The sequence below is a fragment of the Mustela putorius genome, unplaced genomic scaffold (assembly GCF_011764305.1).
Source record: "Mustela putorius furo isolate JIRA1106 unplaced genomic scaffold, ASM1176430v1.1 tig00001878_pilon_pilon_pilon, whole genome shotgun sequence".
Lineage (NCBI taxonomy): Eukaryota > Metazoa > Chordata > Mammalia > Carnivora > Mustelidae > Mustela > Mustela putorius.
In genome coordinates, this window is record NW_025421896.1 from 24,481 (window position 1) to 96,569 (window position 72,089).

Sequence of the window (72,089 nt, forward strand, 5' to 3'; positions counted from 1 at the left end):
TGGGATCCAGCCCGCATTGAGCAGGGAGTCTGCTTCTCCTTCTGTCCTTCCCCTTGCTCATACTCTCCCTCTCTCTCATTCTCATTTCCTCTCAAATAAATAAAAATAACTTTTGAAATTTTTTTAAAAAACAGACTGAAAGAAATCAACCAAACTATATGTCAAATTCGGAAGATAACCACATAGGGATAAGAATTTCGAATGAATTTTTTAAACACAATACTCTATTTATCTACCTAACTGCAATGTATTCCAAGGGCAAAAGGAATTTTGAAGAGACCATAAACTTCATCTATGTACTTTTATTTTGAGTTGCAATTATAAACTTTTCAAGATGATTTTGTGTATATTAAGTGTATAAAGCAAACAAATATTTTGATATTCTTAGGAACCAAGGGGTTTGGTTTAAGAAAAATGGTCTACAAATATCATATTATAGGAGTTTAAAATGTAATAATGTTAAAAATTGATCTTTTCATCAAAGGACACAATCAACAGGTCAAAAGATAACTTACAGAATGGAAGTAAATATTTATAAATTATATATCTGATAAGGGATTAATATCCAGAATATAGGAAGAACTCCTACAACTCAACAACAATAAAGCAAAAATAACCTTATTTAAAAATGGGCAAAGTTCTTGAATAGACATTTTTCTAAAAAGTATATATGAATGGCCAATAAGCATATTGAAAAGATGTTCAATATCACTGATCATTAGGGAAATGCAAGTCCAAAACTACATTGATGTATCACCTCACACCCACTAGGATAGGTACTGTTAAGAAAAAAAGAAGAAAGAAAGAAAATAAGAAATGTTGGTGAAGATGTAAAGAAATTGGAACTCCTGCATGCGCTGCTGGTAGACAAACTAAATAGCGTAGCCAGCATGAAAAACAGCATGGTAATTCTCACAAAAATTAAACATAGAATTATCATATAATTCTGCGATTCCACTTCTGGGTATATGCTGAAAGGAATCAAAAGCAGGTTTTTGAAAAGATATTTGCACACCTATGTTCACAGCAGTATTATTCAAAATAGTCAAGCAATTTAAATGTCCATCAACAGAAGAATGGATCAACAAAATGTGGTATATACATATAATGGAATATAATCCAACCTTAAAAAGAAGTTTTGACACATGCTGCAACATGGATGAAACTTGAAGACATTATTTAAGTAAAATAAGCCAGTTAAAAACAAATACTGTATGGTTCCACTTCTCTGAGGCACAAGAGTAGGTAAATTCATAAGGCAGAATATAGAATGGTAGTTGTCAGGGCCTAGGAGGGGGGAAAGAGAGGAACAAGGAGTTGTTTACAGGTATAGAGTTTCAGTTTTACGAGAGGAAAAAATCTGGAGATTGATTGCACCATAATGTGAATATATTTAACACTAGTGAACTGCACAGTTAAAAATGGTTAAGATGGTGAATTTTATGTTATAGCTGTTTTGCCGTAGTTTTTAAAAATCTGAATCAAGACAGCATTATGACCTCATGATTTTTAAAAATGTATTTCTCAGTGCTGTCCCTTGAAAGGGTCAGAAGCAAGGGGCTCCCAGACCTTGTTTTGTTAAATACTATTTCCCACCAAAGGGAACCAGAAACTTTTTAAAGAAATGGCAATTTCAGCCCTGGGCAGAGAAACACAAGTTAAACCCAGACAATCTTAATGTGCCAAAAAGCAAGGATGTTCTAAAACTAGAAAGACTAACAAGGATGTGCCAAAAGGACACAGGATCCAGTATGAACAGGCTCCCACTGCACAGATCAAACAATTTGGACATCAAACAATAACTGATTATAAACTATTTTTTTTAACTTTATGAGTTCATAGATACAAAAAATTATTATACTAATGACTTACTTTAAAATTTGATAATTAAAAGGGGGAAATTAGGTATTTATCCTACTTTTTGTAAAGAACTCTAGTTCATTCTCAGTGGATGAGGGGAAACTCTACTAAAAACATAATTAAAAATGTGGAAAAAGTAATAGAAACAGAAATTCACTATTTTGCCACCTCCAACAAATTGGTTGATTTGGACAGATTATGAAAGGAATCTAAAACCACTAGGTAAAATGATTTGGGGGAACAAGATGTCGACACAGTGTCAGGGCATCACCCACACATTACTTACTAATTGCAAAGGGAAACATCAAGAACTGTGAAGTTTCTGAGAAAACCCTACTTACAAACAAATTAGGATTATATATATATATATATATATATATATATATATATATATATAGAGAGAGAGAGAGAGAGAAAGAATGTATGCAAGTGGTGGAAAGAGGCAGATGGAGAGGGAGAGAATCTTAAGTAGGCTCCACACTGAGGGATCAAGACTCTGAGATCATGACCTGAGTGGATATCAAGAGTCAGAATCTTAATTGACTGAGCTACCCAGGCGCCCCAAGGCAATGTCATTTTTTTTAAAAAGAGTATGTGCGGGGCGCCCGGTGTCTCAGTGGTTAAGCCTCTGTCTTCTGCTCAGGTCATGATCTCGGGGTCCTGGAATCGAGTCCCGCATGGGGCTCCCTGCTCAGTGGGGAGCCTTCTTCCCCCTCTTTCTGCCTGTCTCTCGGCCTACTTGTGAGCACGGTCTGTCAAATAAATAAATAAAATCTTTTAAATAATTTTTTTAAAAAATTTAAAAGATTATGTGGAGGGATAATCTAGTAAAAAGAAGACATAATCAAATGAGATATGAATCTTGACTGGATTGTGAATCAGAAATAGACATTTTAGGAACAAGTGGAGAAATCTGAATATGGACTGGATACTAGATAATTTTAGGGAATAATATGGGCTTTTTAAAAGAAAGTCATTTTTGGAAGATACACTTTGAAGGGGCGTGCAACATAGTTTCAAATCGGCAACACATACACACACACACACACACACACACACGCACACAAGATTGAACTATAGGAAATTGTTTCTATTCAACCATTTTGTATTACAGTTTCATATGGTTCAACCTAACAGATAAATAAAACATGCATTTGGCAAATGTTAACAGTTTTGAAGTCCAGTGGTGGATAGACGACCTCTACTGTACACTCTTTCCATTCTTCCCATTTGAACACTTCATTTATAAAATCTTGGGGGGGGGGAACCAACCAAATAAGAAAAAAGATCACAGTTTGAATGAAAAGTCATGGAGGAAGTGAATTCTGCCTTTGCCACTTAGTAGCCATATGCCAGTAATGATGCTGAGAGAAGGTTCTTGGGAAGGGAAGGGAAGGGGCACGGGGAGAGGCTCTAGTCTATCCATACGCTCCATGGAGCCCGCACCCACACCACGCCAGTAAGCACAGTCCTTAGAGCAGCCTGCTTTCCCATAAGCCTCCTAAACAGTAGATTTTGACTCTTAAAGCCCACCAGCGAGAAGATCAGTGACCTGGGCAGCGTACTTCACTTCCCCAAGGACTTAAAACTGAGTAGATCTGAAGAATGAAGAGGAAGGAAAAGTTTAGGATGACTTCCAGATTTCTGGCCAGAGTGACACCACAGGAAGAAGAGGTGTAGGCATCCCTGGGGTTTGGGAAGAATTGCAGACCAAGGGACTCCTAGAGGCAAAAGGGACTCTTCTCTTCAGAAGTGCTATGAGGACTCAGAGTAACCTCATTTTAACAAAATGGGATTTGTTTTGACCCTGAGCTGATGAAGAGGAATGGGACAATTCTATCTACTTTTCAAGGCTTCTATGTTGAGCTTATATGATGAGCATTTCTGCACTGTAAAGCTCAGAAACACCAAACACTGATACAATGTTTTGTATATTTTGAACTATATTTTTAATTGAGTAATTATAGGATTATTAACTAAGTATCAAATTTTAAGTGCATGCATTTTAACATATAAAATACACATGTTAATCAATTAAGAAAAATTAGGAATGATGCTGCTTGATGGGTTTTGGCAGCCATCGAGGAGCAACTGACAACAGCAGTAATTCCACCATCTGGGTCACCGGCAGTGCAGGCAGGGGGTGGCATCCGGAGCCGGGGCGGGCTGTGAGAGACAAGTCCCACAGCTGGGGCCAGCAGACACAGTAGACAAGGACAGGACAGCTGGAGGTAGAAACCATCCAGGTTCTCCCAGGAAGGGAGAAAAAAAACAAACACACCCACAACCCAGGGTGGGGAGGGCAGAGGTCCAGCACCAACACCAGGAGCTACTTCTGCTAATCACAGCCACAAGGTGGCTGCTGAATTAAATTTCCGGCCATCAGCCATAGGTTACCCCTGACTCTCACACAACCCTGTAAGGTAGGTTGTTATACTGCGTTGTTTTTTTGTTAGAGTTAAAGTGGGGAGGGGACAATGGTACAGGAGTAATTACAGCAAGAAATTCCTTGATTTCACTTCCAGCCTCAGTCCTATGTCGTAAATACAACCACTTTTACATTCCTGGCTTTTCATTCCCGTGCTGATGCTCCCAACCACGCAGATAGGACTGAGCCACTTAACCATTTACTGACTCCTGCCATGACAGATAAACACAGAGCACTGAACATGCCCACCCACCTCCGCAACGCGCGCACACACACACACACACACACACACACCACTATTTTTAGTTCTATTGTTTACATTTGCGACTTTAATTTCCTTAAATTTTGCTTTCTCTTCTTTTAAATTGAGACAGCCTCTCTTGTGCTGTAGAGGAGGGTTTTTGTGAGAGGATAGTATTTGTAGGGCCTCCTACTCACTCTTTCTTTCTTTCTTTTTTTTTTTTTAAGATTTTTTTTTTTTTAGGATTTTATTTATTTGTCAGAGAGAGAGAGAATGAGAGGGAGCACAGGCAGACAGGGTGGCAGGCAGTCAGAGGGAGAAGCAGACTCCCTCTGGAGCAAGGAGCCTGATGTGGGACAGGATCCCAGGGCACTGGGATAATGACCTGAGCCAAAGGCAGCTGCTTAACCAACTGAGCCACCCAGGCGTTCCTCTTTCTTTCTTTTTAACTTATTTATTTAAGTAATCTCTCCAGCCAACATGGAGCTTGAACTCACAACTCCGAGAACAACAAAAGTCACATGTTCTTCCAATTGAGTCAGCCAGGCACACACTCCCTCCACTTCTCCCTCGAGCCCTTATATTAAGCTGGGCTCTGACTTAGATTTCCATGACGGAGTATTTACATTCCATTCTGTAACCATATTGTCATCTATAGTTTGTCCTTAGGGTAAATTCAGAGTCACTTAGACGGTAAGCAGTAAGTGGCATTAACACTTCTCTTCACCACAGAGACGTGTGTGATTCCTTGTCTGTACTCAGTGTCACAGCCCTGTACTGCTCAATTGCTCAAAACCATGGTTAGTTTTCTTTTTCTTTCCCTAGTGTTTTCTTTTCAAGGAAAATCTTTGCCATCTTGCCCATTCTATTCCTTGGAATCCTCCAACTCTATGTTCTATGAAATTCCTTCCTTTCCTACAGTCCTACTCTTGTTCAAATACAAAACATCACACAGCTGATACCCTTGTTTACATCTGCAATTTCCGGGTTCCATGTCTTCCTCCTGTTACTTGGCTCTTTCATTGGACTATGGGTTCAAATAACTTCTCAAGAAAGGTAGATGGTCAGTAAGCTTTCCAAGTCTTTTCATGTCTAACAAAGTCTTCGTTATTTTGTCCTCACAACGAATCTGACTGGGTATAGGTTTCTCAAGTCAAATATAATTTTTCTCCTGGATGTTGATGCTGTTACACAACTGTTTCCAGTGGAGCTACTGGAAAATGTCATGCCAGTAGGATTCCTGTTTCTGTGCTCTTCCTCCACCCAGTGAGAACTCTTAGGATCCTCTCTGTATAACTTATTCTAAAACTTCCAAACAATGTGTGGTCTTTTCCACTCCTCCTGATCAAAACGCAGGAGGCCCTTTTTAATTAAAAGCTCATATCTTTAGTTGTAGAAATTTTCATTGTATTATTTCTCTTTTTAAAAGAGTTTGTTAATTTATTTGCCAGAGAGAAAGAGAGAGAGAGAGAGCGTGCACAAGTAGGGGTAGCACCTGCCAGAGGGAGAAGCAGACTCCCCACTGAGCAGGGAACCTGATGAGGGACTCAATCCCAGAACTCTGGGATCATGACTCGAGCCAAAGGTGGATGCTTAACCACTGGAGCCACCTAGGTGCCCCTCATTGTTTGGTATATTTCTCCCTTAGTTTCTCTGTTCTTCCTGTAATTACTACTACTCTTATTGGATCCTCTTTTGGATCAATCTTCTGTGTGTTTATACTCTCATATTTTATATTTTCTTGCTCCAGATTTTGGAAGATTTCCTCTAATTTATCTTACCATCTTCCTTAAATATTTAATTTCCAAGGGTTCTGTCCCATTTTTTTTTTAAAGATTTTCTCTTTTTTAAGTTATCTCTACACCCCGTCGGGGGCTTGAGCTCACAACCCCGAGATCAAGAGTCACATGCTCTAATGACTGAGCCAGCCAGGCACTCCATCTGTCCCATTTTCTGATTCTTTCTTTTTATGGCATCACGCTTTTGTTTTTGCTTCATAGAGAGAATGTCATTTCCCATCTCTTTAGTGAGTCTTCTTATCTTCCCTGAATTGTATGTTTCCTTTGGGATTGGTTTTTGTCTCTTTATCTTTTTTTCAACATACCATAGACTTTTCTCAACTGTTGGTGATTCTTAGTTGTCAGGTTGTTCTTAGGGATGAGACAGGAGCAAGGCTGACCAGGGGATCTAAGCCCATGTGTGGAACCTGCTGAGTGGCAGGCTTCAATCTGGGGTGACTAGTAAGAGGCTTGATTTGGTTTCAATGTAATGCTGGTCTCATAAAATGAGTATAGAAACATTCTCTCCTCTTCAATGTTTTGGAAAATTTTGAGGATAGCTATTAAGTCTTTTTTGAATATTTGGTAGTATTCATGAATTACTGATTCACTCTTCTTACTAGTAATTAGTGTATTCAGATTTTCTATTTCTTTACAATTAGATCTTGAAAGACTCTTTGTTTCTAGGAATTTATTCATTTCTTCTAAGTTGTCCAGTTTGTTGGCATATAATTGTAGTCTCTCATTACCTTTTGTATATCTGGTATCAATTGTAACTCCTCTTTCATTTCTGATTTATTTGAGCCTTCTATCTTTGTTTCTTGTTGAATCTAGCTGAAAGTTTGTCAATTTTGTTTCTCCTTTTTAAAGAACGAGGTCTTAGTTTTATTAATCTTTTCTATTATTTTTTTAGTCTCTATTTCATTGATTTTTTGCTCTGATATTTATTATTTCCATCTGGTAACTTTGGGGTTTGTTCTCTTTTTTTTCCTCTAGTTCCTTTAGGTGTGAAGATAAATTATTTATTTGACATTTTTTTTCTTGTGTCTTGAGTTAGGCCTATATCACTATGAACTTCCCTCCCTTCCCCAAAAGAACTGCTTTTTCTGCAAAGATTTTGGGGAGCTTTGTTTCCATTTTCTCTTGCCTTTTGTACTTTTTGATCCTTCCTTTGATTACTTTATTGATACATTGGTTGTTCATTAGTGTGGTGTTTAATCTTCACATCTCTGTAATTTTTCCGGTTTTCTTCTTGTAATTAATATCATTTCATATCATTATGGTCATAAAACATGTCTGATATAATTTCAGTCTTCATATGTTTATTGAGATTTGTTGTAGGCAAGTCTTATCTAAGATATCCTGGAGAATATGCCATGCGATGGTACTCTTGATATGAATGTGTATTCTGATGCTTTTTGATGAAATATTCTATCTATTTCTATTAAGTCAATCTGGTCTAATGAGTCATTTAAGGTTGAGGTTTCCTTATTGATTTCCTGTCTGAATGATGTGTGTATTGTTGTAAGTGGGATTTTAGAGTCCCTTACAATTATTGTATTACTGTCAATTTCTCTTTTTATGTCTGTTGATACTTGATACTTGTTTATTTAGGTGTTCCTGTGTTGGGTGAGTAAATATTTATAAATATTATATCCTCTTATTGGATTGAAACCTCTAGCTATGTAATGTCCTTCTTTGTCTTTTATCACAGTCTTGATTTTAAATTTTATTTTGTCTGATATTAGTATAGCTATTCCAGCTTTCTTTTAATTTCCATTTGCATGAAAAATTTTTTTGCCTCTTTACACTTTTAGTCTGCGTATGTTCTGAGATCTGAAATGGGTCTCTTCCAGGAAACATGTAGTTGAGTCTTCTTTTGTTTACCCATTTAGCCATTCCAGTCTTTTGATTGGAGAATTTAGTCCATGTATTTAAAGCGATTATTAATAGGTGTGTACTTGTTGCCATTGCTAATTGTTTTCTAGCTGTTTTGTCATTCCTCTCTGTTCCTTTCTTTTAATCTCTTCCTTTGTGAGATGGTGAATTTCTGTAGTGTTATGTTTTGATTCATTTCTCATTACCTTCTCAGTGTATGCAGTAGGTTTTTGTTTTATGGTTACCATTAGGATCACATATAACAGTCTCTGTATATATCCATCTGTTTCAAGCTGGTAGTAACTTAAATTTGAACACATTCTGAAAACTCTATATTTTCACTCCCCCATTTTATGTTTTTGATGTCATATTTTACATCTTTTTATTTTGCATATCCCTTAACTAATTATTGTAGTTATAGTTAATTTTACTGCTTTTGTCTTTTAATTTTTATATTAGCTTTAAAAGTAGTTAATCCACTAAACTCACTATAGTTTTGCCTTTACTAGTGAGATTATTACTTGCATATATTTTCTTGTTACTAGATAATACAGTTTCTTTTCTGCTAAAGAAGACCCTTTAACATTTTTTGTAAGACTAGTCTAGTGGTGAGGAATTTTGCTTTTACTTGTCTAGAAAACTCTTTATTTAATATTCAATTCTGAACAATAACCTTGCCTGGTAAAGTATTCTCGGTTGTAATTTTTTTTCTTCCTTTAAGCACATTGACTGTTTTGTGTCACTCCATTCTGGCCCGAAAAGCTTCTGGTGAAACATCACCTGGTTATCTTAAAGGGGTTCTCTTATACACAATAAGTTGTCATTCTCTTAATATTTAAAAAATTACTTAACTTCTGACATTTTTTTTTAACTTATGCCTTTTATTTATTTTTTTTTATAAACATATATTTTTATCCCCAGGGGTACAGGTCTGTGAATCACCAGGTTTACACACTTCACAGCACTCACCAAATCACATACCCTCCCCAATGTCCATAATCCCACCCCCTTCTCCCAAACCCCCTCCCCCCGGCAACCCTCAGTTTGTTGTGAGATTAAGAGTCACTTATGGTTTGTCTCCCTCCCAATCCCATCTTGTTTCATTTATTCTTCTACCCACTTAAGCCTCCATGTGGCATCACCACTTCCTCATATCAGGGAGATCATATGATAGTTGTCTTTCTCTGCTTGACTTATTTCGCTAAGCATGATACGCTCTAGTTCCATCCATGTTGTTGCAAATGGCAAGATTTCATTTCTTTTGATGGCTGCATAGTATTCCATTGTGTATATATACCACATCTTCTTGATCCATTCATCTGTTGATGGACATCTAGGTTCTTTCCATAGTTTGGCTATTGTGGACATTGCTGCTATAAACATTCGGGTGCATGTGTCCCTTTGGATCACTACATTTGTATCTTTAGGGTAAATACCCAATAGTGCAATTGCTGGGTCATAGGGCAGTTCTATTTTCAACATTTTGAGGAACCTCCATGCTGTTTTCCAGAGTGGCTGCACCAGCTTGCATTCCCACCAACAGTGTAGGAGGGTTCCCCTTTCTCCGCATCCTCGCCAGCATCTGTCATTTCCTGACTTGTTGATTTTAGCCATTCTGACTGGTGTGAGGTGATATCTCATTGTGGTTTTGATTTGTATTTCCCTGATGCCGAGTGATATGGAGCACTTTTTCATGTGTCTGTTGGCCATCTGGATGTCTTCTTTGCAGAAATGTCTGTTCATGTCTTCTGCCCATTTCTTGATTGGATTATTTGTTCTTTGGGTGTTGAGTTTGCTAAGTTCTTTATAGATTCTGGACACTAGTCCTTTATCTGATATGTCGTTTGCAAATATCTTCTCCCATTCTGTCAGTTGTCTTTTGATTTTGTTAACTGTTTCCTTTGCTGTGCAAAAGCTTTTGATCTTGATGAAATCCCAATAGTTCATTTTTGCCCTTGCTTCCCTTGCCTTTTGCGTTGTTCCTAGGAAGATGTTGCTGCGGCAGAGGTCGAAGAGGTTGCTGCCCGTGTTCTCCTCAAGGATTTTGATGGATTCCTTTCGTACATTGAGGTCCTTCGTCCATTTTGAGTCTATTTTTGTGTGTGGTGTAAGGAAATGGTCCAATTTCATTTTTCTGCATGTGGCTGTCCAATTTTCCCAGCACCATTTATTGAAAAGGCTGTCTTTTTTCCATTGGACATTCTTTCCTGCTTTGTCGAAGATTAGTTGACCATAGATTTGAGGGTCTATTTCTGGGCTCTCTATTCTGTTCCATTGATCTATGTGTCTGTTTTTGTGCCAGTACCATGCTGTCTTGATGATGACAGCTTTGTAATAGAGCCTGAAGTCCGGAATTGTGATGCCACCAACGTTGGCTTTCTTTTTCAATATCCCTTTGGCTATTCGAGGTCTTTTCTGGTTCCATATAAATTTTAGAATTATTTGTTCCATTTCTTTGAAAAAGATGGATGGTACTTTGATAGGAATTGCATTAAATGTGTAGATTGCTTTAGGTAGCATAGACATTTTCACAATATTTATTCTTCCAATCCAGGAGCATGGAACATTTTTCCATTTCTTTGTGTCATCCTCAATTTCTTTCATGAGTACTTTATAGTTTTCTGAGTATAGATTCTGTGTCTCTTTGGTTAGGTTTATTCCTAGGTATCTTATGGTTTTGGATGCAATTGTAAATGGGATTGACTCCTTAATATCTCTTTCTTCTGTCTTGCTGTTGGTGTAGAGAAATGCAACTGATTTCTGTGCATTGATTTTATATCCTGACACTTTACTGAATTCCTGTATAAGTTCTAGCAGTTTTGGAGTGCAGTCTTTTGGGTTTTCCACATATAGTATCATATCATCTGCGAAGAGTGATAATTTGACTTCTTCTTTGCCGATTTGGATGCCTTTAATTTCTTTTTGTTGTCTGATTGCTGAGGCTAGGACCTCTAGTACGATGTTGAATAGCAGTGGTGATAATGGACATCCCTGCCGTGTTCCTGACCTTAGCGGAAAAGCTTTCAGTTTTTCTCCATTGAGAATGATATTTGCGGTGGGTTTTTCATAGATGGCTTTGATGATATTGAGGTATGTGCCCTCTATCCCTACACTTTGAAGAGTTTTGATCAGGAAGGGATGTTGTACTTTGTCAAATGCTTTTTCAGCATCTATTGAGAGTATCATATGGTTCTTGTTCTTACTTTTATTGATGTGTTGTATCACATTGACTGATTTGCGGATGTTGAACCAACCTTGCAGCCCTGGAATAAATCCCACTTGGTCGTGGTGAATAATCTTTTTAATGTACTGTTGAATCCTATTGGCTAGTATTTTGTTGAGTATTTTCGCATCTGTGTTCATCAAGGATATCGGTCTATAGCTCTCTTTTTTGGTGGGATCCTTGTCTGGTTTTGGGATCAAGGTGATGCTGGCCTCATAAAATGAGTTTGGAAGTTTTCCTTCCATTTCTATTTTTTGGAACAGTTTCAGGAGAATAGGAATTAGTTCTTCTTTAAATGTTTGGTAGAATTCCCCCGGGAAGCCGTCTGGCCCTGGGCTTTTGTTTGTTTGGAGATTTTTAATGACTGTTTCAATCTCCTTACTGGTTATGGGTCTGTTCAGGCTTTCTATTTCTTCCTGGTTCAGTTGTGGTAGTTTATATGTTTCTAGGAATGCATCCATTTCTTCCAGATTGTCAAATTTATTGCCGTAGAGTTGCTCATAGTATGTTCTTATAATAGTTTGTATTTCTTTGGTGTTAGTTGTGATCTCTCCTCTTTCATTCATGATTTTATTTATTTGGGTCCTTTCTCTTTTCTTTTTGATAAGTCGGGCCAGGGGTTTATCAATTTTATTAATTCTTTCAAAGAACCAGCTCCTAGTTTCGTTGATTTGTTCTATTGTTTTTTTGGTTTCTATTTCATTGATTTCTGCTCTGATCTTTATGATTTCTCTTCTCCTGCTGGGCTTAGGGTTTCTTTCTTGTTCTTTCTCCAGCTCCTTTAGGTGTAGGGTTAGGTTGTGTACCTGAGACCTTTCTTGTTTCTTGAGAAAGGCTTGTACCGCTATATATTTTCCTCTCAGGACTGCCTTTGTTGTGTCCCACAGATTTTGAACCGTTGTGTTTTCATTATCATTTGTTTCCATGATTTTTTTCAATTCTTCTTTAATTTCCCGGTTGACCCATTCATTCTTTAGAAGGATACTGTTTAGTCTCCATGTATTTGGGTTCTTTCCAAACTTCCTTTTGTGGTTGAGTTCTAGCTTTAGAGCATTGTGGTCTGAAAATATGCAGGGAATGATCCCAATCTTTTGATACCGGTTGAGTCCTGATTTAGGACCGAGGATGTGATCTATTCTGGAGAATGTTCCATGTGCACTAGAGAAGAATGTGTATTCTGTTGCTTTGGGATGAAATATTCTGAATATATCTGTGATGTCCATCTGGTCCAGTGTGTCATTTAAGGCCTTTATATCCTTGCTGACCTTTTGCTTGGATGACCTGTCCATTTCAGTGAGGGGAGTGTTAAAGTCCCCTACTATCATTGTATTATTGTTGATGTGTTTTTCTTTGATTTTGTTATTAATTGGTTTATATAGTTGGCTGCTCCCACATTGGGGGCATAGATATTTAAAATTGTTAAATCTTCTTGTTGGACAGACCCTTTGAGTATGATATAGTGTCCTTCCTCATCTCTTATTATAGTCTTTGGCTTAAAATCTAATTGATCTGATATAAGGATTGCCACTCCTGCTTTCTTCTGATGTCCATTAGCATGGTAAATTCTTTTCCACCCCCTCACTTTAAATCTGGAGGTGTCTTCGGGCTTAAAATGTGTTTCTTGGAGGCAACATATAGATGGGTTTTGTTTTTTTATCCATTCTTCTGATACCCTGTGTCTTTTGACAGGGGCATTTAGCCCATTCACATTCAGGGTAACTATTGAGAGATATGAATTTAGTGCCATTGTATTGCCTGTAAGGTGACTGTTACTGTATATGGTCTCTGTTCCTTTCTGATCTACCACTTGTAGGCTCTCTCTTTGCTTAGAGGACCCCTTTCAAGATTTCCTGTAGAGCTGGTTTGGTATTTGCAAATTCTTTCAGTTGTTGTTTGTCCTGGAAGCTTTTAATCTCTCCTTCTATTTTCAATGATAGCCTAGCTGGATATAGTATTCTTGGCTGCATGTTTTTTCTCGTTTAGTGCTCTGAAAATATCATGCCAGCTCTTTCTGGCCTGCCAGGTCTCTGTGGATAAGTCAGCTGCCAATCTAATATTTTTACCATTGTATGTTACAGACTTCTTTTCCCGGGCTGCTTTCAGGATTTTCTCTTTGTCATTGAGACTTGTAAATTTTACTATTAGGTGACGGGGTGTGTGGGCCTATTCTTATTGATTTTGAGGGGCATTCTCTGAACCTCCTGAATTTTGATGCTCATTCCCTTTGCCATATTGGGGAAATTCTCCCCAATAATTCTCTCCAGTATACCTTCTGCTCCCCTCTCACTTTCTTCTTCTTCTGGAATCCCAATTATTCTAATGTTGTTTCGTCTTATGGTGTCACTTATCTCTCGAATTCTCCCCTCGTGGTCCAGTAGCTGTTTGTCCCTCTTTTGATCAGCTTCTTTATTCTCTGTCATTTGGTCTTCTATATCACTAATTCTTTCTTCTGCCTCATTTATCCTAGCAGTGAGAGCCTCCATTTTTGATTGCACCTCATTAATAGCTTTTTTGATTTCAACTTGGTTAGATTTTAGTTCTTTTATTTCTCCAGAAAGGGCTTTTAGATCTCTCGAGAGGGTTTCTCTAATATCTTCCATGCCTTTTTCGAGCCCGGCTAGAACCTTGAGAATTGTCATTCTGAACTCTAGATCTGACATATTACCGATGTCTGTATTGATTAGGTCCCTAGCCTTCGGTACTGCCTCTTGTTCTTTTTTTTGTGTTGAATTTTTACGTCTTGTCATTTTGTCCAGATAAGAGTAAATGAAGGGGCAAGTAAAATACTAAAAGGGTGGCAACAACCCCAGGAAAATGTGCTTTAACCAAATTAGAAGAGATCCAAAATCGTGAGTGGGGAGAAAGGGGATAAAAAGAGGTTCAAAAAGGAAGAGAGAAAAAAAAAAAAAAAAAAAAAAAAGAAAGAAAAGAAAAGAATTTTAAAAAAAGAAAACACCTAAGAAAAATGTAAAAAAAAAAAAAATATATATATATATATATATATTAGATAAACTAGTAAAAAATCGTTAAAAAAGAAAAAGGTAACAGTTAAAAAAAAAAAAAATTTTACCCGAAGGCGAGAAAAAAAAAAAAAGAAAAAAAAAATGAAAACGAAAAAATTAAATTAACTGCAAGACTAAAAAAAATCACAGGAAAAAAGCCATGAGTTCCGTGCTTGGCTTTCTCCTCCTCTGGAATTCTGCTGCTCTCCTTGGTATTGAAACCGCACTCCTTGGTAGGTGAACTTGGTCTCGGCTGGATTTCTTGTTGATCTTCTGGGGGAGGGGCCTGTTGTAGTGATTCTCAAGTGTCTTTGCCCCAGGCGGAATTACACCGCCCTTACCCGGGGCCGGGGTGAGTAATCCGCTCGGGTTTGCTTTCAGGAGCTTTTGTTCCCTGAGCGCTTTCCGTAGAGTTCCAGAGGACGGGAATACAAATGGCGGCCTCCTGGTCTCCGGCCCGGAGGAGCCGAGAGCCCAGGGCCCCACTCCTCAGTGCGCCCTCAGAGAACAGCGCCCAGTCACTCCCGTCTGCCTGACCTCCGGCCGCGCTCCGAGCTCACCGAGCCTGCGACCGGTTCAAGGTAACACGGAGCTGCGAGCTTACTGTCAGCTCTGTCTCTGTAGCCGGCTTTCCCGTTCCAATACCCGCAAGCTCTGCGACACTCAGACACCCCCGATCCTTCTGTGACCCTGCGGGACCTGAGGCCACGCTGACCCCGCGTGGGCTTCGCCCCGGTTTAGCCTCTGGAGCGATGTCCCTCAGCGGAACAGACTTTTAAAAGTCCTGATTTTGTGCGCGGTTGCTCCGCCGCTTGCCGGGAGCCGGCCCCTCCCCCCGGGGTCTATCTTCCCGTCGCTTTGGATTCACTTCTCCGCCGGTCCTACCTTTCAGATAGTGGTTGATTTTCTGTTTCCAGAATTGCTGTTCTTCTTCTCTTCGATCTGCCGATGGATTTTCAGGTGTTTGCAATCTTTAGATAAGCTATCTAGCTGATCTCCGGCTAGCTGAAGCAGTCTCAGCTTGCTACTTCTCCGCCATCTTGACTCCTCCCCTCCCCCTGCTTTATTTTTAAAAATGTTTTCAGATGTCTGAATCTTTAATTTAGAGAATTTGCCTCTCATTGCCTTATCTTCCACATTGGTCAATCCCCTGTCATCTCACTGACGAGATACTCCCAGTCAGAGACACACTAATGAACACAGTCTTAGTAAAGCCAGCAGTACTAAGAGAGTGTCAGTGAATTCAGGTTGCTGATTTTCAGGCGGGCATAGATTCAACAGTCCCTCTGGGGAAAGATTCCCAAAGAAAGAAGGTACCTACCAGCACACTCCTCCAGGGAACACAGGGAGGTCTCCGAGGACATTCCAGGGCAGCCAGGTCTGGAGGGGAAGGAAGTCAGGCACACACGGCGTCGCTCTCTGACACCATCCCCACAAATGGTACTACATTGGCTCCACGGCTGCCACAGTCCCCAAGTTTCTACAAGGACATTAGCCATGCTTTTAATGCTAGTTCATTTGAGAATCAGAATTTAAATGCACTCAAATGAAGCAGCAAACTTAAATCTCAGGCCTTGAAGTCAGTAAATAAAAACATGCCCAAAGATGTGGAAAGCTGGAAAGAGTGTTTAATAAGCCTTAAAACAAAAGAAAGCTGTATAATTTACAAAATGTTAACCTTTTTGGAACCTATCCTAGAGTAAAGCTCACAGGGCAACCAAATGGCCTGAAATGTTTGGAAAGTCAGGCTCCTATAAGCAAAGACAGGATGCAAACCCAGCTTCTTTGGGTGGACACCAGGCCTCATACAAGCTGGTGAGAAGTCATCTAAAAATATAATGAACTGCTAGAAGCCTGGTGTGGGCTAGCATGAGAAACAAAAGCCCTGGGAGCCACAAACCCAATGGGAATTTGTACCCACTTGCAGGCTCTTCTTCATGGATCTCACCAAATGCTCACAAGAAGGACTGAGGGTAGGTGCAAGACCAGAGAAAGCCTCTCTTGTGGTGGAGGTCTGAGGCTGGAAGGAGTGGCACTGTGGAAAACACACAAACCTTACCTGGATCCTTCTCCCCATCTGCTCTCCCAGCAAGAGCCTCAACCACTGGGAACAAAGCAGAAGCCCTGTCATTCTGAGAGCACCAGTTGAGATATAGTACTTCTAAGGAATGGAAAAAGAAGGAAATCCTTCACCCCTGGAAGGAGCAAAAAAATATACTGGGGCCAGACTTTTAGAGAGCTTCTATCACTGGAGAGGGGCAAGATCATCAAGAAGGCCCCATCTCTGAGACTCAGGGGCACAGCATTTGTCTAAGATGAACTAATGAACTGGAACAAGAAAAAGCTCTCTAGCTCCCATCACCCAACCCCTAGCCTGCAGCATGCTAGTAATTTCCAAGTATCAATAACAACAACCTACTGCTAGGGCAAGGGCAAGAGTGACAGGTGAAAACCTCTCTTATGTGCAGGCTCAAGCCTAAACTGAGGGTGCAACAGAAGCATGGAGGAAAATCCTCTGGTAAGCCAACTCCTACTCTGACTGCAAAGCAACATTAGAAAATTCTAAACTCTGTCATTCCCCAAGGATGGCCATAGCAACAGCAAAACCCCAACACAGCTTAATTCCTTAGTACATTGACCCAATCCCCACACTAAATGCCTAGCTAAAACAGGTGTATGTCCATTTCCTCACACAAATACTATTTATTGGTGTCTACAGTTCTAAATCAAAATGTCTAATTTCAACCAAAAATTATGAGACAAAGAAGCAAGAAAAAAAAGCTATCAAGAGATAAAGTAATCAAGAAACCTGGCTCTAATGTGACCCAGACATTGGAACTATCAGAGAGAGAAGTTCTGATACCTATGATTAATATTAAAGACTTTAGCGGAAAAGGTTGGCAAGATGAACAGATGAAAAATTTCACTAGAGGGGCGCCTGGGTGGCTCATTGGGTTAAAGCCTCTGCTTTCGGCTCAAGTCATGATCCCAGGGCCTGGGATCAAGCCACACATCGGGCTCTCTGCTCAGCAGAGAGCCTGCTTCCTCCTCTCTCTCTGCCTGCTTCTCTGCCTACTTGTGATCTCTGTCTGTCAAATAAATAAATAAAATCTTTAAAAAAAATTTCACTAGAGATTTGTAAATTGAGAAGAGGAAATGGAATGCTAGAAGTGAAAAACATGGTAACAAGGCTGAAGAATGCTTTCTCAGAGAATGCTCATTAGTAGACTCAATGCAGCTGAGGAAATAAAGAGTAAATTTGAATATAGATCCATAGAAATCACTCAGACAGAGACACAAAGCTCAAAAAGAAAGAGTGAATAGAAAAGATTACCCAAGAGCTGAGGGGCAATATCAAAGAGGCTATCATCCATGTCATTAGAATCCCAGAAGAAAAAAATAGAATCAAATAATGACCAAGAATTCTCCTAAATTAATGAAAGATAGTAAGTTAAATCAAGATGCTCAGAAAACATTGGGTAGGATAAAAAAAAAAAACCAAATAAACAAAAAATTAATCATACTATATTTAAATAGTTAAAAACCAAACCCAGAAAACTTTGAAGGCTGTGGCAGGGAAGGAAGGTTGAAGGTGGAAATACATTGCATGCAAAAGAATAAAGATTAGAAATACAGTAGGCTTCTTGTCATGCAAGCCAAGGATGATGGAGTAATAACTCTAAAGTAATGAAAGAAAATAATGACCAAACCAGAATTCTATATCTAGTGAAAGTATCTTCCAAAAATTAAGGAGAAATTGACTTTTTAGAGAAACAAAAATGAATAAAATTAATTACTGGAGATGTTCACCAGAAGAAATGTTAAAAGAAAATCCTTCAGGCAGAAGGAAGATGATACCAGAACAAAAACCCTGCATCTGTACAAAGAACTGAAAAGTGCTGGAAATGGCATTTATAAGGGTAAAGGTAAAATTCATTTTTTTCTTATTTTTAAATGCTCTAAAATAGAATTGCTAAGGAAAACTAGTATTATGTGTTCACAGCATATATAAAGTAAAATTTATGAGAACAATCACACAAAGAATGGGATTAATGAGTTAGAAATATACTGTTAATAAGGTCTTTATATGACATGTGAAGCAAAATATTATTGCTTAGATAGATCAAGAAAAGGTAGATTATTCAAAGGCTGATCAAGAAAAGTCAAAGATATATACTGCAAACTCTAGGACAACCACCTAAAAATATTTTAAGGTATAAGCCACTAAAAAATATATAAGGTATAAACCTTAAAATTGAATATTCAATTAATACTAAAGAAGGCAGAAACAAGAGGAAAAAGAAACAAAGAACAGATGAAATAGACATAAAACTACCCAGATAGTCAATAATATATTGTAATAGGATTGTATGGTGACAGACGGTAAGTACACTTGTGGTGAGCCTAGCGTAATACATAGAGAAGTTAAATCACTATGTTGTACACCTGAAACGAATGTAACATTGTGTGTTGACTATATCCAATTTAAAAAATTTTTAATAAAAAAACTTACTTTAAATATAATATACAAATAAGTTAAAAGTAAGCCGATGAGAGAAGTTATACCTGTGAACATGAATTAAAAGAAACCTGGAGTAGCTATATTAATATCAGACAGGGTAAACTGCAGAAGAAGAAATACTACCAGGGATAAAGAGAGACATTACAGAACAATAAAAGGATCAATTAAGCAAGGAGCTTGACAATGCTAAATGGGGATGCACCTAACATCAGAGCTTCAAAATACATACAAAATACTCCCAGGACAGTTATTACTGACTGACACATGCAAACAGCTCTTCCAAGAATATACTGAATCACTGCCAGATTGAATAATTAAACAGTTCCCTATAAAAAATCATCTTCTCTATCAGTACCTTCTCTATCAGTACCCATCCAACCTCAAGACTCAAGTCATTGCACTCCTAGGCACAAAAACACCCTCTGTATAAAAGTCTTTCTTCATGCTTTATGGACAAAAACTCGATACAGTCAAAGGTATAGAAAGCATGACAAAGATATAAGGAGAGCACATAGGGAAAATACATTCTCAGGTAATCCAAGTGGTGCAATCTTTGGAGTGAGTCATGGAATATGAGTTCTTCATAGCAATTAAAAGTCTCTGGGATTTTCACAGGAGTGTGAGCATTACAAACCACCATGCTGGACCAACAGCAACTGAGGTGTGGTAATTATGTTCCATCCAGAGGTCCAACTGAACACAATATTGGTTCTGTGTCTTCAGATCACACTACAGCTCCTCAGATGGAAGAACAATGGGCCCGCTTTGTCCTTACGCTTCAGAGCTATTCAGACACTAAGCCCCCCATGCTTGCAAAGCTCTGGGACACTCATATTAAAGCCTCTCGGAGTTAAAGTTTAGTGATTGATTTTTGAAAAATCTACTGGAAATTCTACCACTGAGAAATCTCAATTTAAAGTTAAGCCAATGCATAGTTTATCCTTAAGTTCATAATAAGACCACAAAAGGCAGAACTGTAAATACTAAGAATCTTTGTTATTCTTTCTTAACTCTTGTTTACTTCACATAAATATAATCTACATAAATATATAGAGTTAGTTGTCAACCAAAAAACAAAAATTCCAATTACTAGTGGCCAGAAAAAAAAAAAACAAGTTTTAGTAAAAGCATGAATCTTAATGTCAAAATTTACATTTTGAAATGCTGTGCCCTTTTCCCTTGGAAGTAAAATCATGACTTGTAGGACAATCAGTAATAAAAAATAAAGAAACATTTAAGCTACACCTTATACCCTTTTATTTCTAAATGAAATTAACTGAACAGGAAACAAAGGAAATCTCTCAAAGCAATTAACTAATTTAATAAGGCAATTTTTTATTTTTTTTATTATTATTTTTTTAATTTTTTATTTTTTATAAACATATATTTTTATCCCCAGGGGTACAGGTCTGTGAATCACCAGGTTTACACACTTCACAGCACTCACCAAATCACATACCCTCCCCAATGTCCATAATCCCACCCCCTTCTCCCAAACCCCCTCCCCCCAACAACCCTCAGTTTGTTTTGTGAGATAATAAGGCAATTTTTTTTAAAAATACCTTGAGTAATTCTATCTGTTCCCTGAAGCTTTCTACCAATAACTCTGAGGTAAATACTAAGCAAATGGAAGGTCATTAGATAACTGTAGTTCATTTTTTCTTTTACTATTATTATTATTTATTTAATTGTATTAGTTACCAAACAGTATTTCATTAGTTTTTAATGTAGTGTTCCATAATTCATTGTTTGAGTATAACACCCAGTGCTCCTTGAAATACGAGCCCACCTTAATACCCGTCATCAGGCTGAACCATCCCCCAAACCCCCCAAACCATTTGTTTCCCAGAGCCCATAGGCTCTCATAGCTTGTCTCCCTCTCTGATTCCACCCCCTTCTTTTTTCCTTTCCTTCTCCTAATGTCTTCCATGCTATTCCTTAGGTTCCACATATAAGTGAAACTGTATGATAATTTTCTTTCTCTGCTTGAAATAATCATTTAGCATAACCTCCTCCAGTTCCAACCATGTCGATGCTAATGGTAGGTAGTCATCCTTTTTTAGAAATGAAGAGCAAATGACCAATATTCCAAATACTCTTACTTCATGAATGAAAGCTGTTTTGTTTTGCCCTGGTTAAATGTCCATACAAGCACTCACACTGCATAACAAACCTGTTTGGCCAGGATAAATACCTTTCAGCTACTATAGAGGATAATAATTCTGAATGAGCAAAATTTGTCTGGAATAGGAACAGGCAGATTTGTTTACATGCCTCAAGACTATCTGAAAGGGGGCGCCTGGGTGGCTCAGTGGGTTAAGCCTCTACCTTCCGCTCCGGTCATGGTCTCAGGGTCCTGGAATCAATCCCCACATCAGGCTCTCTGCTCAACAGGGAGCCTGATTCCTCCTCTCTCTCTCTCTGCCTACCTCTCTGCCTACTTGTGATCTCTGTCTGTCAAATACATAAATAAAATCTTAAAAAAAAAAAAAGTTGGGGGGGCACCTGTGTGGCTCAGTGGGTTGTCTCTGCCTTCGGCTCTGGTCGTGATATCAGGGTCTTGGGATTGAGCCCCGCATCGGGCTCTCTGCTCAGCGGGGAGCCTGCTTCCCCCTCTCTGCCTGCTTCTCCGCCTATTTGTGATCTCTCTCTTTCTGCTAAAAATAATAGTAATAATAATAATAAAATCTTAAAAAAAAAAAAAGACTATCTGAAAGAATACTGCCCCTGAATACTCACACCTGGAAGACATTTTGCTCAAAAACTAAAGCAACTAAGCAAAACATGCTTATAAGAAAGTTTCTATAGGCAAGAGTGAGTAACTAAAAGCAGCAAATGGAGCAGTCACCTGGATAAGCAGTTCGGATTTTCTGTGCACAAAAAAAGGCTCCCTTATAATGGCTGAATCAGGCTTATGCCTGAACCAGTGGATTCCAAAGTGTGTTATGTGTCTATCAAGAGGGGTGGACAGCACGAGATAAACCAGTGAGATGAGGAGGAAATACTATAACTTCTTTCACTCTAAAAGCTCTATATTGTGTAATTCATGAGTTGACGGTTGACTGTACGGGAGGCAGTACAGAATAATGGAAAAAGCCAATCAAGCACCAGGAGTGGTTTAGCCACTTAACTACCATCGACTTCGGGCAAATTACGTAATTTTGTGCCTCCATTTCTTCACCCATGAAAGTGACAAGATAATAAATCTAAACCAAAAGGTTGTTATGAAGATTAAACAGATTAATATTTATAGATCACTTAGAGCAGCACCTGGTGCAATGTAATCCACTAAATAAACATTAGCTTTATTATGTCAGAGGATCACACCCATTATGTCACATATCCTGAAAGGACATTCCTAAGGAATGCCAAAAGAAAAGTTAACTTTCAGAAGGCTTTACTGTTTCACTTTCAGAAAACCGTTAAGTTTTCCAGTTTTAGGTAAAGTAACTCACAAAGTGGACGAGTAGCTTAAAAAGATTCTGGCAGACAATTAAAGATAACACACAATCTGTGAATAGAAAGGAAACGACAGGGTTCATAGTTCTCTTGTTCTTAGTAAAAAGCTCTTGTCAGTCATTTTGAAGGAAAAATAAGACCATCTAAGTACAGAAACAAGATAGTCTAAAAATTTAAATTATCAAGGAAACTATATATTAAATATATACACTTTTCGTTTATCAAAAAAATAAGCTAAAAATAAAAAAAACTATGTGACTATGACTTTATACCCTCTATCATTAATTATCAAGTTTTATCTTAGGGCGCCTGGGTGGCTCAGTAGGTTAAAGCCTCTGCCTTCAGCTCAGGTCATGATCTCAGGGTCCTGGGATAGAGCCCCGCATCGGGCTCTCTGCTCAGTAGGGAGTCTGCTTCCCCCCTCTCTCTCTGCCTGCCTCTCTGCCTGCCTCTCTGCCTACTCATAATCTCCAACTGTCAAATAAATAAATAAAATCTTTAAAAAAAAAAGTTTTATCCTAAATTTAATTACTCTCCTGTCTGAAACCCTTGGGCAGATGTGTTCATAATTTAGGATTTCTGAATTTATTTTTATAAGATACTAAGTGCTGTGTCCTATATTACCATTCTGTACTACTAACACTCCCCTGGCAGGATCTCAGGCAGCATCCCATTACCAAACACATTAATATTTCTGTAGAGAAAAGTAGAAACATTCACACTAAGTAAGATAAATGAAGATCATAAAAAATCATTTGTGGCAACATCTATTATATATCATCTATTATATATAATATATATTTTTTCTATTTTATATATATATTATATAATATATATTATATAAAACCTATTATATATTTATTTATTAAGTTGTTATTTACATACTCTCTCAAGCCCTGAAGACATATTTGGAAAAAAGAGACACACATATCAAACACATACTCCATTTTTGAAAGGAACTAATATATCAGTGGGGCAGTGGTTCACACAAGTCATTGTGGGTTCACTGGGGTCTCTGAATGATACCATCTGCCAAAAAAAAGTCAACTGTCAATTTAAGTGGAAAATGAAAAGAAGAGAACAAGATTTAGTTAGAAATGCTTAGACTAGAACACAAGAAGGCCTTGAGGTCCCTGTTGCTAGCATAAATGTCGCTGGATAGCTGGAGTCAGAGCCATGGGTGGGTGGTCACACTCCTGGGGTCTCCAAGAGCATTAGCCCCTCCAGGCACTGCTTCCAGCCCTGATGTTCAGTTGTGTCGAGTTGCTGCAGGCCATAGGGAACCCCTCACCACCCTCAGCCCGGAAACACAAAGAATCACTCTGCTCTGCCTCTCTCTCCTGTCTTGTCCCTGCTGCTGCTGGGGGGGGGGGGGGAACTCAAGTCCTTAGACAAGTAGAAGAATCTGTGGAAACCCCAATAGCTGGGAGAACCACAAAGCACACCTCCTGCTCCCAATGTCTTTAAACCAATGACCCCAATATCTTTATTTCCCTAGGTTGCTTCCACTAAGTTCAGTTAGATTTTCTTCTTCTAACAAGTAACGTCTTTTGAAAAGGCAAATCTATCTTAAATGATTACATTACTTTAATACAAGTTCTCTTACTACTACCAGCAGCAGCCAAATTTGCGTTCGATTTTCACTTTAATAAAACCTGTATTGAGCACCTATTCATGTGCAGGTAGGCTAAGTGGGTCAAATATCATAAATAGCTTCATGGTAGCACAAGCAGCCTTTTCACACCAAAAGAGCTCTCCCCCAACCCCCGCTGTCAGGAGGATGGTGGGCTTGAGGGTGGGGGGCATAGGGAGAAAGACTTGGAACAAGCCATGACAGATACAACTGATGCCATGCAGAGGCATGAAGGATGCTGGGCTGGCTTTACAGCAAGGGAATTTAACTAGTGTGGGGTCAAGGAAGAGTAACCCAAGTGGAGACTTGGGGGACAGGTTCATGTCAACCAGGCAAAGGCGGGTGGAGACCCCAGCCCAGAAATGGCGACTATTGGTTGGGTAGCCTGACCATAGGGGTCCTGTGGATTCTCATCCTCCTGTCAAGTGAGGTGACTGGCAAGTATTTTCTTTTTAAGATTTTATTTATTTAGGGGCGCCTGGGTGGCTCAGTGGGTTAAAGCCTCTGCCTTCAGCTCAGGTCACGATCCTGGGGTCCTGGGATCGAGCCCCGCATCGGGCTCTCTGCTCTGCAGGGAGCCTGCTTCCTCCCCTCTCTCTCTGCCTGCCTCTCTGCCTACTTGTGATATCTCTCTCTCTCTGTCAAATAAATAAAATCTTTTAAAAAAAAGATTTTATTTATTTAGGGGCACCTGGGTGGCTCAGTGGGTTAAAGCCTCTGCCTTCAGCTCAGGTCATAATCCCAGGGTCCTGGGATTGAGCCTCACATCGGGTTCTCTGCTCAGCATGGAGCCTGCTTCCTCCTCTCTCTGCCTGCCTCTCTGTCTACTTGTGATCTCTGTCTGTCAAATAAATATTGGACAGAGAGACACACAAGTAGACAGAAGGAGAGGGGGAAGCAGGCTCCCCACTGAGCAGAGAGCCTGACATCGGGCTCGATCCCAGGACCCTGAGACCACGACCTGAGCTGAAGGCAGAGGCTTAACCCATTAAGCCACCCAGGTGCCCTGGTGACCAACAAGTATGTGCAGCCTCAGCTGACCTGAATTTTAAATAATCCCTCTGCCTGCAGTGACACAGTGAGGTGGACAGTGGCAGGATCGGAATCAATGAGGAATCTGTTGCCGTAGGTTAGCTAAGGGATGATGGAGGTTGACACCAAGGAGCCAAAACCCATGGGACTTGGTGATTTATTATTTATTGGAGGTAAGGAAGAAGAGGAAGACCGCTGGGCTTCTGCTTTGAAATGAAATGGTGGCTAAGGCCTGTACTGAGGGGCAGGTTGTGGGGGTAAGATGATGAGTCTAATTACTCCGAGATGCCCAAGAGACATGTGAGGGGGCAGCTATGCAGCAGCACTTAGATGCTGGGAAGAGATACCCACGTGGAGTGGTCAGTCTCAGAATGGTGCTCACCTAACAGGTGCATGAAGAGTGAAGAAAGTGGGGCGTCTGGGTGGCTCAGTTGGTTAAGCGACTGCCTTCAGCTCAGGTCATGATCCTGGAGTCCCCGGACCAAGTCCTGCATCAGGCTCCTTGCTCAGTGGGAGCCTGCTTCCACCTCTGACCCTGCCCCCTCTCATATGCACACTCTCTCTCTCTAATAAATAAATAAAATCTTTAAAAAAAAAAGTGAAAAAACAGGATCTAGTTTAAGATATGAAGTGAGCAGTTAACAGATGAGCCCAGGTGGTGGAATTGGCCGGCAAGGGAGACCATGAAGAACAGTCAAGGAAGTGGGAGGGAAGCGAGGTAAGGGTCCAGGGTGATGTCACAGGACTGAGATATTTTTAGGTATTTCAAGGCTGTTGGCCATGAGCCTGTTAAAGGACTGTTAGACGGAGGAGAGAGAGGGGATGATGATTAACAGAGGATTCCGGATAGGAGCCGAGGGACTGGGATCCACAGTGGAGGAGAAGGCTGACCTTGCATTGGAGGGGTGCACACTCCTTCCATGGTGACAATAAAGGAGACCAATGGATGTAGGCTTACAGACATTTTGGTGGGAGGTTGAAGGAGCTCGTTCTTGATGGCCAGGTGCCCTGGGTGGCAGGAAACAAACTCAGCTCTGAGAGTCAAGATGGGGGAGGGGCTGAGGTCTGAGGGGAGCTGCTCTAGAGAATGGGGGCAGAGCTGGTCGGGCAGCATGGAGGGTCCAGCTGAGGGGGGAGGCATAACCCACCTGGATGTGACCGTCCATGCAGCTTGTGTGCCAAAGGCGGCCAGGAGATGGCCGGATTCATGCGTCAGAAGGAAAAGAGGGCAGAGGAGTTTAGGCTCTTGATAGGAGACATGTGATAGGTAGGGATGAGCCATGGAATTTAGACTGGATGGAGAGGTAAATGCAAGCCAGGAGATGACTAGGGGGTGCGGAGAAAGTCAAAGAAAATGGACTTGTAAGGTGAGGAGATGGGTGAATTTGAAGCAAGAAATACTTGGAGTTCCAGACACAGTCAGAGGCTTGGGCCCTCGGGGGGCCTGGAGCTTAGCAGGGATGAAGCTATAAGCAAACCAGACAATTTCTGCCAGATGAATCTCTTGCCAAGACCAGGCTTGCAGGAAAAGGAAAAGAACTGCAACGAGGGGCCCGGGGCATGGATGGAATTGTAATAACCCCACTTCTTTGTGATTAGATAGGGCATTACACAAAGAACGTAGAGTGTAAAGTTTGTAGAAATCTTGCTTTGAAATCTCACTTCTACAGAGACTCATTCCGGCAAAGAAGGATATAACGGGAAAGAGACACGCTCAGCGAGAGGAAGCCAGAAGTCAACCAAATACAATTTGAGATTTAGCTTTGAATTCTGCTCATACCTACCATAGATTTGCCATATGATGTAATAATATAACTTTTTAAGATAAAATGCAATAGAGGCTAAAGTTATTGGTGCCTCCTCTATGCCAGGCGTTATGCTGAGAACTGTGCGCACATATTTCATTCAATTCTCACAACTCTCAGAGGTAGATGCTCCTATGATCCCTGTTTTACTAGCAGGGAAACTGAGACCTAGGAAAGTAAGCGGTGAGCTGAGTCAGCTTCCATGAGTCCTAATTTTTCAGGTAAGAGTAAGGCCATGTAGGATATTATGAGGAGTGAACCAGAAAGATGATGGTACAGTTCACAGAAACTTAAGTCCAATGAAACTCAAAAGAATAATTTTGATTGCATGGAGGCACCAGTTTGCTTTAAAAAGCTTCAAAATTTCAATACCAACCTATGTTTCTCTGAATTAGCATGCACTCCCTCTCCTTTGTGGAAAAATGGCTTCTGCTTGGAATGCCAAAGTCAAAGCAGTATTTATTCCTCCCCATGTCAAACAAAGTGCAGTTGAATACGGTTCTCCTCTCTCCCAAGGTCAGGCTGTTTTCAGCTAGCTGAATGGTCCTTTCCCCAGGGCGTCTGGGGGCCTCCTTGAAGACCGTGATCACTCCTTGGATGAAGATGCACAGTGGGGGGAAGACTGTCACCTCCACCCCGGACTCACACGTGAGTTCTGGTGCCATCACCAGTTTGTATCCAAATTTCTGGGCCAGGTCAATGGGTCCTGTGGAGGTAATGACCGAGTCTCGGCCAAACAGCTTCAGCACCACCGTGACGTAGGCTTTTGGCCCCACAGGCGCACAGCCAAACTGAAGCCACTGACCTTGAGAGAGTTCTGTCCTCTTGCTGGTTCTGATCTCCAGCGGCTGACCTGGACTTGTTCTTGCCTCGGGCAGACTGTTGGTAAAGATGACGTCCACCAAGATGTCAGGCTGGCCCGTAGGGAAGGAGCACAGTGGCTGATGGGTGAAAAGGCCCACCTGGAAGGTGCCTTCCGCCGCCTTGGACGTCCTATTCAAGTCAATGTGAAAGACAGGCCATTCGACCTTGAGAAAGGCTCTTTGCTCCCAGTGGCTGACTTGAGTGCCATTGTGGGCTACCTCCAGAGCCATCGTGAACCAGTAGTCTCCAGCCTCCTTGAAGTAGAAGCATTCAAACTCCAGTGTTCCCTGGGACTGGTTGGTCAGGAGGTATTTGGCGGTCACCGTCTGATTGGTGCTGGCCTCCAGCAACAGGACAGACACATTGCGCAGTGTCCCGTTGGCACCACCGAAACGCCGGAAATCCACAGACACCGTGTTGTTGCTTAGCGCTACATGGCCTGGCTTTTCCAAGAGGAGATGCTCGTCTTCTCCAAGAACTGAAACGAAATGGTCAGAGTCGATTTTACAAAGAGATCTCTGAGCAGCACCACCAGTGACATTGAAGAAAACAGCATTCTGCTCATAAGGAGGAGGAGTTTGACCTCGGCCAGAGAGGAGGTGCAATGATGCTGTGAGCCAATCCCGGGAGCTGGGCCCCGCGCAGTTCCCGTTCTAAAGTGGCACTGGGCCTTGGTCTTCAGCTATCGTGGGTCTCAAGATGGAAATCCATACCCACTTCTCTCATTTTAATCTGTTAAAAAGAAAACAAGCCCCCCAGGACAGAGAACCAGGACTTAATTACAGCTTCAATCTAACCCCAGACTGTGGCCTTGCCACAGTCCATCTCAAATTTCCTGATCTGCACTGGTGAGGTTACCTCCTTGATAAAAAAAAACCTGAGGGCCACCTCCCAACACCCCCCCAACCCCAACACACAGAAAGAAGACATCCTGGCATGAAACATTCCTTTCTGTTCTTTTGCTACTAACTTCTTGCCCCACCCTCCTTCCTATAAAAACTTTCCATTTTGTACAGCTCCTCGGGCCATCTACGCTTGCTAGATGGTATGCTGCCCAATTCATGAATTGCTTAATTAAGCCAATTAAGTTAGATCTTCAAATTCACTCAAGTGAGCTTTTTTCCCCCTTTTTAAATAAAGTATATTCTAGGGGCCTCTGGGTGGCTGAGTCTGTCTTTGGCTCTGGGCCCTGCATCATGTGGCACGCTGCTCAGCGGGGAGCCTGTTTCTCCCTCTCCCTCTGCCTGCTGCCCCCTCCCCCTGCTTGTGCTCTCTGTGTCAAATAAATAAATAAAATCTTTTTTTAATCATATTTTGGGGGTGCTTGGGTGGCTCAGTGGGTTAAAGCCTTTGCCTTCGGCTCAGGCCATGATCTCAGGGTCCTGGGATTGAGCCCTGCATTGGGGTTTTCTGCTCAGCAGGGAGTCTGCCTCCCTCTCTCTCTCTTTCTACCTACCTTTCTTCCTACTTGTGATATATCTGTCAAATAAATAAATGAAATCTTAAAAAAAAAATCATATCCTGGGGACATGTGTGGCTCAGTTGGTTAAGCATCTGCCCTCGGGTAAGGTCCTGGGATAGAGTCCTATATCAGGCTCCCTGCTCAGGGGGATCCTGGTTCTCCCTCTCCCTCTGCCCACCCCCCACCCCGTTTATGCTCTCCCTCTTACTCTCTATCTCAAATAAAAAAAAAATCACATTCTGGTGTTTAGATAATTTGGAGGAAATGGATACATAGTAACATGAGAAAACTTGATTTAAATGATGCTGTACAAACTGCTCTTGATTCCTTAAAATGGAAGACCCTAAGTATCTTCAAAGTCATCATTTTCTGATATTCAAGACAAGTACTTAAGCATTTTCACCAGTAATGGAACCAGTGCTGTTGGTTTGTACAAAGCAGAAATTTGTAGATGGATGAGAAATGTTGACACTTTATTCTGCACAGGTCGCCCAAGGGACAGAGTGAATGTTTATGACATACCCAGGCTTGTCCTTGCCAGTTTTAATTACACTGAATCCCAGACCAGCCTAGATGCGATAGATAACTTCTAGCCCACAAGCATCACTCAGTTAACATCAATCCTATCTTTTTAAAAAAGAGACCCATGAGAGCAGCTGAAGTAAAGAGTGGAAAAAACACAGACACACAGGAATCCTTGTTTCTATTTTGAACTTGATCCAAATACATATCAAAGGAGACAGAATTTGGCAGTGCAACAATCAGCTGGCCCATGGCTAGGGTAAGAAACATTTCTAGATTTAAGACACTGCAGGGCTCTTTTGGCTTGGAAAATAACATGTGTAAGTATTAATTTATTATTATCTTACATAATATACACATATCATACTATATCATATATATGTCCAAAGAGCCTCAGGGTATTACTTGGGCTGGTCATCTTTAAATATACCCTTGCATGTATTCAGTTAATGATCATTAGAATCAGCATGTGGATATACTGGCACATAGAGGTATTGTTTTGTGTTTAAATAGTTCATCACATCACCCATTTCTTGTTAAAGAAGACATGAAATAAAATATATGAAACTTGGAAGGACCTGAAATGTTTGATCATCTGCCTGAAAACCATAATAGAATAAAGTTCTTTTTTTCTTTTTTTTTTTTCCTTTAGTCAAAACAGAAGCTGCAAGATAGTCCGTTTCGGAGGAGACGAGTTAAGGTTGAGGAAGGTAGCTGATTCTGGGGGAGCCTGTGCCTGGTTCAGAGCCCACTCAGCACCTGTTTGTAAACAGCAACCAAAGAGACTCTAACACTCACCGCAGCCCAAGGAAGGAGTTAAGACTGAGAACCAAAGTCAGGTTAATTTGAATCTCATGGGGCAGGATGGTTTTTGATGTACTTTAAGATGGAGACCACACATCACTTAGTTAACTGACAAAGCCTATGGTCGATGATAGGGATAGTGTGGGGGGGAGGCAGATCAGACTCCGATTTGATGGGCAGCCGATCAATGAAAAAGACACACATGCCCAGTCAGTAGTGGAGAAAAAAGATACAATTGATGGGTTTCAGCAGCTCAGAGAGCAGGTGTGTACTGAAGAGAGAATTTGCTACTTCACTACAGAACTCCTGATTTTATAGACGAGAATACATCCTCATTTAGAAAACAGCAATGTGGGCGTACCACATTCTGGCTCCTACAGTATAGTTTTCTCTAATCTTTCAATTCCGTTCTCTCCCCTTTCCTTTATTATATTTAAGTAACTGATATCTCGATATAAGCATGTTGCTTAAAAAAAACAACTGCTAATGGTATATTTTGATCAATATCAAATGGAGAAGTGGAAAAAAACCCAGGTCTAGGAAAATATTTCCTTTTCTATTAGCAGCATAGCATGTACACTCAACTTCTATGCTCTGTTTTATGCTCGTTGAACTTTTATTCTTATACTCCAGTAAGATACTTGCTTTCCACAATGACAAACATCCTTGCGGACTTTGTGAAAATGGCAAATCCTGAAGTCTTTATCATTACGAAATCCAGGAACTTTTTGTAATTTTTTGTATGAGGCTCTTATACGCAGAGTGATCTGTTTTTAAGGAGGGATAAATGATATTAAGATCATTGAATCTCAGATTGATTTTCAGCAAATCAAGCATCTTCTTGCTTAAATAAACTTTTTAAAAAGAAAAGGTTGAGGGAGAAGATTCACTGGACAAAATGAACAGTGTACACTCTGGTCCTTTTTTTAAAAAAATTTTATGGTTTTTATTTATTTATTTGGCAGAGAGAGAACACAAGCAGGGGGAGAAGCAGGCTCCCTGATCAGCAGGGAACCTGATGCGGGGCTCGATCCCAGGATCCCAAGATCATGACCTGAGCCAAAGACAGACGCTTAACTGGCTGAGGCACCCAGGATTCTCTATCCCTTGGATCACATTTCTTGATCAATTTGAAAACAATTTCCACTCTTAAACAATGGACTGCCTAGAAGTCTTTGAAATACTTGGCAATCATCAAAAGAAAAGTAGCAAGTTTTATAATATCAAATATGCTCATTCAGCAGTTGTGTAAAACTCTCTGAATAATGAACTATATTTTTAGTTGAAACAAATTGAATGAAGAAGAGTAATGGTGAGCACCTGCTATTTGCTCAGGCAGTCAAGGTGTCTCGCCTTTCTTATTTTATCTTCACAGCAACCCCATGATGCCAACAAGAACCTCGTCTAAGGTATACAACTAGCAAGGACTGAAATTTGGACTGGCTCCAAAGATATTCTAACAGCAAAACTCTCCAGAAGCGTGGAATCTTACAGAGAATCCCAATTTAAAAAACGTAATTTCATGTGTGTGAGTGGAGTTTAAATGTATAATACTGAAATACTAGGAAATCAGTCAAAGAGAACACAACATGTTGTCTCCAGTTTGTTTAAATGAAAGCGATTTGTTTTTTATTCTTTTTAAGACTTAAAATCTATTTAAAGGGAAATTTTTTTTAATCAATAAATACAGAATTTTAAGAGAACCCAGTTTAAAAAGTACCGCACTGTAGCCACTGCACCCACCCCCCAGTCATCAACATCCATGCATTTATATAAACCTCACATTTACATTTCTTCATCGATACTGAGAGCATGAAGCATACTTACAATACTCACCATAGTCACAGAGTACCACCAACAATAGATTTGAAAAGTCTTTCAACATTTGTTTCATTCTGATTAGCAAAATCCCAGGTCTTTGGTCTCCTCGTGTCCTTTCTCACATCCAAACTGTGAATTTTTTTTTCATAAACACCTGAAATTAGAATCCCAAAGAAATGATGCCTCTGTTCAATGTGATTTATAAAATAGTAATCACACTATGGCAAAACCATTCTAAGAAGTCAAACTTCATAGGTGCTACTGAAAAGAAAGTAAGGAGCACTCTAATTTTCCCTGGGGAAATGATTTGTAATTGTACGTGTCCCTTTCGTTACATTACAATGCACCTGTTAGGAATATTCAAGTGTGCTCAACACTGAAATTATCTTTGCAAAACACCAAGCCTCTTATCTTCATAACACATGCTTAAGTGGAGAGTTTGCTATTTGCTGAATTTCATCAAAGCTAAGAGCCAATCTGGATAATACATTTTCATCTGTTTATTTCCTTAGCATTTCATACCTATCAATTTGCTAAAATTCTGCCAGATTTTCATTTCGCATCCTGCTGTACAGACCAGGCTCTCTTCTACCAATGGACTTAACAACCACTGTCTTTCTTGCACAAGTGGTATGTTATCTGGATCCCTTCATTTCTTAATGCTTGGGAGCTGTATCAAAACTATCAAGCCTTTCAAAAAGGTACCCAGTATATTGCAATTAAATGTGAACTCCATGTGATACTGTCTTTCCTCTTTTAGGGGACTCCACAGAGAAAACAGATAAATAACAATTATCATCTTCAGTCAGTTTCCCAATACTTGTTGCTAAAATCAGTATGCATCAGGACATTGATGATTTCGTGCAGCTATCTTCCCAGACCACCTAAGAGGGCAGGAAAGATCTTGTTGGCCTGTGCTTCAGAATGATTTGTGGGAGGAGGTATTTAATTTGATAGGAACAGACTATTAGATTGTAGAATAAGAGTCAAAGGCACTTGCCAATTTTTCATACTAGTCTAATAAGTGAGGAGCTAATAAACATAACCAACTATATATTTTCTTAATATACATTTTACATACCCCCATTACCCACAGTTAATATATTTTAACAATATACTATACTTCAAATAATTATGTTACATCTCTTCAGAAAAGACAGAAATTACTGGAATTAAAAGGACTGATGAAATAATCGAAAATTCAATGGAAAGAAAACTGATGTGTCTCTATTAGCTTTCTTTCAATGGGAGTTGGTTGAACAAAGGAAACACTGTATTTCCTCAAAGGGAAACAGAGATTTGAAGTGTAATTAGGCAGATGATTAGCGGGTCCCTCCCCTCTGCTCCCTAACAACAACAACAAAAAAAAAAATTCCATTTTTCTGGGATTAGGCATAGACTTGATCCAATCCTTTCCTTGAACTTGGGATGGGAAATGTTGCCAAACACAGCAGGTGAGTATCTCCCAGGCAAGCCTAGGCACTTAAGGCAATAAAATGTATCCTTTTGAGTTTCTGATCTCAGTAATCACAGTAAGGAGAAGTAAGCATTTCCCAGCTCCCAAAAGTTGAACTGGCTTCTCCCAGATTGTTTGCTTTTCCCTGACAATCATTTTTCAAAGAAGACCAAATCACTACTGATTTTGTGATGGTAACACATTTTTCTTCTACCAATAAAACACAGAATAGTGTGATAATCTGTATTTAGAACTAAGTAGAAATATAAAATAAACCAGACTACCTAAAAATCACAATATGGCTTTTTAAAAATATTCTTAAGCTTTTGAAAATAAATGCTTAATTTTTATTAGCTCAATTACTAATTTAAAGACCTGAACAGAGTAACCCACAATGGAATGGAATGCTGGATAAAAAGCACTATATTTGAGGAAAGTAAAAAAAAAAAAAAAAATCTCATTTTCTTCCTCCCTTCCCCTCTCTCTTTCTTTTTACCTTGTTTGTTTATTTTCTTCCAACACGTTTTTCCCAATACCAGGACTGGCTACTTACAATGTTTGGCTTGAGAATCATTTTGAGAAGATAAAAACTTAGGTCTCTTTTATGCACATTTAGAAATACTCCTCTATAGGAGTCACACATAAACATTTGCAGAAAGATTCCAAATGCATCAGCTAGAGGGTAAGAGGCAGTCAATATTCTCAGTGGCTAATGGCATCACGCCAGGCTCAGTTCCTATGTTTTTGCTGAAACCGGCTAAGATAAATCCCTACAGTGTCTTCATTGCTGCAGAAAAAGAAAAGGAATTAAGCTAAAGTCTCTTGGGACAACTGATTTATCAAATAAAAGGGAAAACAAAAGGAAGCAAAGTGATTTTGTCCCTTCTGACAAAGACAAGCTCGTGCATATCTATCTACTACTAATATTTATTAGCAGGAAATCCCTAGTTCCAAAGCAGCTCGTGTAAAGAGGCTTTATTTATACATTCAGTACAGTGGGCTCTGCCCTGGTCCCAGGGATTGGATGCAGCTTCCCTAGAGAGGCTGTAGGCTGCCCGCTTCTACAGCTTCCCAAAGGCCCACGAGTCAAGTTCATGCCTGGAAATCTGGCCCTGCCCAAGTCCTCAGCCCAAAGCTCTCATAAAATGAGGACCGTTTTGAACTGCTTAAACCTCATAGTTTGTACCCCAGAAAGGATTTCTCTTTGGAAAGGGACAAATTTGTTCTGAAACGCGGAGTACCCTAGGACGCTGTCCTTCAAGGATCCCCACCGTTCGGGCTCCCCGCCCGTCTGCGGGCAGCTTGTCTCTCGGCAACACCTGCCGAGCCGGGACACCGAGACGCGCAGGCGGACGCTTTCTAAAGCGCTTCCCTGGGGCGAAGGCTGAGCCCCCAACGGCGAGGAACAGGGTGCAGCGCCACCCTGCACTCTCAGCCTGCCTGGAGAGTGGGGCCGGCAGGGGCCGGGGGGCATGGTCCGACCCAGCGGAGCCGCGGGGGGATCCGCGCCGCACAGCAGTGCCCTAGGGGTCGGGGGTGGGGGGCGGCAGGCTCTTTCCTACCTCTCGGGTCTGGCGGGGGCGCCGGGGCCGGAGCCGGGGTGAGCGAGGCGGCGAGGTGACAAGGCGGGCAGGCGGGAGGCCTCAGGGGCGGCGAGGTAGCGTGCGGAGCATCCCGCGTCCCGGGACTACTCGCCCAGGCCGGCCGCGCTCCGCTCGGCGGCGGCCCCACCCGGGCCCGCCCCGGACGGCGCGGGGAGGACGGCCCCGGAGGGCGGGGGCCCGGCCGGCTGGCGAAATCAGCCCCGCCCGCTCTGGGCAGTGCATCTTTCCTCCCGCGCGCCGCCGGGGCCGCGGAGTGGGGAGTTGCGGGTTGGGGGGATGGGGTGGGGAGAGGGGGCCCTCGGGGGGCCGGGTACAGCCCCGAGGTACACCCATGGCCCGGGCCGGGGCCCAGGGCGAGCCGCAGTCTCCCCGCGTTCCGATCCAATCACTTCTCCCCCTGGGGTCCTTTCTTCTGGGGAACCACAAAAGTGAGCCATCTGAGTGGCCTCGCTAGTTTGCGTAAACTGGGTTGCCCAAATGGCCTTGAAGAGTCTCAAAAGAGAACAGTTCAGGCAAAGCGCATCTTCGTTTAGGTTTTTCTTTCCCCGCAGCCAGAGCTGGCTAAATTTAAAAAATGACACCTTAATTCTCAAGTATTACAGTTGTCTTTTTACAAGAATACTGGAGGATAAGAGTTCCACCTTCACAGCCGTGCTTTTTGGTCCACTGTCCCGTGAATACAGTTTACCATTTGCTTTTCTTCTATACAAAACAGCCCATTTAACGGACACCACTAGTTGCAGTAACAGAAATCAGAGCAGGAGTGGCCTCCAGAGAGCAGGTGACTGGAAAGAGGCCCCAGGGGGATGGCAGCAGATATGTTCTATTGGCTGCTGTGTTGAGTTACATGGATTTAGTATACATTTGTTAAAATGCCTCCAACTTAAGATATGTACACTTCACTGTAAATATTACCTCAATTTTTAAAACTTAAAAGTAAAGCATTTGCAGGTTTTTTAATCTACCACTTAATCTTTTAAAAGGTAATGCAATTACTCAACTATCAGTTATCAGAGGTTGGCTGAGATAATGAATTTGCTAAGCACTTATTCTGTCCAATAATTAATGCTAGCAGTACTAATTAAATCCATCCAAGGCTTTACTGACAGGAAGTATCTACTCCAACGTCCATTCATCAGTCCAAGTTGAGATATCTTTTCAAATATATGCTACAGTCCTTGGCATTTTTGAAAGCAAGAGCTCAGTGTAAAGAATGGGGCTTTGGTGAAATAGGTCAATCAGAGAAAGACAATTATATGATCTCTCTGATATGAGGAATCTGAGAGGCAGTGTGGGGGGTGAGGGAGGGCGGGGAGTAGGGAGGAAAGGGCACCAGGGAGGGAGACAAACCATAAGAAACTCTTAATCTCGGGCGCCTGGGTGGCTCAGTGGGTTAAGCTGCTGCCTTCAGCTCAGGTCATGATCTCAGGGTCCAGGGATCCAGTCCCGCCTTGGGCTCTCTGCTCAGCAGGGAGCCTGCTTCCTCCTCTCACTCTGCCTGCCTCTCTGCCTACTTGTGATCTCTCTCTGCCAAATAAATAATAAATAAAATCTTAAAAAAAAAAAAAAAGAAACTCTTAATCTCAGGAAACAAACAGGGTTGCTGGGCGGTGGAGGGAAAGGAGAGGGTGGCTGGGTGATGGACATTAGGGAGGGTATGTGCCATGGTGAGTGTTGTGAATTGTGTTAAGACTGATGATTCATAGGACTGTACCCCTGAAACAATACATCACATATTAATTAAAAAGTGAAGAAAAAAAAAAAAGAATGGGGCTTTGGAGTTAGAGGAAGCTAAGATTAATTCTTTCCCTACTTCAGTAACCTTGGCAAATACTTAATCGCTTCTTTCCTCCACTATAAAAGGCATAGAACAGTCGTATGGAAGTTTTATGATGATTAAATGAAACATAGAAAACAACTTGCTCTGCATTAACCTTTCAGACATGCTCTCCCTGGAAATCCACCTTTGGGACTTGGGAGGACCTAGGTAGGTAGAAGGGGTTGGATCAATGTGCTGGGACATTTTTTAAATAACAGCTGTAATTTCAATACTTGGTCATTTTTTCCCTTAATTAGAATTCTTGCCAAACTGTGTTTCTGTCTTTATTGCACACTTAAGGCATAATCTTTTCCAAAAGAAGGCGGTGTAGACATGAAGGGGGGAAAAGCTTCCATGGTCTTGGGATTAACTAAACAAGCTTCTGTCAAGGTAGCTTTAATTCTTTCTGGGTCAGCGACTGGTCTAGTAATCTTGCGCAAACTGTAAACATATTTACTATCTTGCTGGTATCCTTTATATCCATGGAGAGATCCTTTACTTCCTTAGATATTGCTCTGAGAGAAAAGCTTCAACTCACTCATGATTATCAGGACTCTAGGAACAACACAGATGACCCACTTTTCACACTGTAATAACAAGATCTTACATGTGTTTCAACCTGACTTTTCTGGAGTGCTTCCCACATCGTGGATATGCCCCATGTCATGGAATTTGAATAAGACAGAGTATCTCAGACAGGCTGAGCCCTGACAGGTCTGGATGAAAAGCCTCTTTGGGTGGATGGTAAAGGACAGATTTAGGTTTGGGAGTCAGTTCACGACACATTATAATCCAAAAATCACTCAAGTATTAATAGTCAACTAGGAATCTACCATGTACAATCACTGACCTAGGCCAGAAGAAATCTAAAAGATTCAGTTATGTGACAATCCTTGTACTTTAAAGAAGCCCAATTCCTCTCTTTTCTTATGGCATTAAGACAAAATATAGTTCCATAAATGAGACAGATAACATAACTATTACAGAATTTAGAAATAGTAGAGTTACATACTGGAAACAGATTTTTCTAAAGCAGGTGGAAATGAGCAAAGTCTGATTCTGGTTATTGGGCTGAAGGTGAAAGTCAATGGGGAAAAGTAAAGAAAGGCCAAGTCTGCGCAGTGTAAGGAAATAGGCCCCAGGGATAGGAAGGGGCACGCCTCATGTTGTTCCCCTACCCAGCGCCTTCCACCTACTGACAATCTGTTGGTCCTCCTGAGCCTAGTTTATGAGGCCCTTCCTCTCCCACATGGCCTTTCCAGATCTCTCCTTCGGAACTGCAGGAGCCTCCTCCTGCCTTCCCCAGCACAGTGCCCGTGCTGCTTCTGTGACAAGCACATCCTGCCATCTTCAGAGAACACTGCTCACGTGTCCATTTACCCAACTAGGCCACCCTCCTAAAGGCAGGGGTTGTATCCTATTTAACCCCACCGCCCACACCAGTGGCCAAACAGTTCCTCACGTAGCCAATATGTACTTTAAAAAATTTTTTCTTTTTATTTAATTGAATGGGAAGTAAGGTAGGATAAATGGAGCCAGGTTATAAAGAGGTATATACATCAGAGTTCACTCATTCAGTTAATATTTATTGAATGCTTACTGTGTGCCAGGCCCTATTCTAGGGCTCTGAGGATATATCCATGAACAAACCAGATAAAACTCTCTCCCCTTGTGGAGTTCACAAGAGATCTATCATGAGGGGTGGGGTTACCATAAATTTATATAAATTCAAGCATACCTAGTGGCCAAAAAACAAAACAAAAAAAAAAAAAAAGGACACACATTTAAATAGTTCAGTTACTGGTGTTATAAAAGTCTACTGATGCTATGTAGTTTTTATTGCATATTGTATATAATATATTTACTATGTTCATAATATATTCATATCTATGTATCACAGGGATTCTAATTTTAAGACTATACAGAGAACTTCATTGGCAATTTAAGAAATTTTCAGGGATCATTTTCAGCATGCTTGATTTACTTCTGACGCACAGTCTAAAAATCTAAACAGCTTGTGAGTCGTGACTCTACCATACCAAAAGGAAAACACTGAGATTACTGGGCAGAGCATAAGAATGAAGACATGACAAATCCATGTCTGCTCAGGCTAGTCTGGTTAAAGGGAACAAGAGACAGTACATTCATGTGAATACACAAGGTCAGTCAACAATGGACATCACATCAAGAATTAAAACAAAACAAAACAAAACAAAAAACCCCAAAACAGTTCATGAGCCATTTCCCATTGTTTTCTTTTTAAAAATCTAAAACAGTAAGATCTTGAGGTCATAAATAAAGAAAAAAATCTTAACATACTGGCTTATTCTTATTAAAGGTTTGTCACTTTCATATATTTTTCAAAGAGTATTTTACAAAGAACACATTAAGAAAAAAATCACTTAAAAGTTTTCCAGTAATTTTACTCTATATACATTAATTCTAATCATTTAACCCTGAAAACAATCTTTACTTGTACAATGTAAAAATATTTTTGACAGTGAATAGAAAAATTCCATTACTGTAAAGCTACAAACAAATTTATGCTCCTAAGAGCAAAGATAATAAAGCAAAAATAATAATTATACTAGTGATAAGCACCAAGATGAATTTTTTTTGCATTTAGGGCCTGATTGGTTGTATTTAAACATAAACTCTGCAACACTTTATTTGGCAAAAAAAAAAAAAAAAAAAAAAAAGGTGGGGGGGATAAAAAGTATACATACAGAGGTCTGGAAATAGTGAAGAATGCCCACTTTAAAAATAAAACAGTAAAATCATACTTTTTAAATTAATATGACATTTACAAAATATATTCATGTCACTTCTCTTCATCTTTATACAATTTAGATTGCTCCATTTTTTTTTTAATGTGTTGTCACACTAATATAAATAAATACACTGAACCCGGGAGTCTGCTGTAATGAATCCAAATCATTAAGAACTAGATCCAATAGCTCAAACAATCTTAGTTGCAACTCACTCCAACTACTGAGATAGATTATTATTTACCTTTGTAATTTTTTAAAAGCCTTAGCCAGATGAGAGATATCGTCGTACGTGTAAGTGTGTGTGTGTGTGTGTGTGTGTGTGCATATATGAATGTGCGTGTATGCATGTGCCAGAGCAGTGTGAGTACAACCCAGAAACAGCAGTGATATACACACGAGTCTACACAACGGCCTGCACCACACGGGCAGCCAGACACTGAATACCCCTCCAAACAAACCTGAGGCTGAGCAATGAGGAAATGAGGGGATCTGTCATCATATTGCAGAATTAACAACAGGTCTGGAAAATGAAGACAGGCAGGAGGCCTTGGCCAAGACGTTCCCCTGACGCTGGAGGACGAGAAGCAGCGACAGCCACTTTTGCAGGCAGGGATCAGGGGACCGGATCTGGCTGCAGTGGTAGGGATTCCCTGGGTCTGCAGCCGAGGATCCCTGCAACTTCCTTCCCCAAAGGGCATCTGTCGTGGCCTCTGGCAGTGGCCTCCACCTCACCCAGTGACCTCTATGGGATCCCAGCTTGTGAGCTGGGGTATCCCCTCCTGCTGGTCACAACCGTTAGCTCAATACAGACACTATCCCTTCTGGAGGCTTGGCCGAAAACCATCCCTACTTTCCATTTTCAACACAGTTTGAGAAGGGGAGGCTCCTTCTGTCCCTGTGGGGTCCCTGAGTTTGAGGTAATGCCAACACACCATACGCTGGAGAGCAATGACGTAGGAAGTCAGGCAGTCCACTTTAGAACTCAAGCAATCGACATTCAATATGAGCCAGTTTTTGTTATCGCAGTAATAGTTCTCAGTGAGATAGTTTCTCTACACAACTTCTAACGTATGGGGTAAAGAAAAAAAAGTATTGCTGGAAGATGAAAGATTTTTTAAAGTGTCTTGTTGAAACTCATTAAAGGAAGGAAAAGGAAACCGATTACTTGTTCGCCTTCTTGGTTCCTGTCCTTGGCTTTCAAGGTCAAAGAGCACCAAGGTTCCTGTTAAGTTACTTACTTAAGTTACTGGCACCTCCACCCACACAATCCTAGGGAATTCCTTGGCCCTCTACTTTCCAAATTTGTAATCATATCCCTGGGTGTGTCTATACAGCTCGTTAATTCAGTTTCAAAATCCACAGCATTTTTTTTCAACAAAATGAGATAGTTACATTCTTTAAATGCCAGCCATGAAATCATCACGAGAAAAAAAGAACAAGTTAGATTATATATACATAAATTGAATACAATTTTCTCCTTTTTTAAGGTGTATGTTGAAGACATGTTTAAGAGTGTTTCTAAAGAAAAGGCCTTAGGGAAGGAGCCCCATACTGTGTCCCACAGTCTGATGCTCTGTCCCTGTGCTGTCAGTTCCTAAGCTACACTCTAGCTACGACTTGTGTCATGAACGCCACCTCCCCAAATGGGCACATTAGATGCAGAGACAAACTTCCTTTATAACTCAGTGAATTTTAGTCACACCAGAAAAATGATCTAACCTGTCCAAACATGAAACTTCTTTCTTCCCCCATTAACTAAACCCCCTTCTTTAAAAAAAAAAAAAAAAAAAAAAAGGTCAGATTGGAGGGTCAAGTTAAAATCCACCAGATTTCAGGTTAAACTCTCAGGGTAGCATGATTTCAAATTCATAGCAGCCTTCAGTTTTCTGTATTTTCCTATATTTATCCCAAGTAAACTTCCTGGACCATAATATTTAGGGAGAAATTAAAAGGGTTTTATAGTATAGTGTAGTATAGTATAGTATAGTATTAAGTTCCAGAAATTCTCAGTTTATCAGGGTTTACTCTGAGCTCAATGTCCTACAACGTCTACACGATACAAGTACGTGAACAAGAAGGATTTGAAATACAAAAAACCCTTAGCTCTGTGTCATAAATAAATTTGGGTAAAAACGCAAGCCTTCCACTGAATCATCTCAGCAAAGATGGCCCATCTTCTCTGCAAGAAGCAACCTAGGAATCAAGGGGGGACACCACAATCATTTGTCCATTCAGAAACACAAATACAGTGGTAAGGAAGAGCAAGGACTGCACTTACCTTTCCTTGGCCAGGAGGACAGACATTCCCACCAGCTTAGCAAACTCTTCTGATGTCTGGGATCCCTTTTCTGAAACCTACCAGAAACACAGCAGAGACAAAAATGTGTTAATTTAGTCCAACTAAGTACTCACCTAGGGAGACTGTCTACCAGGATACTCAGGAAGTAATTTACCAAATTTCTTACTCAAATCCAAAGAATATTCACTATAGAACTAAATCCTCTTCACTAGTGTTTAATTCTACAAATGCCGAAGGACCGACAGAAACACAGTAGAGCTGAAAATACCAAAACACGGTGAAGCCCTCTACAATGTAATGAAGGCTCTATACTGAACTGAAGAAGAACTCTTTGAGATTCTAAAAAGGAACATGTAACAAATTCTAAATGAGTGCATATTTCATGCTCCAGTAAAGGAAACTTATATATAGGTTAAGCTTTAAAATATATGGTAGAAATATCAAGTCTTAAGCCTCAACTTCCTCATCCTCACCTAGTTTAAAATAAGTGTAATACATACGAATTATTCAAATTAAACAGGCTCACCACAGAGGCTATGAAGGCAGTAATATTTCAAGTCTCCTAATAAGTAATAGGAGTAGTTTGGCCAGTAAAATCCATCTAAACTAAACTACAGCTGCTTTTCATGTATTTTCTTAACATTTTATTTATTTATTTAAGATACAGACAGTGAGAGAGAGCATGAGCAAGGAGAAGGTCAGAGGGAGAAGCAGACTCCCTGTGAAGCTAGGAGTCCGACGCGGGACTCGATCCCAGGACTCCAGGATCATGACCTGAGCCGAAGGCAATCGCTTAACCTACTGAGCCACCCAGGCACCCCTGCTTTTCATATTTTTTGAAGCAATTATTCTGTAAAACAACCTGTGATGTTTTATAATACCACTTATGTAGGTGTTACTCAAAGAAAAAATTCTGTCAGGGGTCACATTCTGATCAAGAAAGTTAAAAACCTGTCCGTGAGACTGAGCTTCAAACAAAAAGACAGCACCTCACGAATTCCAGTTCTCCTTGGTTAAGTTTCAAAAACTTGAACAATGTAATTTTGATTAATATTTATTCACTGTTAATAATAGGTGTTTTGGGCTAGTCTGAAGGTGGTGAGTTATCTCAACTGATTATTCAGTTGAGATAGCAGTTACAGATCGAACAGTTACAGTTACAGATCGAACTCCTTGTTCTACTACTCTTTCCCCCTTCTCACTACCGTACGTACTAGTGACTAGTAAAAAAAAAAAGTAGGTGTTTTTAATTGGGTCTACAAACATTACTTTTTAGTAAAGTTAAATTCAAAAGGAAATCCTGTTTCTCAAGTTGCTAGGCACTCAGGTCTGGTGGGCTGACTGATGAGGAGGAAACGGGGGTTCACATACTGTCTCCAAGGCTGAGGCCACCATTTCCTCTTCCTTATGGCTCTGAAGCTCAATTACCATGACGCCACTGTCAAAAACTCGGAGCCCTAAAAACCACAGATGGGAGAACAAAGCTGTGAATATCTATGATCTTCACCCACTAAGGAGGTGTAGCTACAGCATAACTAAAAAGCTCGCGAATAAGCACTTAATGAAAGTATGAACTATAATCCACATGCTGAAGAAAATATGTCTGGCTCTCTTTAATGAACCTGGGGAGAGGAAAATATAATGCACAGCTGAACATCTGTACTTTTAAATCTCCAGAAACTAACACAAGATGTCTAGCAGAGGGGCTGGTAATTCTGACCTCCTAGGAAGAGCCCACATTCCTCTGTCACTGCCCCCAAGTCAACAAGACTTGGACCACTAGCCCTGATAAGGTGGCAAGCCAGGATAAGTGAATTTTGTTCATTTCATTCCAAAAGGGGCAATATGTTGGCTCACCACACAGACGGCAGGCTCGACAGGCCCAGCAGGCCCTTCCTGTCTACTCTGTATGGAACAGTGGCTCTAGTTGGCAAGCTTCCCTTAGAGGTTCTTTTACCTGAGAGGTAATTTTAGCGCTTCCAGCATCTTGCAAGCATTCACTAAATCTTCTGGTAAGAGCAACTAATAGGAAAAAAAAAATCCAGTTTACACTGCAAATTAATAGAGTGATGTTATATAATTATAATGATCACTAAAAGACAAGAGGAAACTTAACAATTATCATCTATCTGTGACTTAATCTCAGGGTCATGAGTCAGGCTCCAGGCTGGCCCATGGAGTCTAGTTAAAAAAAATTTTTTTTTAAATAAAAACATAAAAATTATCATTTATCAGGGATTTTAGGTGGCTTCATCACTATAAGGCAAAAAGAATTAATAAAGAAGCAAAGCAGCGCTATCTTACAGAAAACAGCACAAGCCATGTGTGTAATTTTAAAATCAATAAAATATTAGTAGTCATTAATAAAATAAAAAGGAACAGGTGAAATTAATTTTAACACATGTGTTTCATTTAACCCAAGAATTCTAAAACATCAATATATAATCAATATAAAAATTATTAATGATATTTAACTTCTTATTTGGTACAAAGCCTCCTACATGTGGTATATAATTGACACTTCTAGCATAGCTCCATTTGGATTAATTGTATTGCAAGGTCACAGTTGTCACATGTAGCTAGCTAGTGGCCAGCCTTCCAGACCACACAACCTTAAAGAATCAGCCCAGCATGGTGGCTGACAAGTACAGCTTTGAGTCACCCAGAACGGCTCCAGAGGCAGCCCGGCCTGGGGCCACATGCCTGTCAAACCACTGTTTCCAAGGCACAGCCTTGGTCAAATAAGTGAATCTTTGTGAGCCTCAACTTCCTCATCTTCATATCATGCCCTTGATGGGCACAGTGAGAGAGGCTTCCTCTCTGGGGTACCACGAGAAGAAATGGGGCAGTGCGTGCAGAGCGCCTGGTTCATAGTCAGTACTCACTGATAGCACTCACGGTGACCAGTCAGATGAAGACACAGCAGAGGCTCAAATATACGGCGCTGCAGTAAGCGCTGGAGGGACAGGTCTATGAGCTATTCGCACAGAGGCGACTACTGACACCTCAAAACTGTGTTTGACTAAAGGGCACGAAGAGTGCATGGACAGAACATGGGGGGCCAAGGACACATGGGTGTGAAGAGACAAGGAGGGTTAAAGAACAGCCACTGCTGATTCAGAGCCCGTGGAGGAGGGCAGCTTTCCCCCGGCTTCTCCACACACCACCTGTCTCCAACCCAGTGAATCTAAAAACAGTCGACAACCCCAGAGAAAAGACATCATACACAGGCTTATTAATCACAGTATGGGCACGGAATAGTAAAGCCAGAAGGTATCAGTCAACCCAAATTCCCATTTCAAAGGTAGGGAAACCGAGTCTCAGTGAGGGTCAGTGAGCTACTCTAGGTCACTCAGCACAACACTGGCAAAACAAGGGACAGAGTCTTCCTCTCAGATCCCAAGGCAGTAGAGCACTCTTGTACCACACCACACCGCTACTGGGATAGTTCTGGTGTTCTCAACCCTTCCTCAAATTGTATTCACTTTGGGGAATTTGTGTTATATTAAGAAAGTCTATATTTAGTTAAAGAACATCTAAATGTTCTATTCTTACTTCCATTCCTTGAGCTCGGTTTACTAAACAGTACACCTCCGTGAGTGACATTATTCCCCCTCGTTCCTGTTAAAATATGGAATTTAGCAAGTATTAGGTTATAATTAGAACCAGTTGGGCATTTTTTTTTTTTTTTGCTCAAAATGAAAGTTTCTTGACAGTGTTATAAATGTAATATCAATTTGATTCTCTGTCCATACAAAAGTATGAATTTCTATTTCATTAATAATACTGAACAACTAATGTCTTAACAGTGATAAAATTTTTAGAACATTTAAAAATTACATAGGATCCCATTTTTACATCATAATTCTGATGTATTATCATGCCTTCTATTTTGTCTGTAAAACTTTTAGAGGATACAGTGCATTGACGTGGTAAAACCAAGGCACAGGATACAGTTACAAGAAGTATATATAAACCTTAGTTAGCACTTTGTGCCAATTTTGGAAACATTTAGAGGAGATCATAAAGCCTGAAAAATTCTCACATCCTATTATGATTTACAATTAATTGTGCAATAAACAGACTATTAACCACCATTCCATTACTAAATATATGGCTATCACTATATAGGCTGTAGGCAATTGAAAAAAGTTTCCAATATTAAAACCTGGTATAAGTAGGTGGTTGATGTGGATATTGTGCCTTGTATTAGCTAGATAATTGTCTTAAGTTTCCATTTTAATTTGCAATGTATATGGCAGTTATCAATCTTTATGCTATCTTCATTACATAAATGGTGGTGTGGGGGGGGTGGTTCTCCAAAAATTAAATCCCTTCTCCCTACAAAAGACAGAAGATTTACAAGAAGGAAACCATGTAAGAAATGCACAGATAACATTAATAAAATCCAAATATGGACTAAAGGGTTGAATTCCAATCTACCAGGACATTCTCTTAATTTAGGGTGAGGAGCTAACACATTCCTGTGACAATTCATTAGTTTATTAATTAAAAAAAAATCACCATGACATTTTTTTCAAAATAGTAAAGTCTTGGCTAGAGCGTCAAGCATTGAAGGAAAGTCGTTAAGTCTTTTCATTCATAAAATGAAGAGGGACAAAAGCCTTTCCAAATTTAGGGGCCGGGAGGCTATTCCATTGAATTTAAAGAAATGAAATAGAGTGGCAAAAAAATTGTACTTAATACTTTTAAAGGAAGTGTTTTCGAAACTTAAGGTAAACATTTAGACCCATGAAAACACATTGCTTGGCACATGCACGCCATGAATAGAACACTTCTGAAGGCAGTGACCGCCTGGCCACCACGGCACCTGGCTCTTGCCCCACCAGCAAAACACTTCTGAGGTCCTTGTCCCAGCTCCCCTCACATGGGGGCCTCTGGCTTCTGCATCTGCTGGATTTGCTTCTGTAGCTGGTCCTTGTCCAACTTCATCTTGGCTTCAAGAACTTGCCTGAGGGATCCTATGCTTTCATAGATGGCCGCCAACCCAGCATCAACTTCTGCTTTCATTTCCTTCATGTCCTCATTCATCTGTAACTCCAGCTTGCTGATGCGCCCATGCACTTTCTCTTCTTCCTGTTTTGTTCTCTGCACTTCCATATTCTCCTTCTGACTTCCTTCTATTTTGTCAAGTCTGGCTGACATCTGGCTGACATCTGGCTGAGCTTCTTCTCCATGTCCCTTTCGCTGGCTCCACTGTTTTCCTTAACGACCAAGGAAAGCTGATCAATTTTCTATAAAAGTTCTTTCTCTATCCGTTCTTGTTCCTGTTGTAACCAATTCCGTGCAGATAAAATCTCATTACTGAGTTCCTCAATCGTACCTTTAAATTTTGTATCCAGAAGTCGAAGCTGGTGGTTACTATCTCTGTGGGACATCTTCAGTTTGGTGCTTTGCTCTGATATCGACAAGGCCACTCTGTTCAAAAGCTGAGAAATCTGTCCCTCTGCATCTTTGATTTTTGTTTCCAAGATAAGTTTGGCAGCTTGCTGTTCTTTGTTCAAGTGCTGGAGCCCCTCCTAAGTTGTTTTGTGCTCTGCAGAGAGTCTGGCTATGCTGGCGTCACATCTTGCCACTCTTCCCCGCAGGTCCCCCAAACCCGAGAGCTGACGCATCTCCAAGGTCTTTAAGGCGGAATTCGTTCCATAGCTGATGTTGTCCCGGGCCCGGATCTGCTCCTGCAGTACCTCGATATCCCGATTGAGCTGCTTCACAATGGCAGTTATGTTTCTGATGTGCTCCTCCAAGAAGAGCCTGGCCAAGCGGTCGCCGCCCCCTTTGTTCTCCATTTTCGGCAAACTGCCAACAATGTCGTCCTTAATCCGGAAGGCGTGCTCCACAAGGGCCGCGGTTGTCTTCTCGTGACAGAGGATCCTATCTTCCAGTTGTTCCACGAGGCCTACAGAGGAGTAGGGTGCCATGGTCAGGGACTGGCTGTGTCGGGGCATGGTTCTAACTCGCCTTAGATGCATATTTTCCATATATTATACCTTTCCTCAGTGACGAGAGAAGGAAATGCAGTGTTCCGTTGGGCCATTTTCTTTTTAATAATTTACTTCGGCGCCGGGGGCGGGCGCGCCGCGGCTGCCCGTGTCCTCGCCGGCGCGGCTGGGTGCGGCGGCCGCTGGCGCGGGCTGGGCGGGGCGCCCGGCTGCAGGCCCGCGCCGCGGGGAGCGCCGTCCAATCAGCGCGCGCCTGCGCCTGGCCCGGCGCGCGGCCCGGCCGGGTTCGCGGCTCCCGGGGCGCGAGCCGCGGCGCGCCGCCCGAGCCGCTTCCGGGCGCGTTGCCTGGACGCGGTTGCCGTGGCAGCCCGAGCTGGAGGCTTTCCCCGCGCACCCCAGTTGGCATTTCTTAACAGAAATCACAATCAGAGTAAAATCAGGAATCATAGAACTTCCTAAGAAGTCTTTAAAAACTAAATATACACACAGGAAAACCTAGTCAGATACATGAAGCATTTCCAATTCAGTATGTGGATGTTAACATCATTATTACTGTTTTCACATTTACTTCAATGAGAAGAGGGCCTCTACACCACGTTTCAAAAAATGTATTGAAATGTTTTAAGTTGTTACAACTAATAAATGAATAAACTATGGAATTAAACAGGAATATCACCACTGTAACCCCAAATGAAGTTGACAGATCTAGCTATTGACTAGCTATTGACTATCTAGCTATTAGGGGCTGCTGCTACATCACAAAAAAAAAAAGACAAACAGGCATTATGTACCCCTTGATGAAAATGCACAGCACCCTCTATGAAATATTCAACAAAAAAAAAAAAAAGAAAAAAGAACTTTAGCTGTAAATTCCAGTCTATAAGGAATACAAGGGGCAGGGAAGTATGTCAAAATAAAATCAATAAAATCTGAGACACTCTATAAAATAAACCACTAGCTTCTTTAATAAATATATTATGTGGGATAGAAAAAAGAGATAAGAGAAGGGGAAACACGGATTAAAAAAAAAAAGGCAAGGCATTGAGAGAAAAATCAACCGATTGCAAGGTATCCTGATTTGAACAAACTAACCATAAGAGAAAATGTGAATACTAACTAGATATCTGAAAATAGTTAAAAAAATTATTTTTTTCACTTTTCCTGTGTGAAATGGGATTATAATTACATCTAAAGCATGTTTATCATTGTAATTACATACTGAAAAGTTTACAAAGTGATGCGATGTCTGGGATTGCTTTAAAGTAATGTTGAGTGAAGGCTGCTTACACATGAGCCGGGATGACAGGCACACAGGGATTCATTATACTATTCTATTTTGTCACGATGGAAATACTTTTTTTTTTTTTTTAAAGACCTTATTTTTTTTAACAGACAGATATCACAAGTAGGCAGAGAAGCAGGCAGAGAGAGAGAGGGAGGAAGCAGGCTCCCTGCTGAGCAGAGAGCCCGATGTGGAGCTCGATCCCAGGACCCTGAGATCATGACCTGAGCGGAAGGCAGAGGCTTAACCCACTGAGCCACCCAGGCATCCCCACGATGGAAATACTTATTAAAATAAGCGTTTTAGGGCGCCTGGGTGGCTCAGTGGGTTAAGCCGCTGCCTTCGGCTCAGGTCATGATCTCAGAGTCCGGGGATCGAGTCCCGCATCGGGCTCTCTGCTCAGCAGGGAGCCTGCTTCCTCCTCCTCCTCTCTCTCTCTCTGCCTGCCTCTCTGCCTACTTGTGATCTCTCTCTCTGTCAAATAAATAAATAAATAATCTTTTTTAAAAAAAAAAGGCGTTTAATGAATGGAGTTTTGATTGCCTGAGTAATGTCAGAAGATATATCTGTATTATGAAATGATTAACAGCACACTTGTATTAACATCCAAACATCTAAATGTCTCTAAACATCTCGAGATCATATATTTCCTTTTGAAAATCAGAGATAAGAAAAGCTTTCTATCAAAGAGACTGAAGAAGTTACAGATACCTGAGATGGAAATTGAAAACAATCTAGATTTTGACAACAAATCCACGAATAAGTACACTAAACTGATTTAATATTCCTAAAAGGAAAAATAACATGTGGGTTGAATAGTAGCAGCACTGGGAAAGGAACGTAAAGCTGGTGTTTAGCTTTCCGATGACTTGGCAGTTACTTAACACAACCGAGAGCCTGCCTGCATTCTGTTTTTACCTCTAGCGGTGCCTGCAGCATCCCAGCCAGCTGCTTGGCCAGCTGCATGTGGTACTGTGTGCCCGAGCCGTAGGTTTCCCTGGTAACTGGGTTAGCTATTCCCATGCTCAGCAAATAGGACTTAAACCTGATGGTCTATAAGTAGAGAAGAAAATGCACAAAAAGACAAATACGTGACATTCATCTCTCCACCCCAACATTTGAAATCTTTCCACTGTAAACTCCATTCTACTAGTTATTTCTGTATCCACCCATTTCTTCCACCTTGTTGTTCCTATAGTATAAACTCGAAGAAACTGGATTTCTAGGAGTTCCCTGCATAAAGCTAATTAATTAGTCTTCTTCCTTCTCCTGTCTTGATATTTCATACTTCAATGACCTCACAGGTCTGGAGTGAGAAGAGGGTTAGGAAACAACTGTGCTGTATTTAATGCCAACCAAATGACAGAGCCAAAAACTTAGAAAGGAATGTGGCTGGGATCAGTCTGGAGATAAATTTAATGAAACAAATATCAAACATATGGTTATGTATAAAACAACCACTCCTTACACATTTCACTATCTCGCTTTTCCACACTCCAAGAGAAGGTACTGAAGTATCTTTTAATCCTAATGGCTGACTTTTTCTTTAATACTTTCATATATCCACAAGCCCTAACAGAAATCACTACATTAAGAAAGAAACTGCTGACCCACCAAAACATCACTGCATTATTTGCCCAATCTGGTTTCTAATGCCTTAAAAAGGCAACCTATTTACCTCATCTTCTGTGATGTCACCTTGCTTGTCTTTGATCTTATTAGCAATTGATTTTGATAACTCCACCATTTCCTTAGCCTGTCAAGAGAACAGTAAAAGACTAAAAAAAAAAATCATGTCCCCAAAGTGTCTGCTTACAAAACTCCTATCATAACTGGTAGGAATCCAACAGGTGTAAATTACACATACCTTGACCATTAGCTTGCTGAGGTCTTCAAAGGACTGAAATGAGAAATGAGTTTTTTTTTGGAATCTCTCTAAAGAACTAAAATGTTTTAAAGCAACAGAATACTTTATTTTCTTCCCTTAGACAAAACATTTTTGAAAAGTCCTACAAATATCAATTTATACATTTTTTAAAAAATTTATATAAATATTTACATAAGTAAAAACCCATCTTATTCTAAGAGTTTGATTTAGCCTGTTTCCTGCTCTCTCTCTCTCTCTCTCTCTCTCTCTCTCTCTGCCTACTTGTGATCTCACTCTGTCAAATAAATAAATAAAATCTTTAAAAAAAAATGGGGAGATAAACCATGTAGTTCAAAGAACAAACTCAGGGTTGCTGGAGGGGATGTGGAGTAGGGATGGGTTAAATGGGTGGTGGGCATTAAAGAAGGCACTTGTGGGGATAAGCACTGGGTGTTAAATATAAGTAATATGGGGGCGCCTGGGTGGCTCAGTGGGTTAAAGCCTCTGCCTTCAACTCAGGTCATGATCCCAGGGTCCTGGGATCGAGCCCTGCATCAGGCTCTCTGCTCAGCAGGGAGCCTGCTTCCTCTTCCTTCTCTGCCTGTTTCTCTGCCTACTTGTGATCTCCATCTGTCAAATAAATAAATAAAATATTTAATAAATAAATAGATAGATAGATAGATAGATAAAACTGATGAATCACTGAATTCTACTCCTGAAAACAATACTACACTCTATGTTAACTAACTTGAATTTAAATAAAAAATAAAAATAAAAAATGCTTGACTTTACACCAGTGTTAAAGTGATAAGCATTCAGTAGAACTCACACTTTGAAGTGTGAATTTTGATCTTTTCCCAGGCTAGTGATCTGATGTACAATCATTTTCATCAGCTGCAGTTCCCAGCAGCTGTGTGATCATGAGTGTGTACAGTTGATACCCTGACAACAATTGTGTGTCTGTATAGCCATGTTTGTTTTTTTCTACTCAGTGCAGTATTCAATATATTACATGAGACATTCAACACTTTACTACAAAATAGACTTCCTATCAGATGATTTTGTCCAACTATAGGATAATGTGTGTTTTTGAGCACAATTAAGGTAGACTAGGCTGCTTTGTTTTGTTGACAGTTTCCTTTGCTGTGCAGGAGACTTTTATCTTGATGAAGTCCCAAAAGTTCATTTTTGCTTTTGTTTCCCTTGACTTTGGAGATGTGTCTTGAAAGAAGTTGCTATGGCTGATGTCGAAGAGGGTTAACTGCCTGTATTCTTCTCTAGGATTTTGATGGATCCCTGCCCGTGTTGAAGTCTTTCATCCATTTAGAGTTTATCTTTGTGTATGGTATAAGACAATGGTTAAGTTTCATTCTTATGTACATAGCTGTCCAAGTTTCCCAGCACCATTTATTGAAGAGACTGTCTTTTTTTCCACTGGATATTTTTTCCTGCTTTGTTGAAGATTAGTTGACCATAGAGTTGAGGGTCCATATCTGGGCTCTCTACTCTGTTCTGTTGGTCTATGTGTCTGTTTTTGTGCCAGTCCCATGCTGTGTTGGTGATCACAGCTTTGTAATAAAGCTTGAAATCAGGCTATGTGGTGGCCCCTAGCTTCGTTTTTCTTTTTCAACATTTCCTTGGTGATTCGAGATCTTTTCTGGTTCCATACAAATTTTAGGATTGTTTGTCCCAATACTTTGAAAAATACCTTTAGTATTTTGATTGGGATGGCGTTGAAGGAATAGATTGCTCTGGGCAGCATAGATATTTTAACAATGTTTATTCTTCCAATCCATGAGCATGGAATATTTTTTTCCATCTTTGTGTCTTCTTCAATTTCTTTCATGAGTGTTCTGTAGTTCCTTGAGTAGAGATCCTTTACTTTGGTTAGGTTTATTCGCAGGTATCATTTGGTTGTTGGTGCTATAGTAAATGGAATCGATTCTCTAATTTCCCTTTCTATATTTTCATTGTTAGTGTAGAAGAAAACAACGGATTTCTGCACATTGATTTTGTATCCTGCCACATTACTGAATTTCTGTATGAATTCTAGTAATTTTGGGGTAGAGAATTTTGGGTTTTCTACATAAAGTATCATGTCATCTATGAAGAGAGAGAGTTTGACTTCAGAAGATATTTGTAAATGACATTACAGATAAAGGACTGGTATTCAAGATCTATGAAGAACTTCTCAAACTCAACACCCAAAAAACCAATTAAGTAAAAAAATGAGCAGAAGACATGAACAGATGCTTCTGCAAAGAAGACATACAAATGGCTTACAGACGCATAAAAAAAGTTCAATTATCATTAGCCATCAGGGAAATTCAAATTAAAACCACATTGAGATACCTCCTTACACCAGTTAGAATGGCAAAAATTGACAAGGCAGGAAACAACAAATGTTGGAGAGGATGCAGAGAAAGGGGAACCCTCTAACACTGTTGGTCGGAATGTAAGTTGGTACAGTCACATTGGAAAACAGTATGGAGGTTCCTCTATTAAAAATAGAGCTACCCTATGACCCAGCAATTGTACTACTGGGCATTTACCCCAAAGATACTGATGTAGTGAAAAGAAGGGGTACATGCACCCCAGTGTTCATAGCAGCAATGTCCACAATAGCCAACCCATAAGGAGCTGAGATGCCCTTCAACAGATGAATGGATAAAGAATATGTGGCTCATATATACAATGTAAAATTACTCAGCCATCAGAAAGGGTGAATACCCATCATTTGCATCAACATGGTTGGAAGTGGAGGGGATTACGCTAAGTGAAATAAGTCAAGCAGAGAAAGACAATTATCATATAGTTTTACTTATATGTGGAACATAAGGAATAGTATGGAGGACATTAGGAGAAGGAAGGGGAAAATGAAGTGGGGGGAAATCAGAGGAGGAGATGAACCATGAGAGTCTATAGACTCCAGGAAACAAACTGAGGGTTTCAGAGGGGAGGGCGGGTGGGGGAATGGCTTAGCCTGGTGATGGATATTAAGGAGGGCATGTATTGCATGGAGCACTGCATTATACACAAACAATGAATCTCAGAACACTACATCAAAAAATAATGATGTACTGTATGGTGACTAACATAACATAAAAAAGAAAAGGTAGGCTAGGCTAAGTTATGATGTTGGGTAGGTTTCATGTATTAAATGTATTTTTTACTTTTAATATCTTCAATCAAAAATGGGTTTGTTGGGAGTTCCCAAGTCAAGGAATATATGTAGTCAGAAAGAAACTGCCTTGAGAGAGATGAGCTCAATGATTATCAATTGAAAAAAAGTATCCATTTTATTCATCTCTTAGACAAACAGAAAAATAAAACATTTTCCCCTTGGAATAATATGTATACAATTATATAAATATATATTATATACAGTGTACAATAATTTATGTTATATATTAAATAATAGTTATAAATATTATATAATAAATTGATATTACTATATTAGGCTAATATATTTCCCTCTTAGAATAATACATGTTTAAATATATATCATATATTACATAGTATGTAATTTAATGTAATTTACAATTACATCATATTTACAATTACATTAAATTATATGCAGTATATTTTATTCTATTTATAAATACATATTGCATATACATTTATGTATATACTCATCTCTTAGAAACAAAAAAAAAAATAACATTTTCCCCTTAGGATAATATATGTGTATTTATATGTAATATATGTTAAACTACACAATATAGGATATATAATTATGTATATAAAATATGGAGTTATATACAATACATTTAGTATATGTTATAATATGTAAATATACATTTCATTTATGGACATACATAATAGAAATTCATCTTCTATAGAAACAAAAACAAAACCTAGAAAAATAGATGTATATTTAGAAATAGTTATATATATATAAAATATAACATGTATATATTAACACGTACCTATAATCAAATTAAATATACACAGTATATAGTTTATATAAGTACATATTTTTAGTTTATACATTATGTAATTATATTATAAATTCTATAAATTTATAAACTATAAACTAGATAATTTATATATATCATTGAGTTGTATATTATATATAATAGTTTTTTTATATAATCATATAAAATGTTATATATTTTACATAAAACATATTATATTGCATGCTATATTATGTATATTATATATTATAGGGGATAAACTATATTACATATAAACACATATTATTCTAAGGGGATAAATTTTATATTTTCCTATAAGAGATAAATATAGGTAATATATATTTATAAGTAGTATGGAACTAACACAAAACCATATAATTCATATGGTAAAATGTTGAAACGTTGACCAAAATATGAAAACTGCTAAACCTGTCAGAAAAAGACAAGACAAAAAGCTTTCGTGTATATCTATAAACTAAAGGTGACACTCTCCAAAGGTTTAAAGATTGTAATTGCTACTTCCATTTAAAAATTCGAATTCTAGGGGCATCTGGGTGACTCAGTTGGTTAAGTGTCATGTTCTCAGGGTCCTGGGACTGAACCCTGGGTCAAACTCTGGGCTCATGGAGGAGCTGGCTTGAGGGTTCTTTCCTTCTCCCTCTGCCCCTTCCACCACTCATGCATGTGCACGCTCTTGCTCTCTCTCCCTCTCTCAAATAAATAAAATCTTTTCTAAAAATAAAATAAAAACTTTAATTCTAAATTTAAAAAAAAAAAAAAACTACATACAAATCGAAATTTAACCAGAGGCCCCTGCCCCCTCCAAAACAAAAAATCAGTACTAAGCAAAACCCAGAACAGCTCATAATTTACAGTTCTCCATGAGCAGAACTTATCCCATAAAGTACTTTATTTTTACAATCTGCTTATCTTATGGAGCTAATTTTGTCCACTTTGTTTCATTAAAATTTCATACAGTGTAAAAGTAGAACTGTACGTAATAATCCATCTAAAACTTCTGTAACATCGTCATTATTTTCTGTAGATGATTCTGAGACTGTCTCATTCTACTGGTATTGGACCCTACTCATTCTTTTCTCTCCTGGCAGGTAACAACTACTGCTTCCAAGGCCTGTATTTTCACTGCCTTCAGGAAATAAATCTTTCTCAGCTTGAAACAGATGAGGTTCATCCATTTGATTATTTTTCCTCAGAAGTTTCATCTCTTCATTCATAGTTAAATTTTCCCAGTCTTTCACCATTGAGTTTGATCTTTATTTCCTTTATCTGTTTGATCTTCTTTTTCTAGCTCCTTTAGATATAAGGTTAGATTGTGTATCTGAGACTTCTACTTGAGGTGGGCCTGTATTGCTCTAAACTTCCCTCTTAGAATAGCTTTTGGTGCACCCCAAAGAAGATTTTTGAACCGTTGTGTTTGATTTTCATTTGACTCTGTGTATCTTTTGATTTCCTCTTTGATTTCTTGATTGACCTGTTCATTGTTTAGTAGCATGTTATTTAATCTCCATGTATTGGTGATCTTTCCAGATTTCTTCTTGTTGTTGATTCTTAGTTTCATAGTTGTAGTCAGAAAAGATGCATGCTATGACTTGGATCTTTGTGAATTTGTTGAGACGTGTTTTGTGGTCTAATTTGTTCTCTGTTCTGGACAACATTCCATGTGTACTTGAAAAGAATGTATATTCTGCTGCTTCAGGATGGAATGTTCTGAATGTATCTGTTGATTCAATACGGTCCCATGTATTATTCAAAGCCATTGTTTCCTTGATGATTTTCTGTTTGGATGACCAGTCCATTGATGTAAGTGAGGTGTTAAAGTCCTCTACTACTATTGTATGACTCTCAGTTACTTCTTTTATGTTTGTTATTAGCTGCTTTATGTATTTAGGTACATAAATATTTACAATTGTTATATCTTCCTGTTGGATTGATCCATTTATGATTATATAGTGTTCTTCTTTGTCTCTTGTTACAGTCTGTTTTAAACTCTATTTTGTTTGATGTAAGTATTGCTACCCTAGCTTTCTTTTCACATGCATTTGCATGCATTCTCCATCTCTTCACTTTCAATGTGCATGTGTCTTTAGGTTTGCAATGAATCTCTTGGAGGCAGCATATAGCTGGGTCTTGGTTTTTTTTTTTTCCATTCCATCTCTTTATGTCTTTTGATTGGAGCATTTAGTCCATTTACATTCAAAGCAATTATCGATGGATATGTATTTGTCATATTGTTACTTGTTTCATGGTTGTTTTGGTAGATCTCTCTTTCTTTTCTTGCTCTCTTCTCTCACAATCAGCTGGCTTTCTTTAATGAGATACATTTGGATTCCTTTCTCTTTCTTCTTTGCATGTCTATTACCAGTTTTTTGATTTGTGGTTACTGTTAGGTTTATATGTAACATCTTCTGCATATAATAGACCATATTGAGTCAATGGTCACTTAAGTTTGAATTCATTCTTTACTCCTCTTCTCTCCACAATTTAGGTATGTGGTGTCATACTTTACTTTTACTTTCTCAGTATGCTCACTGTTTTTTATAGTTATACTTACTTTAACTCCTTTTGTGCTTCCCACTTTTCTTACTCCTGCTGATTTTTGAAATTCCATGTTTTAAGTCACACTGGTTGTAAGAACTCACAAAATTAGGCCCTTCTGGTTTTCAAAGCCAAATGTAATGGGGATTCATCTTCCCTACATGGGGTCCCTGATGTGGAGGTTTGTTTTTCGCCCCTCACCATGCCTGCAGCACCCCTCCCTCCTGCAGACAGTTGTATGGGTCTCTTTAGCTCCAGACCATGTCTCTGTCCTTACTACCCTCTTTCAGTGGCCCCTTCTCTACATTTAGCTGTGGAGTTTGTTCTGCCAGTCTCCGTGGCATTTTTTGGGTTATTTACACTGATGCATTTATTTAGTTTTATCTGTGTGAGGCGATGAGCTGAAGTCCTCCTCCTACTCTACCATCCTCCCCAGGAGTCTTTGATATTATTTTAAATGGTATTTTAAAGTTTTGTTTTCTTATTGGCTGCTGTGATATATAGATATCCAGTACACTTCATAAATCCATACATTCAACAGACACACGAGAAGATGCTCAACATCACCCACGACCAAGGGAAATGCAAATCAAAACCACAATAACACCTCACACCTGTCAGAATGGCTAAAATCAACAACACAAGAAACAACAGATGTTGGTGAGGATGTAGCAAAAAAGAACCCTGTGCACTGCTGGTGGGAAATACAAACTGGGTGCAACCACTGTTGAATAGAGTGTGGAAGTTTCTCCAAAACAAAAAATAGACATATTCTGTGATCCAGGTATCTACCCAAAGAAAACAAAAGATACTAATTCAAAATGATACCTCTAGGTTCAACCATGTTGTTGCAAATAGCAGGATCTCATTCTTTTTTATGGCTCAGTAATATTCTTTGTGTATATATATACCACCTCCTGTTTAGCCATCCATCTTTTTTTTTTTTTTTTAAGCCATCCATCTTTTGATGGACATTTGAGTTCTTTCCATATCTTGGCTATTGTAAATAATGATGCAGTAACCATAGAGGTACAGATAACTTTGTGAATGAGCATTTCTGTTTTCTTTACATAACCCAGTAGTGAAATTACTGGATCATATGGTAATTCTATTTTTAATTTTTTTCAAGAACCTCTGTACTGTTTTCCACAGTGGGTGTACCAGTTTGCATTCCTACCACCAGTGCACAAGGGTATCTTTTTCTCCACACCCTCACCAACACTTATTTCTTATCTTTGATTTTAGCCATTCTGACAGGTATAAAGTGATAGCTGATTGTGATTTTGATTTGCATTTCTCTTTCATCTTTTCATGTCTGGGTTGGCCATCTCTATCTTCTTTGAAAAAAATGTCAATTCAAAGAAAAAAAGTCTATTCAGGGTTTTCTGCCCATTCTTAATGGAATCATATTTTGGGGGGTGTTGACTTGTATAAATCCTTTATATATTTTGAGTATTAACTCCTTATCAGATATATCATTTGCAAATATCTTCTTCCATTCACAAGGTGGCTTTTTAGTTTTGTTGGTGGTTTCCTTCACCGTACAAAAACTTATTTGGAATAGTCCTAATTGTTTATATTTACTTTTGTTTCCCTTGACTGAGGACACATATCTAGAAAGATGTTGCAATGGCTGATGTCAAACAGTTTACTGCCTATATTTTCTTCAAGAAGTTTTATAGTTTCAGGTGTCACATTTAGGTCTTTAATCCAGTATATTTATTTTTGTAGCAAAAAGGAACAAAATGACCATTCTTTTGCATGTAGCTGTCCATTTTTTTCTCACCACCACTTATTGAAGAGACTATCTTTTCCCCTAGTGTACATACAGTCTTGCCTCCTTTGTCCTAGATTAACTTTCCCTATAAGTGTGGATTTATTTCTGGGCTCTCTAATCTGTTCAATGTGTCCATTTTTGTACCAGTACCGTATTATTTTGATTACTATCGCTTTATAGTATATCTCATAATCTGGTTTGTCTTCAATTTCTTTCATCACCATTCTATAGTTTTCAGAGCACAGCTCTTCCACCTCTTTTGTTAAGTTTATTTCTAGGTTATTTTATATTCTTTTTGGTGCAATTGTAAATCAAATTGTTTTCTCTTTCTTCTGCTTCATTATTAATTGTACAAAAAAACCAAATTTCTGTGCATTAATTTTGTGTCCTGAAACTTTATTGAATTCATGTATTCTAATTGTTTTTTATTAGGGTTTTTTAGGGTTTTCTCTGTATAGTATCATGTAATCTGCAAATAGTGAAAATAACTTCTTCCTTACCAAATTGGATGCTTTTTTTTTTTTTTTCTCTTGTCTGATTGCTGTTGTTAGAGCTTCCAGGAGTATGCTGAATAAAAGTGGTTAAGAGTGGGCATCCTTGTCTTGTTTCTGATCTTAGAGGGAAAGCTCTCAATTTTTCACCATTGAGTATGACATTAGCTGTGAGTTTGTTATATATGACTTTCACTGTGTTGAGGTATGTTGTTTCTAAACCCATTTTTTGGAGAGTTTTATCATAAACGGATGTTGAATTTTGTCACGTGCTTTTCTGCATCTGTTGAGATGATTGCATGTTTTTTTTTATACTTCATTTTGTTTGCTTGGGGTGATTGATTTGCAAATATTGAGCCATTCTTGCAAACCTGGAATAAAACCCACTCGATCATGGTGAATGTTCCTTTTAATGTATTGTTAAATATGGGTTTGCTAATATTTTGTTGAGAATTTTTGCTTCTGTGTTCTTCAGTGATAATGTTCTGTAGTTTTGGGGTTTTTTGTAGTGTATTTGTCTGTTTTGGTATCAGGGTAATGCTGGCCTCATTAGGCTGTACTTCAAAGCTATACTTTCTTTGCTATTGTTTTGGAATAGATTGAAGACAATAGGTATTAACTCTTTTTAAAATATTTGGTAAATTCACCTATGATCTGTCTGATCCTGGAATTTGTTGGGAGTTTTTTGATTAGGAATTCAATTCTGTCAGCAATAATTTGGTTTTTGAATTTGTATGTCTTCCTGATTCAGTTTAGGATGATTGTATGTTTCTAGGAGTTCATCTATTTTTTTTCTAGGTTATCTGATTTTTTGACATATAATTTTTTGTAGTACTCTATTATAATATTTTGTACCTCTATGGTGTTCTTTGTTAACTCTTTTGTCTCTGGTTTCATCCAGTTCCTTTTGTTTTCTTCTCTTGATCAGTCTGGCTAAAGATTTATTGACTTTTTTAATGTTTTGAAAGAACCAGTTCTTTGTTTCGTTGGTCTTTCCTATTCTTAAAGACTCTACTTCATTCATTTATGCTCGATTTTTATTAAATCTTTTCATCTACTAATTTTGGACTTTACTTTTCTTTTTCTAATTTTTTTAGGTTTTCAGACTGAGGTTTTTCTTATATCTTTGGGTTGGCTGGTATCTCTATAAATATCCCTTTTAGGTCTCTTTTCTCTGGGTCTCAAAGATTTAGACTATAGTGTTTTCATTTTCATTTGTCTCCATATATTTTTTAATTTGCTCTTCATTTTCTTTGTTGACTCATTTATTGCTTGGTAGCATGTTGTTTAATCTCCACCTGTTTGTTTTTTCCAATTTTTTTTCTGTAATTGGTTTCTATTTCACCCCATTGTGATTAGAAAATATACACGATATGATTCAATCTTTTTAAATGTATTGAGACTTGTTTTTTGGCCTACCATGTGATCTATCCTGGAAAACATTCTGTGTGCATATAAAAGAATTTGTATTCTTTTGTTTTTATGTGGCATGTACTGTATTTATCTGTTAGGTCCATCTGACCTACTGTATTGTTCAAAGACACACTTTCCTTATTGATATTCTGCCTGTATGATATATCTATTTAAAAAGTGCTGTGTTAAATTTCCCTACTATTACTGTATTACTCTTTCTTCCTTTACAGGTATTAATATGTGCTTTAAGTATTTAGGTGCGCCATTGTTGGGTACATAGATATTTATGATTGTTGGATCATGTTGTTCAATTGATTCTTTATCATTATGCAGTGCCCTACTTATTCTCTTGTAAGTCTTAAAGGTCTGATTTTTGTGATATAAATATTGTCACCTTGGGTTTTTTTTTCCACTTCCTTCTGTATGAAATATCTTTTCGATCCATTCACTTTCAGCCTGAGTGTGTCCCTATATCTGAAATGAGTGTCTTGTAGGCAACATGTAGATGTATTTTGTTTTTTATCCATTGGTCCACCCTATGCCTTTTCATTGAGGTGTATAGAGCACTTATATTTAAGTAATTATTTTCAGTGTGTACTTACTGTCATTTTGATTGTTTTCTGGTTGTTTTTGTGGTTCTTCTCTGTTACTTCTTCTTTTTACTTAAGATTATAAATTTATCTAGTGTTATTCTTGACTTTCCTTCTCTTTTTTGATAGCCTTATGGGGTTTCCCTTTTATGTAACTTTTTGCTTCACTCTGACTGCCTTTAAAATTCTCTTTATCATTAACATTTGACATTCTAATTATTCTGTGTTATGGTGTGGCCCTCCTCGGGTTCATCTTGCTTGGAATTCTATGGTTCCTGAACCTGGCTGTTACTTCCTTCCCCAGGTTAGGGATGTTTTCAGCTATTATTTCTTCAAATATATTTTCTACTCCTTTCTCTTCTCCTTCGGAGGCCCCAAATATGCAAATGCTTACTTATTTGATGTTGTCTGAGAGATCCCTTAACCTATGCTCATTTTTTAAAAATGCTTTTTTTTTTTTTTTTCTTTTTGCTATTCAGCTATCTTCTAGATCACTTATGTGTTCTGCATTTGCTAACTTACTATTGATGCCATCTAGTAGTTTTTCATTTCTGTTATTACATTCTTCAACTCTGATTTGTTCCTTTTTGTTTTCTCTTTGTGGAAGTTATCCCTGAGGTCTTTCACTTTTTTCTCTAGACCAGTGAACACCTTTATGACCATAACTGTAAACTTTTTATCAGGCATATTGATTATCTCTGTTTCATTTAGTCTTTTTCTGAGGTTTTGTTTTGTTCTATTATTTGAAGCATATTCCTCTGCCTCCAATTTTACTTGATTTTCTGCATTTGCTACTATGATTAGAACAGCTACTTATCCGAAACTTGAAGGAATGGTCTTGTGTATGGTCGTCCCTTGTGTACACTGTGTGTTCCTAGTAACTTTGAAGGGCTGGCTAGAATTGTGGCTTGTGTGATCTGTGGGTACTGGGGCACTCCATGCGGGGGGGCTGCATCCTGGTGGGATGGCCATAACTGAAGTGTGTCTGAGTCAGGTCATTTCTGGAGCTGTCCACATAGAGAGAGCACCCTGGTAACACAGCTGAAAGTGAAGTGGCTGTAAGCAGAGGGTCCTAGGGCTCTACACACTGAGAGAACGCTTACAAAATAGTTGAAATGGGTGAAAGCTAGGTGTCCCATGGCTCTCCATGAAGATACTGCTGAGGTGGAGCACAAGCTTAGGGAGGTCCTGGTGCACCCTGCACAAGTGGCACCCCAGCAAGACAGCTGTTGAAGTCGGTATCAGTGAGGGTGCCTCAGGTTCTCCACACACAACTACTCCCTGGCAGAACTATTGAAGCTGAGGTGGGGTGCAAGCCAGTGTGTCCCAAGGTGCTTACTGCGAAGGGCTCCCTGGCAAGTTAGCTGGAGCCAAAGCAGCAGTGAACCAGGAGGTCCTAGCACACTCTCTGCAGTAAGTGCTCTAGCAAGCCATCTGAAGCCAATGTGGTGGGGGCCTGCAATGTTTCAGGGTGCTTTGCGTGCATATGACTTTGATACAATGGCTGGAGGTGTAGTGGGTGCCTAGCAGGAGTGTCCCAGTGTGTGTCATACTAGGGCCATTTTGATAGAATGGCTGGGGCTCATGTGGGCTAGGGGCCCAGGGCTCACTGGGGCTCTAAACCAGGTTGGATGTGTAAACTGTGCTTCTATCTACACTATCTAGGTAGAAGGGGAGCATGAACTGTGACACTCAACAACCTATCCAATCTCGAGAGATTTCTAGGAGCTTCCCTAGCATTTGGTGGAGTTCTGGGGCTACAATTTTTTTTTTTTTTTTAATCCTAGTTGCCCTTTTCAACCATGGCTTATTTTCTTGCCTCAAGGCAGATGAATCTCTAACTGAACCCTCAGTATTGTCCCTCCCCTCTATGGTTCACAGTGTCAGAGGTGGGGGCTTCCCTTCATTGCTGTGCCTCCCTCTCTCTTGCTGTTCTCTATGTAGTTTCTTATCTTTTGTTATGCAGAATCTGTTCAGTCATCCTTCAGTTCTTCAGAAGGAACTATTCTATGAATATTTGTAGATTTGGTGTGGCCATGGAGAAGGTGAAGTCAGGGTCTTCCTACATCACCATTGTGGAATGGAATCTCAGTTTCCCTTATCAGCTGCTCTATAATGACCTTACCTCGCTGCTCCATAATGACCTTATGGCCATCCCACCAAATACCTGGGGTATGTGGGGTAACTCCCATCTGCTCCATATGTTTTCATCCTTTATTAGGCTAGCCTGGGTGTGTTTCTTATGTAACAGCAAAAAGGCAAGAGCTAGAGTGGAATCTTATAAGGGTTTTTTGCAATTACCTGCTTTATGTCATTCCGATGACCAAATAAATTCATATGATAGAGCCCTATAGGGAAGGATAAAGTATTTGAATTATTCATGAATTCATTTAAGGCAGGGAAGTTTTTCTTTACATGCAAAAATTTAAAAACAATAACTAGTCCATATTCATAGTCTTGAGACTTGAGCAGTCAAAATCAATTTACAAAAGTTCAAAACGGGGGGCACCTGGGTGGCTCAATAGGTTAAGTCTCTGCCTTCGGCTCGGGTCATGATCTCAGGGTCCTGGGATTGAGCCCCGAATCGGGCTCTCTGCTCAGTGGGGGAGCCTGCTTCTCCCTCTCTCTCTGCCTGCCCCTCTGTCTGCTTGTGATCTTTCTCTCTGTCAAATAAACAAATAAAATCTTTAAAAAAATAAAAAGTTCAAAAAGGTATTAAGGAGAGTGTGAACCACATCTTATCTAGGTTATGTTATTTGTAAGTAAGACATGATTCTACTACTCCCTTGACCAATTTTGAAAAATTGGTATTTAATTGCTATTTAATGTTGAAACTACTTTATTCATTCCATAATGGGAATAGTTATGAAGTAGTATTTGAGCAGGGTCCATTGAATGGATTATGGCACTTCAGGATAACCATCATAAAATTGCCAGAATCCATCTCTAGGAATAGAGCATCCTTTGCCAATATTACTTTTCAGTGGGTTGGCCTGAGATCTGTGAGTTAATTACAACTTGTCTAAATGAATTCATTTTTCTTTGTAGATTTAGTGATGATAAATATAAATTTAGCAACACTTAATATTGGCTAGGGTGTTAAAAAGCCATAAACTTCGGGGTGCCTGGGTGGCTCAGTGGGTTAAAGCCTCTGCCTTCGGCTCAGGTCATGATCCCAGGGTCCTAGAATCGAGACCCGCATTGGGTTCTCTGCTCAGCAGGGTGCCTGCTTCCTCCTTGCTCTCTCTGCCTGCATCTCTTCCTACTTATAATCTGTCTGTCAAATAAATAAATAAAATCTTTTTTTAAAAAGCCACAAACTTTATTAAGTATGTAAGTCAAAGAAAAGATATTACTCTTGGCTTCTAGAGTGTTCTCTAGACCACTGAGGTTTTTGTTGTTGTTGTTTTCAGTTCTTAGCACTTATCTCCTTGGGGTATTGACAACGTTCTAGTAAACCATGATCTTTTTACCATTTTTAATAGACATAATAGAAGAAGAGGTGAGAAATCATCAGTTTTCATAAAACTCATGAATCATAAACCTCCCCCCAAATCATATCTACTATCCATATGAATATTTACCTTACTCTTTTGCCAGAGTGCAGGCTTATGTCTGAGCTATTAGTTCAGGTACCTGGGCTGACTGAGAATGAGGCAGTGGAGCTATGCTGGTGCTTGCATGTTCAATGATAACATATCCTGGACTGAGCATGTCTTTGTTGTTTTTAAGATGAAAGCCATCTACAAACTAACAACTTGGACTAGAGGATGTGAAATTCAGATATCGGCATGATTAATTTCTGAGAGAATACAAAGTGGTCATGTAGTTCCCCTTCACTCTTAAGAGGGAATAAATGTGCAGGATTGGATTTTGAACAATGGATAATAATATGTAGAGCAATGGACAGTAACATGTAGAGCAAACAGATTTAATATGCAGCAAATTTGCTAATATAAATATCAAGTGTTTCCGAGAAGTAGCAAGATTGGACATATGTGGGAATAAGGAAGCAAGCACTATGGTGGAAGTGTCAACAAGTGTGGCCAGTGCTGCCACGGCATGCAGGCAAAGAGGTTGCACTTTCATCTCCAGATCATGGAATGTGCTAAGATAGACAGTAGCTTCCAGTGTAAACTCTTCTGGTTAGTTAATATTTTGTGAACACAGAGAAAGGGTTGGCCTATTTAGGACAAAGTTGGAAGTTATTGCAAAAAGGGTTTCAAAGAATAGACGGCATTTTTTCACTTTCCCAAGAGTTTCTGGAATTGTAAATTTAAGGCTATTGAAAAAAAGGAGATCTGCAGTACCTACATTGCTAAAAATCTTCTCAGTTATCTTTTAGTTTTTGACCTTAGTATAATTACATATTCCTTATTCTGGTTGAGGACAAAAACTATCCATCTTGTCCGCCAAAAGGTGGTTTCTTGGCAGAGTTGAATGGTCTTTTAGATGCTTTTTGTCTCTGTTGAGGCAGTTAGTTTAAGAGGTATTTATAGTCTTCAGGTAAACAATTTAGATCCAAAAACATAGCAGCAAGTTACCTTTGTATTGAGTCAAGGATGGACTCTTGGAGAAATTTCAGAACTTGAGATCATTTTTTTTTTAAACATATAGAGAAACATGAGGTGATATTTTTTAAATCCCTAAAACTTAGCCATCCAAGTATTTTTTTAAAGATTTTTATTTATGTATTTGACAGAGAGAGAGAGATCACAAGTAGGCAGAGAGGCAGGCAGAGGGGGAGAGGAAAGCAGGCTCCCTGCTGAGCAGAGAGCCCGATGCGGGGCTCGATCCCAGGACCCTGAGATCATTACCTGAGCTGAAGGCAGAGGCTTAACCCACTGAGCCTCCCAGGCGCCCCCCAGGATTTTTTTTTAATTAAAAAAGCAAATGCTGAATATCTGCAAGTGTGGTATACTAAGGAAGACTGCACATAAATTAAACATTGTGAAATGTTTGCTTATTGAGAGAATGAAGGGCAAAATGGTATTCTAATGGTTGCATGATATTTCATTGTGCTATAATCAAGCTTGAATGTTGGATAGTTAGGTGTCATTAACGTTAATAATGCGGCTGGTGGTGTGTATTATCGAGGGCATGTAGTGCATGGAGCACTGGGTGTGGTGCATAAACAATGAATTCTGGAACACTGGGAAAAGAAATTTTAAAAAACATTAATAATGCAGCATCAGAGGCACAAAGGTTTAAAGGCATAAAACCTTTTTCTCATAGGTTCCTAGGAATTAAATTCCCTGGTAATGGAGTATGAGTATTTTGGGGATTCTCAATATATATTACCAAATCCAAGGGATTATGTTAGCAATAAATCAAAATCTATATTTCTTGCCATCTTTGCGAACATTGGATTTTCCCATTTGAAAAGGAAAGGGCTAATTTCATGGGTGAAAATGGGATTTTATTGTTGTTTAGACTTCTCTGTTGGTGAGGTGAACATTTATCTATATAGTTTGTTATGCAGTTAAATTTTCTCTTTAATGAATTTATTTATGTCCTAGGCCCATTTATCTATAGGTTGAGGGAGTATTATTTAAATTGTTTTGAGAGTTACTAGTTTTATACTAGTATAACTAGTTTATAGGTAATATTAGACATAGTTCCCATCCACTCCATTTTACTGAAAATGATTTTTCCCTGTTTTTTTTTTTTTTTTTTTTTGCACTGTATTTTTTTTTTTTTTTTAATGGAAATCTCAATTTTTTTTAAAGATTTTATTCATTTATTTGAGAGAGAGAGAGAGAGAGAGGTCACAGGTAGGCAGAGAGGCAGGCAGAGAGAGAGGGGGGAACAGGTTCCCCACTGAGCAGAGAGCCTGATGTGGGGCTCGATCCCAGGACCCTGAGATCATTACCTGAGCTGAAGGCAGAAGCTTAACCCACTGAGCCACCCAGGTGCCCAGAAATCTCAAATTTTTAAAGTTGAACCTAAATCTGTTGATCTTCCATTGATTCAATATTTTGTTTTTCTTGATCTAAAGAATTGATTAATATGCACTTTAACTTCCTAGAGATATTTGTGGGTTTTTTAAAATCTCTGATTCTTTACTCCATCTGGATTTCATTTTAGTGTAAAGGATCTCATGAAATCTTGATGCATATGAGTCTATTCCCCCATTCCAGCATTATACAGACTCAGAGTATTTATCTTTTTTATTTACTATTTCCTATTGACAATTTAACCACTTGATCATTTTGATGTTTTTTCTTTTTCTCAATATGAAGCTAGTAAACATTGCTCAGGGTAGTATACTCATCAATTTTTAAGCTTTTTTACAGTCATTTTGTTGTACAGAGACACAGGGTCAGTGTGTGTGTGTTTCAAATGGATAACATTGTTAGAAATAGTGTATTTGTATGTGATAGTAACTGTACATTAGATCACTATTTCTTATTTGAAAAGTTATGCATATATGCATACTTGTGTGTGTGTGTGTGTTACACGCATATGTATTCATTGACTTGAAACAAGAGTCAAGATGTTTCAATGACTGAACCACCCCAGATACCCCTTAATTAAACATTTTTATGATTGTTTTTTCTCTCCTTTAAAAAAAAAAAAAAGAAGAAAGAAAATATGCAAAGGTGATCCAAAAAAGTCTCCATATTGCCACCACTTAATTAAAATTTAATATAATGTGTTTGTTTTTTTTATCATGCATATATAGACACACAATCATACCACACATTTTGCATTATTTATTCACTTAAATAGCGCATAGGTTGACTCTAATATCCAGATCATGACCTAAAAAAACTATCTCTTTGGGCACCTGGGTAGCTCAGTTGATTGAGCCTGCGATTCTTGGTTCTGGCTCAGGTCATGATCTCAAGGTTGTGAGATGGAGGCCCACATCAGGCTCCATGCAAAGTGTGGAGTATGCTAAAGATTCTCTCTCCCATCCCCCCCCCCCACTTCCTCTTACTCATGGTCTCTCTCTCTTTTTTCTAAAATAAATCAATCTTTTTAAAAAATTAAAAAATATAAATAACCTATCTATTCAAAAATAGATCTAGATAAGAATCATATATTACTATGAAATCATAATTTTCACATGTTTATGTAAGGCTAGCTAACTGTCTGTGGTAGCTTTAAGCAATGTGTATTTATAGTAGATGTTATTCAGGTAGTCACACACAACATTGTGGACTATTTGAAAACTGTCAGTGGATAAGCTAGGACTTGGAATGTAGGTACTCTATTCCCTGAATCTCCCCTAAAAGGTGCTAAGTAAAGGACAAGTAAATAAAAGGTAATGACCATTCTGGCTTACTCCTAAGGAATAGCTTATATTGGTGCCATATGGATTTATGTAAGACATGTCTATTTTGTTCTAGGAAGTTGTGCAGTTCTTAGATACCAAACATCGAGAACACTATCAAGTCTACAAACTATGCAGTATGTACATGGCCAGATATTTTGCTACTATTGATATGAAACAGATCACTACATATAAGATGATTCAGTCTTCACATCTCATTTAATCATAAGTATTTGGTGGGTGATGGGAAGTGAGTTTAAAAATCTCCATCTTGCATTGGTTCTGTTTTGTAGGGGAAAAAATATCTCAATAGTATAAATGCCCTGTGGGGGAGACAGGAAGCTTAAGTTGAGGCAGAGCCATTTTGGGTAGAATCTGCTCTAGTGGTGTTAGGTTTAGGAAAATACTTCTGTTTTCCCTGCTGGCTTGTGTTTTGAAGACAGACAATTCAAAAAATACATTTCCTAATTCACTAGGAGTGGGGTGTGAGGAGAGCCAAACCCAAATATGAAAAAAATCCAAATAGTCAATAAACAAGGGAAAATATGCTCAAAAACAAAACCTGTAGAAAAGAGATTATATCCCCACTTAGTATTCTGTCTTGTCTTTTCCTCTCCCTGTATATTAAACAGACATTTTCAGGAGGCAAGCATTCTGGTTGGCCACATTTACTTCTTCTCTGTAGTAATACGTGGTAATATGATGAGTAACCTACTATAAAATTAAAAGTAAGGCCTGTTAACCAAATAAGTTGGTTTAGTCAAGAGGGACAAACCACTGCTATCTCTATTTTTCAGACCCTTAATATTCTTAAAAGCAACAAGAGCCAGTAAGAAAGCTCCTTTTAATGCTGGATAAGGGGGATGCCTGGGTGGCTCAGTTGGTTAAGCATCTGCCTTTTGCTCAGGTCATGATCCCAGAGTCCTGGGATCGAGTCCCAAATCTGGCTCCCTGCTCAATGAGGAGCCTGTTTCTCTCTCTCCCTCTGCTACTCCCCCTGCTTGTGTGCGCTCTCTCTCTCTCTCTCTCTCTGACAAATAAATAAATAAAACCTTTAAAAAAAAGTTAAGGTGGATAAGGCATTTATAATAAAAAGTAGAACTTCTTCATAACTTGATCATTTACTGTGTTTATTAGGCATAGCTATCTGACCTATGTATTATTTATTTTAGGTGAAAGAGCTTATAATCCTAAGTCCTAAGTACTTCCATGACAGGGTCCAGCGAATCAAGATTGATGATCACAATGTCCCCAGTCTAAGGTAAATTTCATGCCAAGATGGCTGTCAAAAGAAAGCTAAACATACTGGACTTGATTTTTTGGATGAATTTTAATTCAACTAAAAATTTTACATTTGAAATCAGTGAGATGGTGGCATTCGCCAAGGAAGTGGATGAGTGGATGTCTCAAGATGACGAAAACATCGTAGTGATTCTCAAGATGACGAAAATATCGCACTGTAAGGGAGGCAAAGGTAAAAATGTTTTTTTAATTTTTTCTTTTTCTAAATAAATATTTATACATTAAAGTACAAGAAGAAGGTACATACTGTTATTAGTATTAATAGTTGTTAAAATTTTGGAAGGGGGGGGTCGCCTAGGTGGCGCAATGGTTAAGCACTGACTCCTGGTTTCAGCTAAGGTCCTGATCTCAGGGTGGGGAGATCAAGTCCTTCACCAGGCTCTGAACTCAGCACAGAGTCTGCTTAAGTTTCTCTCTTCCTCTGCCCTTCTGCCTCCCCACCCTGCTCTCTCTCACTCTTTCTCTCAAATCTCTCAAATAAATGAATACATTTTTTTAAAAAAATAGTGAACATTGTTTGATGTTTGCTTCAAGACTAAAGGAAGAGAAGGAAAGGAAGTGGGGGGGTGGAAGGTGACTACTAAAGGGAAGAAAATAGGAATAACAAAGCTAAGAAAGATTGAGCATATTTTTTCTTGTTTATTGACTACTTGAGTTCATTTTTGATTTGCAAAAATATCTATGAAAATAAAAACGTTTAATTTTTTTTTTTTTTTAAAAGATTTTATTTTATTTATTTGACAAAGATCACAAGTAGGCAGAGAGGCAGGCAAAGAGGGGGCTGGGGGAAGCAAGCTCCCCGCTGAGCAGAGAACCCAATGTGGGGCTGACCTGAGCCGAAGGCAGAAGCTTTAACCCACTGAGCCACCAAAGTGCCCCAAAAATGTTTAATTGTAAATACTGTCAGAGCAATTTTTTAAAAAAATTTTAATAAACATATGATGTGTTTTTATTCACAGGGGTACAGGTCTGTGACTCGCCAGGCTTACACATTTCACAGCACTCATCATAGCACATACCCTCCCCAATGTCCATATCCCCACCACCCTATTCCCGTCCACATTCCCCTCAGCAACTGTCTGTTTTTTGAGATTGAGTCTTTTATGGTTTGTCTCCCTCCTGATCCCATCTTCTTTCATTTTTTCTTTTTTCCTACCCCCCCCCAAACCCTCCATGTTGTATCTCCACTTCCTCATACCAGGGAGATCATATGATAGTTGTCTTTCTCTGACTGACTCACTTCGCTAAGCATAATACCCTCTAGTTCCACCCACAACGTCACAAATGGCAAGATTTCATTTCTTTTGATGGCTGCATAGTATTCCTTTATATTATATATATGTGTGTGTGTATGTATGTATATATATAT

At 39.3% G+C, this 72,089-nt stretch overlaps 2 protein-coding genes and 1 pseudogene across 3 annotated transcripts; all 3 read right to left on the reverse strand.

Moving 5' to 3' along the window:
• Positions 1-15,503: 15,503 nt before the first annotated feature.
• LOC123394200 (thrombospondin type-1 domain-containing protein 1-like) lies at positions 15,504-35,528 on the reverse strand. 2 transcript variants are annotated; one of them, XM_045087961.1, is made up of 4 exons: positions 35,353-35,528; positions 32,350-32,488; positions 27,238-28,203; positions 15,504-15,890 (listed from the first exon to the last, which is right to left on the reverse strand). In XM_045087961.1, exons 2-4 carry the CDS (start codon positions 32,405-32,407, stop codon positions 15,685-15,687), a joined length of 1,230 nt encoding a protein of 409 aa, XP_044943896.1. In that variant the 5' UTR covers positions 32,408-32,488; positions 35,353-35,528; the 3' UTR covers positions 15,504-15,684. The 2 variants fall into 2 exon arrangements, with proteins under 2 accessions (XP_044943896.1, XP_044943897.1); XM_045087962.1 differs by lacking the exon at positions 15,504-15,890 and adding an exon at positions 22,846-23,085.
• A 6,231-nt stretch (positions 35,529-41,759) lies between these two features.
• LOC123394199 (vacuolar protein-sorting-associated protein 36-like) lies at positions 41,760-51,459 on the reverse strand (the record flags this gene model as incomplete). Its single annotated transcript, XM_045087960.1, has 8 exons — positions 41,760-42,177; positions 42,263-42,339; positions 43,655-43,739; positions 44,241-44,305; positions 45,839-45,904; positions 50,447-50,581; positions 51,207-51,284; positions 51,396-51,459. Coding segments are annotated over 8 exons (607 nt in total), but the record flags the coding sequence as incomplete, so codon positions are not given.
• LOC123394201 lies at positions 46,979-48,411 on the reverse strand (annotated as a pseudogene).
• Positions 51,460-72,089: the final 20,630 nt, after the last annotated feature.

Bases quoted from the DNA above. Each gene is read 5' to 3' on its own strand.
- LOC123394200 (XM_045087961.1), bottom strand. From the start codon at position 32,407: ATGAAACAAATGTTGAAAGACTTTTCAAATCTATTGTTGGTGGTACTC. The intron at 28,204-32,349 runs GTGAGTATTGTA...ATTTCGTTTCAG, and splicing joins GGTGGTACTCTGTGACTATG to TTCTTGGAGAAGACGAGCAT. The intron at 15,891-27,237 runs GTTGGTATTGAA...ATGTCCTTGTAG, and splicing joins GCTAATTCAGAGAAACATAG to AAACTTGGGGACTGTGGCAG.